Raw genomic sequence first — 67,657 nt, forward strand, 5'->3', positions numbered from 1 at the left:
CATCTTTTTTTGTATGCATCTTTAAAAAATAATTTTCTTATATAATCATACTATCATCATAGCTAACAAAATTATATTTTCTCGTGTCTAATTCCCAGTCCATATTCAAATTTCCCCGGTTGTTCCCAAAATGTCATTAGATACCTAATGTCAGTTATTAGGTATCTAAAGTTTTTCCATCTTTTTTTTTTGTAAAGATTTTACTTGACAGAGAGATCACAAGTAGGCAGAGAGGCAGGCAGAAAGAGGGAGAGGAGGAAGCAGGCTCCCCACTGAGCAGAGAGCCCAATGCGGGGCTTAATCCCAGGACCCTGGGATCATGACCTGAGCCGAAGGCAGAGGCTTTAACCCACTGAGCCACCCAGGCGCCCCTAAAGTTTCCCAATCTTGACTTCAGAACACTTTCCCGTCCATTTTTCACCACATCCTTTCTGAACCCTTTGAGCTAGCCAATCCCAGCCTGCTATCAACCTTGAAAACTACTTTTTAAATACTTTTTTATACTTGTGTCTTTCCTTGTCTCTGGAACCGAGAGCTTGTTTCTTTATTCTATAAAGTCACCTCCAAAAGATCCCATCTTTGTGATACCAAATCTGTTCTTTTTCCTCTGGAGCAGAAGCAGCATCTGTCCCTCCCTCTGAGACTGTCTACCCTCCACCAGGGGACTGTGTGTCTGTTCACAGGGAGGGCTTGGCTCTGTGTGTGGGCAGAGGGCAGGGCCACTGTCTCCCTTGCCTGCCCCCCTCCCCCAATCTCCTGTGGGTGGCACGTGCCTGGCCTCTAGCGGCAGCACAATAAAAAAAAACTGATGAATACTCCTTTTAGCATCTTTGCTCCTCTTCCCACGGCTTGCCTAGGTGATAACTGGGGAGCAAAGTCCAGAATGGGCTTGGTGTCCCTTGCTGGAAGGTTGTGATCCTGGAAACTGGTTCTTAGCCCAGTCCAGATCTCTTTCCTTTTGCTTTTACAGTTTCTTTCCTTCTTTGTGTACACATACAAAGACTCGGGAAGTGGTTCTTAAGTCAGGACTAGAAGAACCTGAGGGGTGGGGCCCAGGCTGGGTAGCCAGGAATAGTGGCTGGTTCTGTCCTTGGCCTGTTCACACAACTTCTGGGAACCACCAGGGCACACATCGGAGGGAAGCAACCTGAGGCCGCCATCTCCCTTTCCAGCCTTCACCTTGCTTTATCCCCTGGGATGTGAAGTGCTGCCTGCTAGGCTGGGATGGGAAAATCCAGAAGATCTATCCGTGCCTGCTTCAGTGTCCTTCCCCAGGCCTCCATCTGATAAGAGGCTGATCCAGGAATGGTGGGAGCATAGACCTTGTCCACCCTCCCCCGGAGGGAGGGACTGGACTGTGACTGCTTCCTCCTGTTCTCAGCCCACTACTCCGGAGCCCCAGAAAATGGAGAAGGGACTAACAGAGGGGGGGACAGGAACACCCACTCCAGAATGTTGGGGGACTCCCAGAATGTGAGGCCAGGGACTTTCTGGAAGTGTTCTGAACCCACCCCATCCCAGGGAGCTAACAGCGCCCTCTGCCGACTCGGGGATGGGAGTGGGGGGCTTCAACAGAGATGGGAACCAGAGGAAAGAAGTGGACTTCAGGTGGAAGACGAGGCGGTCTCTTGAAGACCACCTCGTCACCTTCACGGCCCAGTCTCCCGGCGCGGGCCCTAAGAGTGTAGCTCCGGGCCGCTATCCCCCCCTTGGCTCGCACACGCTTCCTCCGCTTGCCCGAACCGGGCAGAACTAGGCGACGCTGGGTCCCGCCCTCCCAGCCCGAGGTGGCGCGGGGACCAGGGTACCAGAAGGGGTGCCCTGGCACCCTGAGATCCTGCCCTCGCCACTTTCCCTCCGCGGAGGTGGGCGCTGCTTTCCGGCTACGGGCCACGTGGCCCCTGCCGGGCGGGGGGCTCGGCCCTCCCCCTCATGGGCCGGGTGACTCAGGCCGCAGCTGTTCCCGCGTCACATGAGGGAGGAGGGCGGCCACTGGGCGGAGGAGGTGGCGGGGGAGGGGGCTGTGGCTGGAGACCGGGGCGGGGCCGCGCGGCGGGCGGGGCCGCAGCCGGGGGGCGCCGCTAGAGAGCCCCTGAGCCGCGGCCGGAGAAGAGCGCACAGCTTTGGGGAGCCCAGGTGAGGCCGCGGGGTCCACGGCCGGCCTCTGTCTTGGTAGGGGTAGCTCCTGGGGAGCGGGTAGCTCTCTCCGCTGCGGCTCGCCTCGGGTTCCCGAAGATCCGCCGCGCTCCCGGACGCTCCCGAGGCCCTCGCAACTTTGCAACTTTGCGGAGTTCCGGAGGCCCGGGAGGGTTCGGTGTGGGGACGGGCTGCGCTTGTGTTTCGGGGGAGGTCAGAGCGAAGGGGAAGACGGCTGGGGGTCGCGCTTGGGCCGAGGGCCGTTTGTAGGGGCTGGCTAGGTGGGGAGGGAATGTTGGAACGCGGGGGGTGTTGGCGGGCCGAGGGTGGTCGTCGGGCCCCGGCCGGGGTGGCGGCGGGGCAGGTCCCGGCTTCGCGGCGGTCGCCCCCACCCCTCTCCAGCCTGGGAGAAGAGGGGGCTGGGAGACGTGGATCTGACCGCGGGTTTCCGGGTGGGAGGGGCCGGGAATGGGGGCCGCGCAGGGAAGGCCTCGAGGGCCGGCAGGGAGCACGGAAACCGAGGTCCCCCTTCGCCCGGTTCTCATCCCCCTGCGCTCCCCTCTACCCCAGGCCCGGCAGCCATGGCGGTGGAAGGAGGAATGAAATGTGTTAAGTTCTTGCTCTACGTTCTTCTGCTGGCCTTCTGCGTGAGTGGGAAGGGGGACGGTGGGGGGCGCGCTGGCAGGGTGCGGGGAGACCTGGATCCGGAGTGGTGAGGGCTTAGGGGCCGAGAATGAAGGCAGCTGGAGACCAGATGTGGAAGGAGAGCCGGTGGAACAGGCCGAAGACAGCATGGCCACCCCACCCCCTCCAGCTTTCCGGGTCCTCTAAGGCTTGTTTGGACCAAGAATGGACAGCGTGGGTGCACAGCACCCTCCCCCTCGCCCCTCCTGGCCCTTCCTGTCTGGTGACCCAACCACTTGTGATATCGGGCAGTGGGGCAACCAGCCAACGGCCGGCCTGATAGCTATCGCCGTGGGGCTTCCCTCTCCTCCCCACCCTTCCCTACTCTCTCCCTTACTCCTCCTTCTTTTCTATTCCCTCATCCCTCTTCACTCCCCTCAGCTGCTTGGGGGTGGGGAAGGGCTGTCTACCCTCTACAGTCTGTTCCTGTCCTGGGCTCCTGGCTTCAGAGGCCGCTCTTTATCCACGGAGGGGCACCCCACTCCGGTCTCTTTTTCTGATCCCTTCTCCTCCCTGGCCTAGTGGGCCTGAGGAACCCTAGAACAGCTGATGAGGATGAAGTGGGCACTAGAAGATAGAGGGCAGTTCTGGGAGCCCTAGAGGCCCATAGGAAGCACCACTCTAGGTGAGGAATAAGTGCCCTGGGGTCAAGGCTTTCTGGGAACTTCTCCTTTGGCATTTCGCCAAATTGTGGGGAACTACAGGCCATCCTCTTCCCCTGCAGTCCAGTTTTCTGGAGGTGTGAGAATCCGTCTCTTTGGGATGGGGCTAAGGCTGTGTCCTGGGTGTACCCACTGTGCTCTGAGGGCTCATGGGTTGTGGGTCTGGCCTAATTCTGACCTGCCCTCCTCACAGGCCTGTGCAGTGGGACTGATTGCTGTGGGTGTAGGGGCCCAGCTGGTCCTGAGTCAGACCATTATCCAGGGGGCCACGCCTGGCTCCTTGTTGCCCATCGTCATCATCGCAGTGGGTGCCTTCCTCTTCCTGGTGGCCTTTGTGGGCTGCTGTGGGGCCTGCAAGGAGAACTACTGTCTTATGATCACGGTGAGCTGGGTGTGGGGCCAGGGTGGGTATCTGGGACTGCAGGGAGGGTACCCTACGGAGGGGGCGGAAAACCTTCATGAGTGAACTGGAGGCTGGCTGGGCCACAGCAGGCCACTGTCACCAAGACTCCAGCCTGACCCTTGTCCACTGTGCCTGCAGTTTGCCATCTTCCTGTCTCTTATCATGCTGGTGGAGGTGGCCGCAGCCATTGCTGGCTATGTGTTTAGAGACAAGGTAAGCAGGGGAAAGGGCGGAGGGCCCTGCCTCAGAGGTCTCGCTGCTCTGGGATGCGTGTGCCCTGGAGTTTGACCTCAACAGTGCCCCTTCTTATTCCCAGGTGATGTTAGAATTTAATAAGGACTTCCGGCAGCAGATGCAGAATTACCGGAGAGACAATCGCACAACTTTGGCCCTGGACAAGATGCAGGAAGATGTGAGTGAAGGTTGCTGGGAGCAGGGGTAGAGGGGGAAGAAGAGTCTTATCTTTGTATTGTAGGTGGAGGTGCACATACTAACCTTTTACTCCGTATTTCTTCTCTCCTGCAGTTTAAATGCTGCGGGGCAGCTAACTACACAGACTGGGAGAGCGTCCCTACTGTGCCCAAGGGCCAAGTCCCTGACTCCTGCTGCATCAATGTCACAAAGGACTGTGGGGCTTCTTTACAAATAAATAACATCTACTCTGAGGTAAGGAAGAAACTGAGATAGAGGGGACTTGGGAGATCTGGGAAATATTTCAAGGGTTGAGATAGAGAGAGGGACCAGGGATGGAGGTGGAGAGGGTTGGGGCCCTGGGATGGGGAGGAGCTCTGGGAATGCTAGGGGTAGGGTGAAAGGTACAGAGAGCGGGGGAGAGAGGGAACAGAAAGTAGGTGGGAAGTTTCTGATTATGTTCTTGCCTTGTGTGCCTACTACCTTTCAGGGCTGTGTGGAGAAGATCGGGGGCTGGCTACGGAGCAATGTGCTGGTGGTGGCTGCAGCAGCCCTGGGAATTGCCTTTGTGGAGGTGAGAGGCACCTTTGGGACTCATTCTGGGGCATCTGGGCACTAGGGGCAGTGGGAGGAGGGTGCTGGGGGAAGTCCTGGCCTGGGGACAGGGGCCCTCGTGGTGTTTGGGGTCTGCTGGGTGGGCCTCGGATACTTTGCCTTTCTGACTCCTTTCCACCCCTCTCTCTTTACTTCTAGGTACTGGGAATTGTTTTTGCCTGCTGCCTCGTGAAGAGTATCCGGAGTGGCTATGAAGTGATGTAGGGTGTCTAGTCTCTTCAGTCTCCTCATCTAAGGGAGTGGGGTAGTACACTCCAGGTTTTTCAATTAAACGGATTATTTTTTCAGACTGAAAAAAAAAAAATGGTCTCACTTTGTCTTTAAGTGTAATACTTTATCCTTTCCTTCTCCTCACCTGTGTTCCTGTCCTCTGGGATCCTGTTCTATGCACCTCAGTAAAGAAAGGCATATGGTGGTGGTGGTGGTGGGGTTGTTGGGGGAAGGCGGGTTTTGCTTAAGACACTGGTGGGGTTGGCAGTGGAAGTGGGGATCTGGAGGGGGCTGGGCCCCATGGCCCTCCCTGTCTTCTAGTCCTGTGCTGCCAAGTTTGGGGCTGTAATATTCATGAAGCCATCTCCTGCCAAAGTCAGAGGGATTCCCCACAATGGCTCTACCTGGGAGAGGCCAGCCCACATCTACCACGGACATCTTCTCCCTGGTGTTCTGCCCACCTCTGAAGGCCTAGCAACTCCCTCCCAACAAAGGGGACCCGGCTCCTTTTAGGATAGTGATCAATTGCTATCACACCTTTGTGGCCTGTATCCATTAGATAAGAGGACAATTTAGGGGTTCCTGGTTGGCTTGGTCGGTTGAGTGTCTTGACTTTGACTCAGGTCATGATCACAGGGTCATGAGATCAAGCTCTATGTCTGGCTCCCAGCTCAGCAGGGAGCTATTCTCTCCCTCTGCCCCCCTTCCCTCACTTGCAGGGTCTCTCTCAAATAAAAATGTAAAAAAGGAGGGGCCATCTGGGTGGCTCAGTCAGTTAAATGTCCTGCCTTTGGCTCAGGTCGTGATCCCAGGGTCTTGGGATTGAGCCATGTGTCAAGCTCCCTGCTCAGTGGGGAGTCTGCTGCTCCCTCGCCCTCTGCCTCTCCCCGCCAACTCATGCTCTCTCAAAGAAACTCTGAAAAAAATAAAATAAAATAAAGGGGCGCCTGGGTGGCTCAGTGGGTTAAAGCCACTGCCTTCAGCTCAGGTAATGATCCTAGGGTCCTGGGATGGAGCCCCACATCGAGCTCTCTGCTCAGCAAGAAGCCAGCTTCCCCCTCTCTATCTGCTTGCCTCTCTGCCTACTTGGGATCTCTGTCAAATAAATAAATAAAATCTTGGGGCGCCTGGGTGGCTCAGTGGGTTAAGCCGCTGCCTTCGGCTCAGGTCATGATCTCAGAGTGCTGGGATCGAGTCCCGCATCGGGCTCTCTGCTCAGCAGGGAGCCTGCTTCCCTCTCTCTCTCTCCGCCTGCCTCTCTGTCTACTTGTGATTTCTCTCTGTCAAATAAATAAATAAAATCTTTAAAAAAATAAATAAATAAATAAATAAATAAATAAAATCTTTAAAAAAAATAAAACAAGTAAAAAAGAGAGGGGATAATTTAAGTTGGTATTGCCTTTTTTCCTCCATGGAAACCACCCAAGCCTGGTCCGGACCCCTCTTCACTACCTTCCTTCCCTCTTAAGAAAAATAGGTACTCTTCATAGAAAATAAATGTCCAACAATGCCCTCTGGTGGCCATTCCAGGTGCAGCGTCAAAGGACCCATACAGATGCCAGAGGGCCTGGGGGTTGGGGGGTGACACCCAGTGGTTGCTAGTGGCTTTGCAGATAGTACAGAGACCCCAGCATCAAGTCAGCCTAGGGGGCAGGGCTTAAATGGGGTCAGTCTCCCACTGGACAACTTCATTTCTGCCCATCTACAGTGTCTTTTATTTGTTTTTTAAGCAAGACATTTATTCAGTGCATATTTTATGCCAGGCATTAGGCAGTACCTGGGTGGGGACAGAAGGCTGGCAGGCTGGATTCAGCAGACTGCCTGGGCAGGCTTGGGAAGGAGCCAGGTGAGCACAGCATCCACCAGGCTGGCTGGCAGGTAGGAGGCTGGCAGCCAGAGCAGCTTGGCGTCCCAGCCTGGGCTGTAACGGGTTCTGGGGTAACGAGCAGTGAGGGCATGCTCCAGGCACCTGCTCACCTTGGTCAGGTCTGGATCACAGATCAGGTTCATGATGCGCTGCTGTACTTCCAAGTCTGCATTCCAGAAGATGGTTGTAATCAGTGTCCCTTCCCACTCTGGCCATCTCAGGCCCTATATTCTGGGTTCTGGAGCTGGTCCCCAGCAGAGGTCAGAGGGCTCCTTAGTGGCTCCCCAGTATGGTAAGTGGGCAGGTTCCAAATGGCCTGGGTGTTCTTCTCTGGCACCCCAATTCACCCTCACCTCCTGCTGGTGTAGGACGGGCCTTTCTGGTGCTCTCATTTCCCTTCATGTGCCCGTGTGGGCCCAGATACTCACATTTGGTGAGGAAGGCCTCCCCATAGCGGGCCTGTGTGGCAGAAGGTAGCCGTGCCCAGCACTCCTGCAGCGTATCCTCCAAACTCTTGAGATTTGTCACAGGGGTTCGGAAGAAGCCAGGCTCCACGATGGAGACTCGGACCCCAAAATGAGCTACATCCCGCCTGGATGGGGATAGAGGGAGGTTTCTGGCTTCTTCCCCTAATTAGGAAAGGGATCCTCGGGGACTTGGTTGTAGGGGCTAAAATGGGAAAGTTATCACAAGCTGGGGACCGGGGTCCTGAAGGAAAAGGAGATCCCTGCTGTTCTGGGACGGGGGCAAATGGGCCATGTATTTTTTGAGGTTTGTTTCCCTTTGTACTCTTAAGATCTAGAACAGGGGTCAGTAATTTTTTTTTTTTTTTAAAGATTGTATTTATTTATTTGACAGAGAGAGGGAACACAAGCAGGGGGAGTGGAAGAGGGAGAAGCAGGCTTCCCATAGAGCAGCTCAATGGGGGCTTAATCCCAGGACTCTGGGATGTCCTGAGCCAAAGACAGACGCTTAGCCTCCCAGTAAACTTCTTAAAGGGCCAGACAGCAAATATTTTTGGCAACACAGGCCTAAATATTATTGATATCAGGTAGGTACTTACATAATCATTAACAATGTAACCATTTAAAATTGTAAACACCAGTGGTGCCTGGGTGGCTCAATTGGTTGGGTATCTGACTCTTGATTTGGCTTGGCTGGTGATCTTGGGGTCATGGGACCGAGACTTGTGGCAGCTGGGGGCTCTGGTTGAGATTCTCTCTCCTCCCTCTGCCCCTCCCCCCATGCACCTGCTCTCTCTCTCTCTCTCAAATAAATAACCTTTAAAAAATAATAAAATGTAAACACCATTATTAGCTGGAAGGCAATTGGCCAGATTCTGCCTGAGAATTTGCCAACCCCTGACCTGGAACTACCCCATTCCCTAGGTCCTAGAGCACAGGGTTGAGTCCTGGGTGCTGGACATGAAGGGTGTAGACTGGTATTTGCTGGGGAGACTGCAGAGACACATAAAACCTCCTTGACACAGATGCAGAAATCCAAGTATCAAGCATGTGTTCCATGATGCTGATTGGAAAATTAAAGAACCAAGGGATAGGGACGAAAGTATATGAAATTCTTTGCTGAGTGACGGTGTAGAAGGCAGACTTCCTACAGAAGGTGGGCTGGCTGGGGGGCAGGCCCTGCTCCCGTGTGGTATTTGTCAAGTCTCCTTTGTGTTCTCACGGGACTTTGAACATTATTTAATTTTTAAATCTTTTTTTTTTTTTTAAAGGTTTTATTTATTTGAGAGGGAGAAAAAGTGCCCACTACAGAAAGCAAGCAGGAGTTGGGGGCAGTGGGAGAGGGAGAAACAGACTGCCCATGGAGTAGGGATCCCAGGACCCTGGGATCATGAGCTGAGCTGAAAGCAGCTGCTTAACCGACTGAGCCACCCAGGTGCCCCTGAACATTACTGTTTAAAGACGAAGGGCAGGAAAACATACAGATGAGGGACAAGCAGATCTGGGGGTAAGTCCCACTGCTTCCACTAACTAGTTGTGTGGTCTGGGGTAAGTTATGTTACCCTGTGGATATCAAAGCCTATTCCTTAGAGGGTTGCTGGGAGAAATAAAGGACAGAATGTTCTGTAAAAGTACTAGTTTACCATAAGTAACAGTTACTAATAATAACACTAGGGGCACCTGGGTGGCTCGGGTGGTTGAGTGTCTGCCTTTGGCTCAGGTCACAATCTCAGGGTTCTAGGATTGAGCCCAGCCGGGCTCCCTGCTCAGCAGCGGGTCTGCTTCTGCCTCTCCCTCCATCCCTTCCTCTGCTTGTGCTCGCATGCACATGCTATATCTTCAATAAAAAAAAAGAATATTAATAATGATAGCAGACTTCTTGGGGCATTTTCTACATGCCAGGCTCTATGGTGGCCTTAGAAGTACCTCATTTTACGCCCAGCACCCATGAGGTAGATCCTCTCATCCTGATTTAACAGATGAGGAATGAACTGGTGTAAAGAGAGGTAACCTCTCAAGGTCATGAAGCTCCCATGAGAGGAGACTGGGGTTTGAACCCACAAAGTTGAGCCCTAATGTCTCCTCTTCAGGATCCCACTATGCTGTGTTTTAGTCATCTCTGCAGGGCAATCCAGGGCTCTGCAACCCTCACCTCAGACAGTCAGAGAAGGCCTCCAGGCCAAACTTGGAAACACAGTAGCCCCCGCCATTGGCTGCCAGGCGACCCAGAACACTGGTGATGTTGACCACCCGGCCCCGGGCCTGCTGCAGCAGTGGCAGTAGGGCAAGGGTGACACCGATGGGACCCAGTGTATTCACGTTGAGCACCCGATGGAAATCGTTTTGCGTGAGCCACAGGGTGGGCCCAATGATCCCAGCCACACCAGCGTTATTCACTAGACCAAAAAGCCCTGAGGAGAGAGGAGACAGATAGCACAGGGTAGGTAAGGCATTCCAATGCGCTCTCTCCAGATCACTCTCCTTCCCCACGCCGTCCCTCCAGCTTCCTGAGGCCCGTGAGCACCCTGCACCATAGTCCCGGTGGCCCCACAGTCCTGGAGGCCCCACGCTACTCACCTGTTTCTCCAACCTGTGTTTCCACCCACTTGGCTGCTCGCTGGACACTCTGGGGATCCGTGACATCCAGCAGGGTGGTGTGGAGGCGGGAGGAGGCCACCCGCTGTAGGTCCTCTGCCCCTGAGGGGGTCAGGCAGCTGGCCAGGACTCGGAAGCCTCTCTGGTCCAGTCTCAGGGCCAGAAGCCGGCCGAAGCCTGAGTCACAGCCAGTGATGAAGACAAAGGCGTCGCTGGCGGGCAGGCTCTGCCGGTCCCTGAGCAACCACAGCGCTGCCCAGAGCAAGACTCCCAGCAGCAGGGGCAGCCACATGGCCAGAGCCCAAGCGACCTGCAGGTGGCAGCCGAGGCTGGGCGGGAGAACTTGTCTGGTTTACTCGGGCTTGGAAACCCTTGCCCCTGTTATCCTCCCTAGCTGGTAGTCCGCTCTGAGCAGACTGAGAAGTTCTCTGCTTGGCAGGGAACTGGCAAATTCTGGCTCATTTAAGCCAAGCAAAGATCCAGGCAGACCCTGTATCGGGGGCTACCTTAACTAGAGCCTGAGAGGCCGGGGCCAGGGTGCAGACTCTGGCACACACGCGAGCAGAGGAATCTGGCTGGCTTTCAGCTCTCCTGCTCAGCCAGCGACATCTGAATTCTCTCCATGTAAACTGGGCCTTATTTTTGGAAACACATACAGGGCACAGAGCACTTCAGCCCTGTTGGCCCCAAACTTACTGTGTGATGCTGAACCGCATCTCTGAACCTGTTTTCTATTCTACCAGCGGGGCCGACACCAGCCGTGGCCCAGCTGGGAGCTGTGGAGGGTCAAGGGCGATCAAGTGTGAGGAAGCGCATGAAAAGCTTCTGGCTTCGACTTATCAACACGTGCCATATCAGAGCACCCAGCTCCCAGGACCCTGCTTACCTCCTCTGGGGAAAGCTAGCAGGCAGTACAGTGCCCGAAGCTCCTTCTCGTGCTCTGTTTGAGAGACTTTGCTCCCAGTCTTTGGGTGGCCTGGGTCCCAGAGGTATTAAGTGTGTCGGGGGGGTGTTAGGGGAGAGGCTGGGAGGAGCCAGGGAAGCTGGAGCCTGGCAGTCAAAGCCAATGCTTGGCACAGGCCAGGCCTGCTGCGGCCCCCAGCCGGGGGGGTGCCTGACCGCCTCTGTCAGGAGGAGGGATATGTCAATGACAGCAGCTGCCCCTCTCTGTTGGTGACCTTGGACCTGCCACTCCTCCTCCTTCCCAGCCCTGAAGTGCCCCCATCCCCAAGAATTAATCTCCAATCTGGTCCGGACTCATGACACTGCTTAGCACCAGGCTGGGAGAGGCCACGAGCACGAGGAGAGGCAGAGCGCCAGAGCGGGGACCAAGCCTGCTCCCTGTCATATTTCTCCTCTGCGGGAAACCAAAGTCCTGAATTAGGAAGCTTGGGGCAGAGCCCACTAACCTTCTCTGGGGGGGCGTGGGAAACTTCCGCCCTCGGCTCATGCAACATGCACCTGCACCAGGCCCAAAGAGGGAAAGAGAGGTGGGACGGTGAGAGGATGCTCGCTCCACCCTTTACCCAAAACGTAACTGTCACTTAGGGAAACAGTCTTTGAATCTTCCACTCCTATCCACCCATGCTGGGCTAGTAGCTCTTTGAAACATACCACACAGAAATGGAGGCTTGTGTTTTATTCTTGGCCTGTCAGCTTCCCCCACGGGGGAGGCAGGAGAGGTGGGGGTGGGGTTAGGAAGGGGGGACAGGCTAGGAGGGGGCAGACTGCAGCTGCCCTTTGTACACATATTCCAGTGCCGTGGCAATGGTGCGCATGTCCAGCTCGATGCTCCGAGCCCAGTTCTCCACATCCCCGATTTCCTGGGAAGGGGAGGAGGTGGGAGGCTGGGAGTCAGAGTGTGTAGGGTAGAGTGTGGCTCTAAGGAGACAGATAGGGGCACTTTCCATCCATCCCCTAGAAAGGGCTCTGCTTGAACCCACCAATTACTTTTATCTCTCTAGCTTCTCTGACACTTCTCTGACACTCTGACACAGTACCAACGATTGCTGGGAGCATCCCCATTTCCTTTTTAAACTGAGCCTTGAACTGACCTGCCTGGAGGCAGTTAATAGGGTCCCACGGATGTAGGGAGTGTGGCCCACCTTGAGTGCCTGATTGAAGTTCTCCACCATCCCGATCCACTGGCCTGTTTGCTTGGCAAACTGGGCAGCCTGGACCTGCAGGGTCTTCACCTCATGGTCCAGCTTTCTCTGGTTCATGTAGGCCTGGGCCACGCTAGAGGTTGGAAGAGGGATGAGATCAACTCACCCATCTGGTGGGGAGTGGTCTCCCAGACTAATATTCCACTGCAAGGGTGGGAGGGCAGCCAGCAGTCAAACTGGGGAAAACGGTGTGAGTTTGGCCATTCTTGGATGTGATGCAAATGACTACCATTCATGCAAATGAACCAGCTTCTTCCTCCCACTCTCAACATTCCCAGGAGAGCCTAGCTGGGAGCTGACTGAAAACTTACCATCTCCTACCCCACCAAAGGAATTCCTAAAGCTGGGTGATAGAAGGGAGGATTAACCTGGAGGGAATATCCCTGGGGAAGAAGCTGGGAAAATCCAGCAGCAGGGAGAAATCTGGCCATGCTTGGAAGCCCAGGGATGTGTGCAAGAAGTTGGGAAGGGAAATAGGGCCCCTCCCTGAATCTGGGGTGGGATGGGAGAGCAGCCCCCTCCCCAGGAACTCAGGGTCAAGAGACGATATCTCAGGGGCTTCTTCTTGGCTCTCAGTCTCTCTCCCAACCCTTCTCCTTTCGCCCACACAGATGAAGGAACACACACACACACACACAATCTGTCTCTCTCTCTCACCCTTTCTTCCTTCTGCTCTAGGCAGTTTTTCTTTTTTCCTCAATCAAGCTTGGCTGCAGTTATTGTTAATGCCTTGAGGTTGCTACCCCCAACCCCTTACCCTGACCCTCTTCCCCCAACCTCCCCATCCCACAACTACTGTTCTTTCTCATTGGCTGGAGAGTCTTTGACTCCCCATCCTAAAGCTCTAGGTCATCTGGGAGACTCCCCATCCGGTGCCACCCCCAACTGGAATCTGCGGGGGTTGGAGGGGGCTAGGGGTTGGGGTGGGTGGAGAGAATGGGAAGGACACCTGACAGGGGCTGAGACAGATTGAGCCTTTGTTTTCCTTTCCAGGGAATGAGAGGACCCGTGGGCAGCAACACAAAACCCTTTCTAATCTGGCTTTGGCTTAGCTGTCCTCTAAGCTGAAAGAGGGGTGGCCCCTAGCAAAGGAGGAGCGGAGGGAGAAGCCGGGCCAATCTCAGAGCAGAGCCCAAGAGGCACCAATGTGGGAGGGAGGAAAGGGGGCAGACCCCATCCTTTCTCTTTGGGAGACAGCTTGGCCATAGTACAGGCTGGTGCAGGAGCTCAAACAGCAATAGCAGGGGGCTCCCTATGCTTTAAGAGATTCCCCTGGGAGTTCCTAAAACCCTAGCTTTTCCTGTTGACCTCCCACATTCACACTGAGTGAAGGGAAAGGTCTGCAGGGGAGGGAGATCAGAGGCCTCAACCACAAGCTTCTTGTCCCCTAATCTTCCCCAGAGATGAGTAATTAAGATGACAGTCCCTGCATGGCTCACTTGGGTGACTCAGTCTCTGGATTCACAACCAGTTATTCTATTTGTCCTGGGGTGGAAGGCATCATACTGCCCTTTTTCTTCCAGTCATCATCTCAGCACTCTGCTGGGTTACTCAGGGTCAAGAGAATATTCTTTGCTCCTTCCCAAGTCTTTGGTTGTTACTGGCATTCTTCTATAGGATTGGCACAGGGGGGTGGTCTCTGGAGGCTGGGAAGGAAGGGACAAGAAGGCTTGGCTCTGCTATAGCTCCTGGCATAGATTCTGCTCTCAACCTCACCAGCTGCGCCATCTCTTTCCTGCCAGCTGCTCCCCAGGCCTGCCTGAGGGTGGGAGGTAGAGAAGGAGAGGGTGGCAAATTCTGGTGAAGGAGGGTGCTCTCCCGCCCGCCAAAGTGACAGCTGGACTTGGAAGGATGAAGGGAAGTGGGCAGATGGCATCAAGCTGCGAGCACCAGGGAGGTTATTGCGGGGAGAGGGGAATCTGGCGGCTTCTCCAACCACTGCAGCTGCTCCTCCTAGTGCAACGTTAGAAGTCAGAGCTGACTCAAGCCTCTCCCCATAAAGTTAAGCTGGGGGAGGGGAGGGAATGATGGAACATCCCACCCCCTCAACAGCAGTCTGAGGGTTGGACCTTGCCAATGCCTAAACTTGCGGGGGGGGGGGGGGGAGGGAGAGGGAATGGTTTTGATGGGAAGAAGTTCATACCCCACATTGAGGTGATCCACCAAAGCTTCTGTCAGGCAGGTCGCTGCAGTGATAGCCTCTCGCCTCCTCTTCTCTAGGGATGAGCGGAAAAGGGATTGGAGTAGAGAATCGGTTTTTTGAAGGATGGTGCTACAGGGCCGACACTCATTGCTATTCCACTAGTAGCAGGAACACCTCAACAAACCTTACAGTGCTGGGGCTGAAAAGGACTTTGAAAAACATAAAGCAAGCCTTTTCATTTTATTAAAAAAAGTTTTTTTTTTTTTTCCCCTTAAGTCTTTTCTTCTTAGAAGAGGTGAGTTAACTGGTACCCTGGGAACGGAAGCGACTCGCCCAGAGACGCTACCGAGTCAGTGACGGCGCCCAGGACTCCAGACCCCCGGCATCATTTTCCACTCTCCTGGCTTGAGGATTAGTACGTCCCCGATTCCCAAGCCAGATCCTGGAAGGGCCCCACCCCCATTTCCGAGGTTTCAGGCCTCCAAGAATCTCATCTCAGCCTGGCCCCAGCACGCTCCTCCCCCAGGAGCGTCCCTTCCCACTTTTGGGACCAGAGGCTCCCTGGGCCAATCCGCACAGCGCTGTTTCTCGCGCGGGGGCCAGACGAGGATGCGCGGAGACTGAGAGTGGGGGGCGTTACCCGGAGGGGGGGCGGGGAGGGGCGGGGAGGGACGGCTCGCAGCGTAGTCAAAGGCACTAGAGCCCGCTGGCAAGTAATGGCATTTCCAAAACAGCGCCCCCACCCCCTCTCCGACGCCCGCGCCCACGAGCCCGCGTCCTTCCCAAGATCCGGGCCGTTACTCGAGCTCCAGGCTCCGGGCTGAGGCTAGGCCGCGGCGGGAGAGAAAACAGCGGACGGGAACGATCGGCTCACCCTGCAGCTCCTTGCGTTCGTTCTGCTTGGCCTGGTGTTCTTTCAGCAGGCGTGACAGCATGGTGGCGGCGGGCTGGGGGCTGGGCGCGCCCGGCCCCCCCGACTCCGGGAGCTGGAACGCGTACCTCGGCTCCCGCGGGGTCGGAGTCACGTGACCGCAATGTCACGTGACACCAGGACCGCCCCTTTTCAGGCCGGTGGGTGGAGAGCGTGGAAGAGCTTGGCTTTGAACCGAGGGACTAGCAGAGGGTTGGGGGCAAGTGAACTCTGGTCTTTACTGGGCGGGGGGTCTCCCTTTTTGGTGAGTGTTGGGCGAAGTTTTCTTTAGTACCCGTATTGCAGAGCCCGTTTTGATCGTCTCCTTTGGATCTCAGGGCTCCCGGGAGGGTCGGTACTTACGGACTGTGCATCATTGTTCCGTTTTGAGGAGGGAACAGAGGCTCCCTGGGCTCATTGAAATTCTTTTCCTTTCTTCGCCCTTCCCTCCTGGCAGCTCTGGTCGGTTCTCCGTTAATTCTCAGCACCCACCCCCTGAGAGGGAATGCTTTCCTCTTTTTCCCAGCCCCTTCGCTTCTCACCACCCTGCCAAGATCCTCAGCTCTGGGTGATCACGGTGGAGAAGAGGCATTTTCGGCATTTCAAGCGACCTCTTCGGGAGCTTTGCTAATTTGGCTGGCTGTGTGTGGTGAATGTATAATCCCATCTCTGTCCTTATGTGGTCAGGGAATGCGAACCCTTTCAGTCTTACCAGAATAATGTCTCAGTAAAAGGTAAATCATGTAACACCTCTCTGAGCTAAAGAGAAATGCTTCCGGGATTAACTCCAACAGGAAAGAATTATAAACATCATCAACCTATTCTTGCTATCTTGGTGCATCACGCCCCAACAGTCTGAGCGTCTCTGGGCAACTCGCTTATGCTCTGGATTTGGTTTTCTCCCTAGAAAAATAAGGGGATTGGATTAAATCAGTAGTTCTCAGCCCTCAGCTAAACATTAGAACCACCTGGGGAAGTTTTAAAAAATGCCCTGGCCCTAGATTGAGTAACAGGATCTCTAAGGATTGGAGCCCAGGCAAGTATTTTATAAAAAAGTTCAAGGGCGCTTGGTGGCTCAGTGAGTTAAGCCTCTGCCTTCGGCTCAGATCATGATCCTAGGGTCCTGGAATTGAGCCCCACATCTGGATCTCTGCTCAGGAGGGAGCCTGCTCACCCCCCCACCCCCACCTGCCTCTCTGCCTTCTTCTGATCTCTGTCAAATAAATAAATAAAAATCTTAAAAAACTTTAAGAAGTTGTTCAGCTGATTCTAGTTTGCATTGGACTTTGCCAATCACTGGACTAAACCATATCGAGGTCTGTTCCCAACTTTGGCATTCTCTCATTTTGTGATTCAGTTACATAGTAAAAAATTGGCTTCACGATATATACTTAGAGGGGAAGAGAAATAGGTGCTTATTTATTTAGGTGTTAGAAATAGGTGCTGATTTAAACAGACATTCAGCTGTTTACAGAGTAGCATCTTAAATCCTAGGAGGTGTGCAACCCTTGAAAGGATTAGTGAATGAAATGTAAAGTGGTAGCATAAAGCAGAGCATTAAATGCCACCAAGAGGGACGCCTGGGTGACTCAGTCAGTTAAGCTGCCTTTGGCTCAGGTGATGATCCCAGGGTCCTGGGATGGAGTCCTACATCGGGCTTGCTCGGCAGGGAGCCCACTTCTCTCTCCGCCTCTGTCTGCTTGTGCATTCGCTCTCTCTGATAAGTAAATAAAATCTTTAAAAAAATGCCACCAAGATAAAAATTCTGAATAAAAATGTTCGATACTGCATATGTAAATGTCTATGCTTATATGTGTACTCTAATTTATTTTCCCAACATTTTCAGAGTATTTACCATAGGTCAAACACTTTACACATATTAATTCATTTAATCACTAGAACTATCAGAGGCAGTGAATTACTGTTGCCCTCAATTTTCAGATGAAGAAACTGAGGGACAGAGTGGTTGAGTAATAGAGCTTGGTGGCAGAGCTAGGCTACAAATCCAGGCTATCTGATTTCAGAGCCTGAGTGTAACCACCGTCCCATGCTGCATTAACCGTGGGAAAGAGACCCCAGGATGGGAAATTCTGTGTCTTGTCACTATGCCCCTCTAGCCTGTGGGCACAGTTGAAGGGAATCCTGGTAGGGGAGGAGTGTTTGGGAAGAGTCCTCGCTCCAGTGGGGCGCTGATCAATAGAAGCGGGAAGAGTGAGAGCATCACTGGGCAGCCTAGTCCAGTCCTTCCCCCAACCCCCACTTGGCTCCAGCTTCCAACTGCAGTGAGCAAGCAAAATAGAAGCACTTGGAAGATCCTTGCTGCCTCACTCCCAGAGCTGTGGGTCCTGGGAGAGAAGAGCAGGGGTTGAGGGGGTACCAGAAAATAGTTATTTGGGGATGTGAAACAGAGGGCAGGGGCTAATGAGGGGGTTGGTGTTGGGGGTTTCAGTGGCGAGTTTGTGAATGTTAAGATTAGGCTGACTCAGGGAGAGTGCCAGCCCATCCTGTATTGCCGTCACCCCCCTGGCACAATCGCCTGACATTTTCACAATCAGTATAGAGACTGCCAGGAATCTGCAGACATCAGCTCCACCCCCCTCCCCACACACTGGCTGTTCCTTTGCCCTAGAGCTGGGCAGAGAACATGGGGACCTCTATCTGGGGACCCCAGCTGATCTCTCCAGCATCATCCCCCAGATGCTATTTTTTTCTAGGCTTTTGCTGCTCACTGTGTAACTTCAGTTTCTGCTGAGTTGAAGCTTAGCTCCCGACCCGCCTTTGGTTGAGATGGACACAAGCTTCATGTGTCTCTGAAGAATGACTCTTGATGTTTGAAATCTCTTTCTGCCCATATCTCCTTAAACTCCTTCCCACCCCACAGATTATATTCTCTTAGAATGAATGAATGCAACTCCATGCTCCTTTCCCTCCCCACTCATTTCTTTGTTCTTTTGAGGTCTTTACTTAGCAAGCTTTAAACTGAGTGCCTGGGCCAAACATGAAGGCCAGAAGCTGCTGAGTTGTTAAGGGTTGGGTGAGGAGGACTGAAGGAGAACATGGAATGAGTGCAGAAGGCTTCTCATACTGGGAAGTCTGGCTGGGTTTCTAGGGGGGAGGGTACTGTTGGTGGTGTGGCCAAGTTCCAAATGTTGGCCTGAGGCCAGTGCTCAAAGAAAAGGGGCCCTCAAGACAGTCTAAATGGCTCCCTGTGGGAAGTGACCTCCCAGTCCTCCAGAAAAATGCATGGGTTTCCCTTGGATCCTTAAAGATGAGAGCAGTCAAGTCATTTCTCCAGCGATTCCTCTCAATCACATTTATATTCTCTCTCTCCCAGCCACTCCCATAGTTCAAGCTTTGGCTACAGCCAGAATTCAGAGGCAGGCAGAAGGATTCCAGTGCTGGAGAGGTGGGTGGGGTGAGAAAGTCCTCCTGTTGTGTGTGTTGGAGAGGAAGAGGCTGACCCTGGGACATATGCTCCAAGACTCTTTTGCCAGATGAAGTGGAGGGAGAAGTTAACCCTGCGATGTGTTCTGGGAGTGTTTGCCTGTAAGCTAGAGACAGCAGCTGGAAAATGTGTAATCCAGGGAAGCTGAAGAACAGGGATCCCATATGGAAGAGAAGAAGGTTGTTAAAGGGGGAAGGGGCTGGAGAAAGCCCCAGCTTCCACTCCAATAGGGGTGAAGACTTTGCTGGGCCTGGACATTAATCAATTTTAAAAATTATTTTGAAATAGTTATAGACTTAGAGGAAGTTGCAAAAATAGTACATGAAGTCCCATGTACCCTTCTCCCAGCTTCCCTTCCTGGTGACATCTGATATAACGGTAGCACAATATCAAACCCAGGAAGCTGACACAGGGACCCTGTTCACTAGCCTTATTCAGTTTTCATAATGTTCTACACGTATTCAGTGTGTGTGTCAGTATGTGTATGCATTCGTAGTTCTATGCAGTTTTGTCCCGTGTATAGATTTGAATAACTACCACCAAATCAAGGTACAGATCTCTTCATCACCACAAAGGAACTTTCTGTGCTATCCTTTTTTTTTTTTTTTTTTTTGCAACTATTTATTTTATTTTATTTTATTTTATTTTTATTATTTTTTATTTATTTGCCAGAGAGAGAGAGCAAGTGAGTACACACAAGCAGGCAGAGAGGCAGGCAGAAGCAGAGAGAGAAGGAGGCTCCCTGCTGAGCAAGGAGCCCGATGCGGGACTCGATCCCAGGACCCTTGGCTCATGACCTGAGCCGAAGGCAGTGGCTTAACCCACTGAGCCACCCAGGCGTCTCTATTTGTTTTATTTTTAAAAGATTTTGTTTATTTGAGAGAGAGAGCGAACATGTAAGAGAGTGAGCACAAGCTGAGAGAAAGACAGAGGAAGAGGGAGAAGCAGACTCCCCACCGAGCAGGGAGCCCAGCCTTGGGGCTGAATCCCAAGATCCCGGGATCATAACCTGAGCCGAAGGCTGATGCTTAACTGACTGAGCCACACGGGCAACCCTATTTATTTATTTTAGAAGTATAATGAACACACGGTGTTGTTAGTTTCAGGTGTAATGTGCTATCTATTTATACTTACCTCTTCCCATCCCTGTCCCCTGGCAATCACTAATCTGTTCATCATCTCTATAGTTTTAATTTTGTGAATTTCCAACTCTTGACTCAAACACAAGAAGTTCTCAGCAGGTTTGTTTATTCAAACACGGAGCTTCATTCTCCAGATCCCTCTAGCTTCTTCATTCTATGCCCCACCCCCTTCACCTACAACATTGTGTCCCATTCCAACAATCTGGTCTCACTTCTCCTTTAGGGAAAATCGACATGTCTAAATTTACTAGGCTGGTCTAGGACTCTTACATTCCCCCCTTCTCACCCTCCCTTGCCCCACTATTTATAGCCAGGCTAATTTTGGGCAAGCTCTCTCTCTCTCTTTTCCTGCTCCTTCCTCCTGTGGCGGGTGAGATGACTTCTCAAATATTTGGGCAGAGGAGGTCAGAAGAAGATTCTTGGCATCTGATTTCAGCCTTGGATTTAGCAGGAGCCAGCAGGGTGAAGATGAAGGGAGGCAGACATCACAGATGCAGCAAAGAGGAAGGCACCTGGGCCTCTGAAGGCATTTGACCTTGGTTGGAGATCTCAACTCAGAGTCAGGAGTCCTGGGTTCCATACTGATTGTACTACTCTGCATTCTTATATCAGCTCTACTGTGTTGGGGCTCTGTGATAGAAAAGGGACAAAGAGGGCAGATGTGGGGGATAATAAAGTAGGCTCCTGGTTCCTGCTTGTTGGCAGCACATGTGTTTCCTCGATAGTCCCTAGTTGGAGCTGTGTTAGTTCCCTGGAGGGGATGTCTACAGTGTATTGTTGCAAAAACGGAGACCCAGATATTCAAATGTATAGTAACTTACCCAGGGCAATGATTGTCCCAGGACCAGCAAAGTGAAAGCCTACCCTTCTGTTTGTTTTTAAAAGTATAATCTTTTTTTTTTTAAAGATTTTATTTATTTATTTGACAGAGAGAGAGATCACAAATAGGCAGAGAGACAGACAGATGAGGAGAAGCAGGCTCCCTGCTGAGCAGAGAGCCCCACTCGGGACTTGATCCCAGGCCCCTGGGATTACGACCCGAGCCGAAGGCAGAGGCTCAACCCACTGAGCCACCCAGGTGCCCCTTAAAAGTATAATCTTGGAAAAAGAAGTAAGAGAGACAAAGGGAGCATGGGAAGAGAAATTAGGTAGGGGACATTGGGGCTTTTAATAAAGGGAGGCGAAGAGAAAATACTTTTTCTTTTTCTTTTTAAAGATTTTATTTATTTATTTGGCAGAGAGAGAGATCACAAGTAGGCAGAGAGGCAGGCAGAGAGAGATGGGGAAGCAGGCTCCTTGCTGAGCACAGAGACCGATGCGGGACTTGATCCCAGGACCCTAAGATCATGACCTGAGCCAAAGGCAGAGGCTTAACCCACTGAGCCACCCAGGCGCCCCGAGAAAATATTTTTTGAAATAGTTAATATTTAAGTAATCTTTCCCCCCAGCATGGGGCTCAACCTTATGACCCTGAAATTAAGAGTTATGTGCTCTACCAACTGAGCCAGCCAGGCACCTGATGAGAAAAGAAAATTCTAAGGATATGATAGAGACAACATTAGAGACATTGAGAAATATTCAGAGAAAGTGATAGAGACAAGGAAAGGGACAAAAATAGAGTTTGGGATGAGACAAAACCAGATAGAGAGGGAAGGGAAAGATAGATAGGTGGATATACACAAGACCATCACCCAGTGAGTAGAGGAGCCAGTGAATAGAGGAGGTGGGAGCAAGCGAGGTTCCAGTTGTGCCAAATTATTTCCTATCTCTCCTCCTAGCCCCATTTCTGGATTGGAGTTATAAATAGCAGAGGGTTGGAAAATGTCCCCCCTCCCTTTGCTTCTGTCCCAGCCTGGGGGGAAGGGAGAGGAAGAGATACAGGCTTGCTGGTCCCTGTGGAGATCCTTGCAAAGCCCCACCCAGATCCTGCCTGGACCAGCCCCTGGAAGCTGCCTTCTCCAATCTTTCCCGTTAAAGGGTGGGAAACCGACATTTCAGGGAAGAGGTCTGAGAGCCAAAGACCTCCTTTTCATCTCTCTGCCTCTTGGGTACAATCTTTTTCATCCTTGCCCTTGCCCTTCTTTGACCTCCACTCCCTTTTCCCCAGCTTAATTAATTTCCTCTTCCTCTATCAATCACCCTCAGTAATTTTCTTTTCTCCCCTTCATTCCAACCCCCCCCCCCTTTTTTTTTTGGTAAGCTCTGTGCCCAAGATGGAGCTGGAACTCACCATCCCCAAGAGCAAGGGTAGCATGCTCTATAGACTGCTCTATAGGCAGTCAGGATCACCCCCCCCCGCCCCCCGCACTCCCTACCCGCCCTAGCCGCCAAACCATTCTTTATTGATCAAACTCTTGCTCTTCTTTTTCCATCTCTTTTCTCTGTTTTCTTTCTACCTGCCTCCTTTGCTCTTTTCCCCAGACCTGCTGAATTTCTCTCTCTCCTCTTGCCTCTATCCTGACTGCAGACGATGTGGCTAGCATAGCCCTTGTCACTGCCGGGCTCTGAGGGGTGGGCTGGGATGGGGCGGGATGTGGTTTGATTCGAACAGCATGCTAGGCGCTCTACGTGACCACGGAGAGAAGGGAGCACCAAAGGACCACACAGGACCCTGCCCTTTCATCTCCCTGTGTACATCTCTCTTCCCAGACTGTCCTTTAGCCTCAAGCACTTATTTCTTACCCTCCCCCCCTTTTTTTTTTTTTTTTTTTTAGATCCCTTTCTTTCTGTACTTCTCTCTCCCTCCCCATTCCCATGCACCGCCTCCACCACTCGAGGGCTTGGGCAGGAGTGGGGTGGGGGGAGGACAGAAGAGCGCAGGCAGGGGCAGGGCCGAAGCCGGGGTGGAGATCCTGGCGTGCAAGGAGGGTTCCCACCCGGAGTTGCCAGCCCGGACCTCCCACTACCACGCCGCGAAGCCTCCACCTGCCGCGCGAGCGAGGGGCGGGGAAGAGGGCGGGGCCGGGGCGGTGTCCCCGGGAGCGGAGGCGGGAGCCCGAGCTGTCGCCCAGGAGGCGGCTGCTGCAGTCATCCTAGCGGGTGCTGGGGCAGCCGGGCGGTGGGGAGGTGGAGCATCGGGGCGGAGGATCGGAGGGAAAGGGGCGGTGAGGAGAAAGATTGCGAGACCCTTGAAACACCTGCGAGACCCGAGACCAAAGACCCGCCGTGTGGGACCTGCGGCTCCCGGCGCGAGCGAGTTTTCTTGCGTTCGTGGGGAGCGCGCCCAGGGTTCGCCCATGGCCGGGACTCCGGGCCGCGATCCTCGGGGCGGCCCCGGGATTTGTTACCTTCTTGGCTCCCTGATGGCCGGACTGCTCGCTCCGGGGGCTGTCGCCTTCAATCTGGACGTGATGGGCGCCCTGCGCAAGGAGGGCGAGCCGGGTAGCCTCTTCGGCTTCTCTGTGGCTCTGCACCGGCAATTGCAGCCCCGACCCCAGAGCTGGTAAGTCACCACAACCCGCCCAGAGTCCCCGTGGCCGAGCCACAGATTTCCCCCACGCCTAACTCCATCTCTTAGTCTTCCAACCCCACGACCACGCAGGCTATCCACAGATATCTCATACTTTAACCTTGCCTTATCTCTCGGGGGTCCAGAGACGTACCCTCAGGGACTGAGACCCGGGTCTTGCTTTGTGGTTGAGTTGGAGAGTGAGGTTCTTGTCTTGGCAGGTTTCCCCCAGCTTGCATCCTTGCTTCAGTCCCAGGGTCTGTGACTGCCCTCCTTCAGAGGGCTAGAGTCCCTCAGGAAGGGGGACTGGACATCTTATGTCTACTTACGGCAGGAGGAGAGGGAAAGGACAGAGAGGTTGAAGACACCATGGGAGGATGGCAGGTAGACTCCAGAAATAAATTCCGGTCAGAGCATTGCCATGGGGTGGAAAGAAGACAGTAGGACACTGGAGGCCAGGAGAGCCCTGCCATTTTATTTTGCGGCTCAAGAAAGGTTGGAAGAGGACTTGGGAGGGGAGGGTACGGCAGCCTGTACTAGATGGTTTGATGATAGAGTGGCAGGAAACAGAGCCCCCCTAAGTTGCAGCAGCAGCAGCAGCAGCCAGAGAGAGACCCAGGAGGGATGCTGGCCAGGTTGTTCCCCTTCCTCCTCCAGGTCTAGGAATCTCAGCAGTGGGGGAAGGCAGGGAGGAGTGAGGGGCAGAGGACAATTCTAGTTATTTTCTAATCAGTTCAGGACTCATGGGAGATGGATACATAATGTGTGGGGCCTGTGTCATGTTTCTTGTGCTCTTGGCTCTGCTACATGTATGATTTTAGAAAGAGACAAGGGGAAGAAAGCTTCCCACCCTCTCCTGCCAGGGGGCTTTTCTCTCCTAGGCTGGTGCCTAAGCCACACTAAGTGTCCATTAATGGGATCAATGCTGTCCACTGGGACTGTCTTCTCCCCCATACTATTGGCTTGGAGGCAGAGGACAGGAGATCATTTCTCTTCCCTTGCTTGCTTGAGGAGGAGGGGTAGCTCTAATCTTCCTTTTTCCATTATCCCTGTCATCAGGGAGCATGGTCAGTGGTCCCCCAAACTTTGGGAGAGATAGAAAGCAACTGACTTCATCTCTTCCTCAGCCTTCCATCTGCTTCCTACCTCATCTCTGTCTCCCTCCCTCCCTTCTTCCCCCATCTGCCAGAGTTCCAGGACTGGAGGCCTTTTTAGGACATGCTGAACTCTGAGCTATTTCTAGGCAAATTCTAGGTTATTTTTAATAGCTTGGTCTCTTGTTATTTCCCCCTCCTCTCTGAGGGTGGCCCCTGATTCGGTCTCCCAGAGCCAAGCTGGGGGCTTTCCCCGAGGAGCCTGACTGCCTAACCCTGCTTTTGCTCCTGCAAGGGGGTGCTCTGCTGCCTCGTGGCATGTGAGAGACCAGGTTCCTTGCTCGTTGAGTCTCTACCTTTTGAGTTGCCGGTCGCCTTCACCAGCATCCACCGACTGAAAGAAAGGCTTCACCCATTTTGATGACTTTCAGTCTTGCCCCTGGATGAGACCTTGAAGTCTAACCTTTGCTCTGTAGCTTCAGCCTCCTTTATATCTTTCAGTTGTGAAATGGAGTTTTGATAGTATATATGATAGTACTATCAGGTAGAGTTATAGGATTTAAGAGTTCTTAGTATATACAAAACCCTTAGAATAGTGCAAGGCCCAGAGGGAGTGCTGTGAAAGTGTTAGCACCGTGGTTCTCTGCTGAGCTAGAGAATAGCTTCAGTGCCTTACTGCAAACCTGGATCCAAGGCTTGGCTAGATCACCCTGGTTGAGTCAGCCTTCAGGCCAAGCACCCTCCCCAGAGGGCCACCCAGATTGAGAGTCAGGAAGGGCAGGCCTTGGGTCAGAGCCCTGGAGTGTGTGTAGAATCGGGAGCTGAGGTGGTAGTGGGTTACTCCTTTGCTTCCACTTAGCCAGGCCCCCTGGGAATCCTGCTGCCCCCAACTGCCCACATCATGGTGCTTTTGCAGGCAGTGGCTGCAGCTGTGGCTCCTGTCCTGTCCAGAGGCCCGGGTGGCTGGGGATGGTCAGAAAAGTGTGTGGCTGGGGCAGAAATGGAGAGACTAGAGAAGCTGTGTGTGGGAACTCTTGTTCCAGGAAGAGTGGGCTGGTCTGTTCTCTACTGAGAGTGAGGTTAGCCGTATATGCACACCAGCTTCTTCCCTCCATAGGGACCCCTTTCCTCTAGTACCCTCCCTACTCTAGACCTCTACAGGAGATGTGAACCCTGAATGCTGATACTAGCTTCTCCTGGTGCTTAGCTATGTGCTGACCAGCGGAGGCTCTGGGTGAATAAGAGAGCCCCAGTCCTCCAAGAGATGGCCATCTCTGGGTTTGGAGGTAGTGGGGATACTCCGGACTTGTCTGAAGGTTGGCCATACCACCTGGTTTCCTTTTCTGTGTGGGGTACCCTCCCCTCCCCTTCCTCCTGTTCTTTTCCTGGAGTGCCCTGTCACAGTGTTCTGGAGATGGCCCGTCATTAGGTATGGTGGAAAACTCATGGGTTTTGGAATTAGGTAGGTGTGGATTTGAATTCCAGCTTCCTACTTAATGCATCTCAGTGGGTTTTCTCAACCGAAAGACAGAAGAATCCTCACATAGGATTGTCGTGAAGCTTCAGTGAGAGAATGCATGTAAGTTGCCTAGCCTGATGTCTGAGCATTGGGTGGAGGGTGACCAACGTTAGTTCCTCATATCCCTGGCATCTAGCCTAGGGCCTGACCCATAGTAGGTGCTGGATACTATTACTTCCTGGTCTCGCCAGTGCCTGACACGGGGCCTGGCAGATGATAGGTTCTCAATACATAGCTGTTAATGAATGCTGAACGCATGCCCTCTTCCTTGCTGCTCCCCGCCCCCTCCTTTCTCTGGACACTGGCTGTGATGCGGGATGACAGCTGCTAAGAGACCAGAGCTGTGGGAAGGGAGAGTGGCTCTGTGCCCTTCCCTCCCCCTCAGAACTGGCACAGTGCCCCGTAGATGCCTGTCTGCAGTATTGCTGGACACAACTTCAGGCCTTGTCCCCCAGAAAGGGAGATGGAGGAAAAGAGTATGGAACAGAGGCCTCCAGGTCTGCCTGCTTCCACTTTTGAGTCTGTCCTTCTGTGAAGAGAGATCCTTGTAGTCAGCCAGTCACCTCACCTTCCCCCTTCCTTCACTCCTGGCCTGTGGTTCAGCCCCAGGAGACCCAGGCAGCCTCCATTCCCAGCATAGTCCTCCCTTGGGGAAGAAGCCTTGGCTGTGATCATGGAAAATTGTCCTGCCAAGAAAGTTGTAGCTGGGAAAGTGTCTGAGGGGGAGTTAGGAGAGGGGACAGGGTGGGGGCAGGGAGGGTGGAGGAAAGGGGAAAATCATGGATGTGGGGAGAAAATGGGGGTAGGATTGGGGACAGATGAGAAACTTGCCCCTACCTTTATGCCAGCTAGAGTGACAGAGAGAATCCCAGGCTGGCAATGTTGCAGGGGGGATGGGGACTCTGATGGGTCCCTGATGAAGGGTTGGGGGACAGACCCATATCGACCCCTTTGCTTGGCCTCTGAAACTAGTCCCTGGGTCACCTCGTGGTGCCAGTCAGGGCCCCTGTTACTTTTGCTCTCAGCATTCTTGGTATTTCTGGGAGGGCTCCAACTGGACTGGGTTTGGGGAGGAGGGCAGAGCCTGAGGTTGGGGCCAGGAAGTGGGTAGGGAAGGACTGGTCAGGAACAGGTGCTGGGAACAGGCGGTTCTTTCAAACTAGCTGCGCTGGCCAGGCCACTTGGTTTGGCGTGCATGTGTGTATCTACAGTGCATGTGGGTCCTCATCCAGATAGTATGTGCATATGTAATGTGATGATTGCATCTACAAGTGTATTAATTTGCCCTTTGACAGGACTCAGGGAAACCGACTTCCGGCCTTCCTCTTTAGTTCTTAACATTGGCTTGGTTCAGAGGGGTCAGGTCTGGGCTGCACTGGGGAGGCACAGCGCTCTGGCTGCTAATTCCACCCCTGCCCCATTGTACAGGCTATTGGTGGGCGCTCCACAGGCGCTGGCTCTGCCTGGGCAGCAGGCGAATCGCACTGGAGGTCTCTTCGCTTGCCCCCTGAGCCTGGAAGAGACTGACTGCTACAGAGTGGACATTGACCGAGGAGGTGTGGACCCTGTGGGGCTGGGAAGGGAGCATGGCCCGGGGAGGACAGGAGAAGACTTGGCTTCCTCTTCCCTTTCCTCATTCCTGCTGTCATGCCTCTAGCTGATGTGCAGAAGGAGAGCAAGGAGAACCAGTGGTTGGGAGTCAGTGTTCGGAGCCAGGGACCTGGGGGCAAGATTGTGGTGAGTACCGCTCTTTGTGACTGTATGCAGGGGTGGAGGGTGTGTGCATGATGGTGTGTGCGTGTGCACAGGTGTGCTTATAGTACACAGGCTGGCGTGTGGTATGATGGCCTGATTCCCGGACCAAAGGTATAACATAGTGCCTGTCCTTACAAAGTTAAAACCATCTAAGCATCCATCTATACATTTGTCAAACTCTTACTGAGAACCTTTTAAGCATCAGGCATTGTACTAGTTACTGAGAGAGGAAACAAAGATGGAGGAAAAGCCTGGTCTGTGGGTCACAAAGCCAACTGCAGAGTTCTGGAAACTCTCGTTCTCTGTTTTTCTGTGTCTGTTTCTCTCTGTATCATCACTAATACATGCAAATACAATTAATAATCTGAGTCACTGTGGGAGCAGAATACGGTTAATGTTTTTTTAGATTTTTTAAATTTTTATTTATTTGACAGAGTGAGATAGAGAGATAGAATGTATGGGGGAGGGGCAGAGGGAGACGCAGACTCCCCACTGAGCAGGGACTCTGATGCAGGCTCCATCCCAGGACCCTGGGATCATGACCCCAGCCGAAGGCAGATGCTTAACTGACTGAGCCACCCAGGCACCCCAGAATATGGTTAATGTTAAGTGAGCAGTACAGTCTCCAGTATGTGACAGTCCAAAGGAGTAGTGAGAAAAGCCTTCTGCGGGGAGGAGCAGGGGTGGGTGGAGGGTAGAGTTCAGCCAGCCTTTCAAGAAGAAGCAATGCTTCAAGAGTGGGGAGGGGAGGAAGTTCTTCACAGGCAAAGTGGTGGCACTGACAAAGGTCCAGAGCCAGGAACAGCTTGGCATATTGGGGATAGGCCCATAGGGCATGATTACGGAGGCACAAGTGCCCTGTGCTGGCTTGGTGCCTGGGGGTCCAGGCAGAATGTGGAACAAGGTGTCTTCCTACAGCGCAAGGCAGTGAATGCAGATGGGATAAGTATGTGTATATTGCCTAATGCTGGGCAGGGTGGGGGGTGGTCCCCAAGTGATGTGTATGTGTCCATGCGCTTGCCAAACGTCTCATGTTGGCTATGTGGCTCTGGCTGGTCACCAGCCCACATGGGGCAGGGTGTAGAGGGGGTATGACCCTGAGTCGCCTCCTCCCACAGACCTGCGCGCACCGATATGAGGCTCGGCAGCGGGTGGACCAGATCCTGGAGACCCGGGATGTGATTGGTCGATGCTTTGTGCTAAGCCAAGACCTGGCCATCCGCGATGAGCTGGATGGTGGGGAATGGAAGTTCTGTGAGGGGCGCCCCCAGGGCCACGAGCAGTTTGGGTTCTGCCAGCAGGGCACAGCTGCTGCCTTCTCCCCCGACAGCCACTACCTCCTCTTTGGGGCCCCGGGAACCTATAACTGGAAGGGTGAGTCACTCCTCAGGGAGGGGACAAGGGAACCAAAATGTCCTCTGACCTCAGAGGCAGGATTGGGGGGCAGCACGTGGCCAAGCATGCCCACACGTTTCCTGCCATGGCGCCCTGGGGCACCGCCACGTCTGCCAGCCCCCTCACGCCAGCACACACACACACACACACACACACACACACACACACACACGGGGGTGTCTCCTCTCCTTCCAATGGCCGAGTGTTCCCCACCAAGCCAGCATGAGCCCCCACACGCACGGCTGGGCCTGCTTGCTCCAACACCTCAGCCTCACCGCGCCACTCCCATTCCCGTCTCCGCACGCCACTGCTGGCTGAGCTGACACTCGGTGAGTGGGGTGGCAAGTCTGTGGGACCAGAAGCTTGGGCTGGGCCAGGGGCAGCGAGGGGGCTGCAGAGGAGAGGAGGGGCTTCCCCGTGTGCCTGTGGAGCCAGCGTCTGGCCTGAGAGGGGCTCTCCGCTCCCCCGCCCCGGGCACTAACAGGTCTGTCCTTGCAGGCACTGCCAGGGTGGAGCTCTGTGCACAGGGCTCAGCGGACCTGGCGCACCTGGACGACGGGCCCTACGAGGCGGGGGGTGAGAAGGAGCAGGACCCCCGCCTCATCCCGGTCCCTGCCAACAGCTACTTTGGTAGGGACCCCTCCCTGGCCCAGAGCTGCTCTAACCCTCTGCTCCTCTTTCTTGTCCTCCCTCTCCACGCTCCCATCCTTCTGTCTCTGTCTCTGTCTCTCACCCTTTCTCTCTCTGTCTTTCTGTCTCTGATTCTCATCTCCCTGGTCTCTTTGTCTCTCTCATATTCTTTCTCTCCCTCTTCCTCTTCTACTGGCTTCTTCTTGCCATTATGTCTGGCTCTGTCTCCCCATTCTGTGGCCCTTCCTCCTTCCCTGGTGTGTCCCCCCACCTGCCCCCCGCAGGGTTGCTCTTTGTGACCAACATTGATAGCTCAGACCCTGACCAGCTGGTGTATAAAACTTTGGACCCTGCTGACCGGCTCCCAGGACCAGCCGGAGACTTGGCCCTGAATAGCTACTTAGGTTTGTAAGCTCCCACCACGTCCCCCCGGGCCCTGTGGGCTTGGCCTGGTCTCCCTTCCTCTCCTGTCCTGCCTTCACCAACACACACCCAGGGAAAGACACAGTGGGCCCAAATTTCAAAGAAGCGCTAGGCCCAGTGACCAGGCCTGAGCAGATGCCCCAAGGGGGGATGGCCTAGGGGGCTGTGAACGGGGGTCTCCATGGAGAAAGAACCAGGTGGGCTGAGATGGTACTGGAAAAGGAAGGTAGAGCTCTAGTGGGACTTTCTCTGAGAGATGGATGGTGGGCACATGCCAGAGAAAGGTCTATCCTTGCTGGTAAGTCTCTTTCATTGTCTCATCTGCAACCCTTTGCAAAGGGGAGGAAACCAGGCCTGGGAGATGTTGGGGTGAATCAAGTTCTTTCCCACTCCCCCTTCTCTCCCGTTTATCCATGTGAAGAATTCCTCTCCCTGTGAGCATGGTGGGAGGAGGGGGCAAAGAAGGTGCATCCGATGGGGCTGGGGCCTCCTGGGTGTGCAGAGAAGAGAGCAGCTCCCTGGGGGATCTTAAGCGTGGTGCCCTGCTCTGCTCTTGCCCAGCCGGCTTGCCTTCCTCTTTGTTCCCCAGTCCCCGAGGCTGACCTCACTGCACTTCTTGTGCCAAACTCCAGTTTCTGGATGTGGGAGGACAGTCAGGCCCCTGGAGGGGGAGGCAGAGCAGTCCAGCTGTGTTGGTGATAACTTGGAGGGCACCCGTACCTTTTGGCTCCAGACCTGTGAGGAGGGGGTGGAGTGAGGGGAGCCCAGACACACCTTGGCTCCTGAGTCTTTCGGGGAGGGCTCACTGCTAAGTCACCCCACTCAGGTTTCTCCATTGACTCTGGGAAGGGTCTGATGCGTGCAGAGGAGCTGAGCTTTGTAGCAGGGGCCCCCCGTGCCAACCACAAGGGTGCTGTGATCATTCTGCGCAAAGACAGTGCCAGCCGCCTGGTGCCCGAAGTTATGCTGTCTGGGGAACGCCTGACCTCTGGCTTCGGCTACTCGCTGGCTGTGGCTGATCTCAACAATGATGGGTGAGAGTGGCCACAGGGGAGTGGAGCCTGGGAGAGGCTGGGCCTCTGGCATCTTTCTGATGGGGAGGGAGCCACACTGACTGTCTCTGTCTCTCCATCTCTCCCTAGCTGGGCAGACTTGGTAGTGGGCGCCCCCTACTTCTTTGAACGCCAAGAGGAGCTGGGGGGTGCCGTGTATGTGTACCTGAACCAGGGGGGTCACTGGGCTGGGGTCTCCCCTCTCCGGCTCTGTGGCTCTCCTGATTCCATGTTCGGGATCAGCCTGGCTGTCTTGGGGGACATCAACCAAGATGGCTTTGCAGGTGTGACTGGGAACTGGAAAGCCTTGGGGGAGGGAGGGGTAGAGGCGGGGATGGGGAAGGGCCTCAGAGGTCCAGGGAGAGGCAGAAGCAACCTGGGCTGGCGTCATCTTGAGCTTTACCAGCTGTGTGACTTGGGTCAAGTGAACTTTCTGAGCTGGTAATGTCTGCAGAGAATAGCTAAGAGGCTTAAAAATGATGTGTGCAAGGTGCCCAGGACTTAGTAGCCTCTCAGTAAAATAACAAATATATTATATAGAACTGAGTGACTGAGGGGAAGTTAGGGTCTGGATGACCAGCCCCCACCCCCTGCCCCAAGTCTGACTACCTTTTTCCCATACCCACAGATATCGCCGTGGGGGCTCCCTTTGATGGGGATGGGAAAGTCTTTATCTACCATGGGAGCAGCCTGGGGGTTGTTGTCAAACCTTCCCAGGTGAGGGGGTTCGTTGGGATGAGGTGTGGGGGAGAGTGGGTGTGGGGGGACTTAGGGGGAGCACAACAGCAGAGGGCAGGGGGTGGAGCTGGGGGTGCCGCTGTGGGGGAGCTGATGGTCTGGTCCCACAGGTGCTGGAGGGTGAGGCTGTGGGTGTCAAGAGCTTCGGCTACTCCCTTTCGGGGGGCCTGGATGTGGATGGGAACCATTACCCAGACCTACTGGTCGGCTCCCTGGCTGACATGGCTGTGCTCTTTAGGTGAGGTCCTTGTCTCCTCTGCCTCAGCCTCTCCCTCCCTGAGGCCCGCGCCTCTCTTTCCCTGCCTCAGAGTCTCATGTTCCTTGTGCTCAACTCCCTGTTCCCCAGGGCCAGACCTGTCCTTCATGTGTCCCACGAGGTCTTCATTGCTCCCCGAGCCATCGACCTCGAGCAGCCTAACTGTGCTGCTGGCCACTCTGTCTGGTGAGGCGGGGCCCGAGGGAGGCAGGGAGCTTTCAGGGCCCACTTCCCCTACTCCCACTTTCCCTGCCCAGTGTGGGGCTGTGGCTGGGGCGGCAGGGAGGCGCTGGTCAGTCAGTCTGGCTCAGGAGTTCCCCTTGCCCCCACAGTGTGGACTTGAGGGTCTGTTTCAGCTACATTGCCAGCCCCAGAAGCTACAGCCCTATTGTGGGTGAGTGAGGTCCCACTGCTACTTCCCACCCCGTTGGGTTTCAGGGTGGGTCACTCTGAAGTGGAGAGAAGGGAGTCTCAGAGATGGGGTCAGATGAGAGCAGTTCCCCAGCTCACTGGTTCCTCTCTCCTCTCCACTCGCCACAGCCCTGGATTATGTGTTAGATGGGGACACAGACCGGAGGCTCCGGGGCCAGGTCCCCCGTGTGACCTTCCTGAGCCGTGGCCCAGACGACCCCAAGCACCAGGCCTCAGGCACTGTGTGGCTGAAGCATCAGCATGACCGAGTCTGTGGAGACACCATGTTCCAGCTACAGGTGGGCCCTGACCCCTTGGCCTCTGTGAGTCATTGTCATTGCCTGATTTCTTCTCTTTGATTTCTTTTAGCTTCCTCCCTAACATGTTCACACTTCATTCTTTGATCTCAACTTTTGGGAATCTTCCCTTCTGGGCTGACCTCCTCCTCACCTGCTGCCTTCTGTGTCTTCTGCCTTCTGTGTTGAGAGTATAAGTTCTGTCCTACCTGGAAATGGAGACAGCAGTTTCCTTTGTCACACCTGGTCCTCAAAGCCCTGGATCCTGGTCTCCTCCCTTTTCCACCCCAGTTGCTCTCCCTCCCCCTCACTCTGGTCTCTACCTCTCTCCCTCAGCTCCTGACAGCTCTTGACAGCTTTCAGAATCTGTCCTAGGTCTGGCCAGCGCCTGATGATTGTTCTAGTATGCATGTCCATCTTTCCTCTTCTCAGGAGAATGTCAAAGACAAGCTTCGGGCCATTGTGGTGACGCTGTCCTACAGTCTGCAGACCCCACGACTTCGGCGACAGGCTCCTGGGCAGGGGCTCCCCCCAGTGGCCCCCATCCTCAATGCTCACCAGCCCAGCACCCAGCGGGCAGAGGTGAGCATGGGTTCTGGTTTAGCTCAGGAGAAGGAGCTGGAAGGACTAATGATCATCATCCCTCACAGTGACAAGCATTCATAGCTTCCAGAACTCTTTCACATGCTACCCTAGCAGTTCCTCACATCTCTAGGTGCTGTGACAAGTAGACCACAACATGGTATATAGCTCAAGTGATCACATGTTCCTCGTTCGAGGGGACACTGATCCTCCATTCCATGCATTCATTTAGGGGCCCGGGCTGACAGGGATCTGCCATCTTCAGACATGGCCTCCAAGGTCCTTAGGTCACCTCCATCCCTGTCAGTTGGAAGGGGGAGCGTGAAGCTCTTCTGATCAGTCTGGAAGTGAGGCCCTTCACTTCTCTTCACATTAAATCCAGAATCAGTCGCATGCAGTGTTGGCTAGGGAGATGTGGTCTTGTCGTGGCCTCTACCTCAGCATCATCCCTTGCTCGCTTCACTGAGGGCCACATAGCCCACGGTGGTTCAGTGATCAGCTCAGTGTCACACGGCTAGTAAGCAGCAGGTCTGAGAGTCAGAGCCCCGTGGCTTCATCTTGTGATACGCCACCCCACTGTGTCCCATGGCGACACATTCACCTCCTGCCTCACCCCTAGGAATGACCCTCTCCTCACGTCTCTCCCTAGATCCACTTCTTGAAGCAAGGTTGTGGCGAAGACAAGATCTGCCAGAGCAACCTGCAGCTGGTCCATGCCCGCTTCTGTGCCCGCGTCGGTGACACGGAATTCCAGCCTCTGCCCATGTGAGGGGAAGTGAAGGGTAGCGGGGGCGGGGGTGGGAAGGCAAGAGATCAAGGAAGAGAAGGAAGCCCCCTCAGGAGGGACAGGCCGAGGGAGGGCGGAGGCTGATAATTCAGAAGATGAGGGTCAACAGTGGGGCCACAGAGTCTCTCTTGGCAAGGAATACACCTTCCCAGGATGCATAATGATAATGGTAACTCCTACCATTAACTCCTCTGTGGATGAGAACAGGGGCCTAGAGAAGTTAAGTTCCTTGCCCCAGGAGAGTAGGTAGAAGAACTTGGACCGGAACAGCGGTCTCCTGGCTCCCTGTCTGGTTCTCTCAAGTGTGGGAAGGCCTGAGGCTTGGACAGGTGGGGAGGGCGCTGCAGTTGAGCCAGTGGGAGGAGAGACCAGGGAGCGGAGGTGGGAGGGGAAGAGGCAGGAGAGAGAGAGGCAGGGGAAGGCGTTTAGATTTAGAGCATGAGTGGGATCTGACCTCCAGGGATGCAGATGGGACAACAGCCCTGTTTGCCCTGAGTGGGCAGCCGGTCATTGGCCTGGAGCTGACGGTCACCAACCTGCCCTCGGATCCAGCCCAGCCCCAGGCTGATGGGGATGATGCTCATGAAGCCCAGCTCCTGGTCACCCTCCCTGACTCTCTGCACTACTCGGGAGTCCGAGCCCTGGACCCTGCGGTGAGGGCCTGTGGCAGGGTGTGGTGGGGTTCCTTGGGGGCTCCGGTAACCCAGACTGACCTCTCCCTCTCTCCCCACTGCAGGAGAAGCCGCTCTGCCTGTCCAATGAGAATGCCTCCCATGTCGAGTGTGAGCTGGGGAACCCCATGAAGAGAGGTGCCCAGGTTGGTGTGTCAGCCTTATCCCTGTCCGAGTGCCTCTCTAAGTGCTGAGCCCTTCTGCACCCCCTTGCCTTCTCGGACTCTAATCACTCTCCACTCTTGGCCTAGGTCACCTTTTACCTGATTCTTAGCACCTCAGGGATCACTATCGAGACCACAGAGCTGGAAGTGGAGCTGCTGTTGGCCACGTGAGCCTGGGGGCACCTGGCGGTGGTGAGGGGAAGGGCAGCTGGGTTGGTGTCCACCTGGATGGGGCTCTGTTGTCTTCATCTGAGCCCTCGGGGTAGCACCTTTGCCCCGTTGCCCAATGTGTGCTCCTGCGCACTTACCAGGATCAGCGAACAGGAGCTTCATCCCATCTCTGTCCGAGCGCTCGTCTTCATTGAGCTGCCGCTGTCCATCACTGGGTAAGCTCTGTCCAAAGGGGCACATTGGCCCGAGGGGTGGGCACTACTACTCCCAAGCTCTGGCCTGGGCTCTGCCTCCTGGCCCTCCAAACAGCCAGGCCCCAGGCCTCCTCAGTGCCCCCGTTCTGACCCTTCCCCACCAGGGTGGCAATTCCCCAGCAGCTCTTCTTCTCTGGTGTGGTGCGGGGTGAGAGTGCCATGAAGTCCGAGCGGGATATAGGCAGCAAGATCAAGTATGAGGTCACGGTGAGTGTTCTGGTGAGGCCCCTGGTCAGGCCCCTTCCTTCTTGGTGCAGAGAGAGGCTGAGGCATGTTGCAAGGCTGTAGTTCTCCTACTATGTGGCGGCATGATAGTCCAGCGAGTTCAAGGCCTCCCCTTGCTCCTGGACCTTGATTGTGGTGTTGGTGTTGGGGTCTCGTCATGGTCATCTCTGTGTGGACATCTCCGTTGCTGGTCTGGGTAGGCCATGAGGGTCCTGGGAAGCTTTAATGTTAGAGGCTTTGGCTGAGGGATGGAGCCGAGGGGGAGGAGGACCGATGTCTCTTCTTAGAACTCTGCTCTTGCTTGGCTGAGGCCTCCCCACCCTCTCAGGGACATCTCCAGGCCTTCCTAGTTTTGGGGTAGGAGAGAATGATGATTGGTGGGGTCTAGGATCCCAAGTCTTTGTTGAAATTCTGCTTCTGGGGGGCCGTCCCCTCAGCTCTTACCCCTCCTTCTCTGCAGATCTGTGGCCCACTTAGAAACAGAGTGCCCTCCCTTCACACTCCCTTCTGCCCACAGGTCTCCAACCAAGGCCAGTCGCTGAACACGCTGGGATCTGCCTTCCTCAACATCATGTGGCCCCATGAGATAGCCAACGGGAAGTGGCTGCTGTACCCCATGCGGGTGGAGCTGGAGGGCGGGCAGGGGCCCGGGCAGAAGGGGCTCTGCTCCCCGAGGCCCAACATCCTCCACCTGGTGAGGCTTAGGCAGGGTGGTCAGGACCACTGAAGCAGGGTGGAGGGGGGTTAGACCTCAGGAAGGATGTTGTGGGGGCTGTGGGAGGCCTGGGGGAAGGCAGTGGGGAGGAGATGCTGTTTCGGGATTGCTGCGTTCAGAGTGACACTCACTGCTCACACTCCCCGCATCCAGAATGTGGACAGCAGGGACAGGAGGAGGCGGGAACTGGAGCAGCCTGAGCAGGAGGAGCCTCCCGAGCCGCCGGAGCCCAGCACATCCTGGTGGCCGGTGTCCTCCTCTGAGAAGAAGAAAAACATCACCCTGGTGAGGGCAGGGCAAGCATGGGGCAGTCTGAACGAGAGGCGGAGGTGTTGGTGATGAGGATGCGGGGGGAGAGGGAGTCTTAGGGCGCTGGGTGTCCAGGAGGCTGGCCCATTGATAGGCGTGATGGTCACACACCTGGAGCGAGTTGACAAGACAGTTTATATCACAACCGTGAAGCAGCTGCTGCAGCATGGATTCCCCTGTGACCACTGAGTATTCACTCCAGAGGGAGGGTCTTGGCCAGCAGCCAGTTGGCCACACAATTAGTTCCTTGTTTGGCACAGTTTTGTTCTTCAAGTGGATGTGTTGAGCCAATGAGCATGCACTCTGTGCTCATCCCTTGTAGGATGGCACTGGCCGTTAGTGTGGAGCAGACAGATTGTGGGTATTTGGCCTGGTTGCAAGGAGGTGGAAACCCAGGTGTGGAAGTGGGGGCAATAGAAGAAGCCGAAGAGACTGTTGGTGGGGGGATATGAACAGCTGGGCCAGGTCTGGCATCGTCTGTCTGGAAGGGAGCTCCACTGTCATACCCTGTCTCTCGTGGGGGCCCTCAGCTCCCCTGCTCCTGGAGAGCATGGTGGGAGGCAACACGAAGGCACATGGGGGTGGCGTAAACTTGCGTCATGGTCGGTTCCCTGTTACGGATATTGTCCTGTCTTCTCCACGTGGCTGATTTCGATTTCCCCCTGAAAGGCCTCCCTTTCTAAGGAGAACTTGGAAATGGATTCTTTTACTTAAAATTACTTTTCAACAAACTGACCAAGGATTCTTGAACTGCTCAAAGATGGCAAAATGAAAGATGATTCAAAGATCTTAAATGCTCTCAAAGCCCTTCTCCTGTACAGGAAATGTGGTGCATATAACATAATTTTTAGAAAAGATTTTATTTATTTATTTGACAGAGAGAGACACAGTGAGAGAGGGAACACAAGCAGGGGGAGTGGGAGAGGGAGAAGCAGGCTCCCCTCAGGGCAGGGAGTCTGAATCTGACTTGGTAGGGCTCAACCCAAGACCCTGGGATCATGACCTGAGCCAAAGGAAGATGCTTAATGACTGAGCCACCCAGGCGCCCCTGTCACAATTTTTAGGCAGACTGGATCATCAGGTGGGATTGGGCCAAATGGATGTAGGTCAGATCTGGAAGGAGATGGGCTTATGTCCCTGGTCCCCAAGCAGCTCCTGGGACAACCTCCACCTCCTTCAGTGGGTTTGGGCTTACCATAGGAACGCACAGACCTGGATTCGAATACCTGTTCTACTGCTTACCAACTTGCCAGCTGTGCAAACTGAGCCAGGTCACCTGGCCTCTTTTATTTTTTCTTTTAAAGAATTTATTTTTGGGGTGCCTGGGTGGCTCATTGGGTTAAGCATCTACCTTCAGCTCAGGTCGTTATCTGCTCAGCAGGGAGCCTGCTTCCTCCCCTCTCTCTGCCTCTCCGCCTGCTTACTATCTCTCTCTGTCAAATAAATAAAATCTTTAAAAAAAAAGAATTTATTTTTAAGGGGCACTTGGGTGGCTCAATTGGTTAAGAGTCTGCCTTTGGCTCAGGTCATGATCCCAGGGTCCTGGGACTGAGCCCCGCATCGGGCTCCCTGCTCAGCAGGTAGCCTCCTTCTCCCTCTCCCTTTACTGCTCCCCCTCCTTGTGCTCTCTTGCACTGTCAAATAAATTATTTAAAAAATCTAAAAAAAAAAAGAAAAAAGAAAAAAGAATTTATTTTCAAGTAATCTCCACACCCAATGTGGGGCTCGAAGTCACAACCCCAAGATCAAGAGTCTCATGTTCCACTCACTGAACCAGCCAGGTTTCCCTCCCTCCTCTTTTTTTTAAAGATTATTTATTTATTTGACAGAGAGAGAGATCACAAGTAGGCAAAGAGGCAGGCAGAGGGGGAGGGGAAGCAGGCTCCCTGCTGAGCAGAGATCCTGATGTGATGTGGGATTTGGGGCTCGATCCGAGGACCTGAGATCATGATCTGAGCTGAAGGCAGAGGCTTAACCCACTGAGCCACCCAGGCGCTCCCCCTCCTTTTTTTTTTTTTTTTTTTCTTAAGTGATTTCTTGGGCCAACATGGGGCTTGAACTCATGACCCCGAAGTGGACGGACCCAGTCAGGTGCCCTGCACTTGGCCTCTTTGAACTATAATTTCCTCATTTGTAAAATGGAGGTGATGATAATATGCACCTTCCAGGACAGCTTTGTTAAGTCCCTTGCGGACAGCAGGTGCTCAGTAAATGGGACCATTGTTCTGTAACACAAGCATTAACTGGGGAAGCTACTCTGTTGCTGCTGTCAAATAAGAGACCTCCTCCCTGCTCCCCATGTATTCCAAGGCCAGACAGACCAGATTTGGGGTAGACTGCTCTTTTGGACCATGGGGTTAGTCTGGGAAGACTTCCTGGAGGAGGTGAGTTTGAGGTTGAGTGAGGAGAATGGGAGAGATAAGAGTAAGGAACAAGGGCAGTAGGGGGTCCAAGGTGTGGGAGCTCATGGACGGACGGCGTGAAGTCTCTGGGCAGATTCTGTGTCCATGTGAGCACCTATAGCAGGGTGCTGGGCCCTGGGGAGGCTCAGTGGGCTGGGACCAAGTGGCTCAGAGCCCTGCCTGTCCTGGTCCCTAGGACTGTGCCCGGGGCACTGCCAGCTGTGTGGTGTTCAGCTGCCCTCTCTACAGCTTTGACCGCGCCGCTGTGCTGCATGTCTGGGGCCGCCTCTGGAATAGCACCTTTCTGGAGGTAAGAGCACCGTGGAGGTGGGGCGGGCATCTTCTTCCCCAGACTCATTGCTCTTTCTGCCTTCGCCTTGTCTGAATGCAGCACCCTCTTAATCGAAGACAGGCAGAAATGCCCTCTATGTTGGGCACGATTCCACTTACAGTTTTGGGAGCTGGGGTGGGGGGCCCTGGAGCATTGAGGAGAAGTCGGTCCTCCTCTGCTCCCATAGGAGTACTCAGCTGTGAAGTCCCTGGAAGTCATCGTCCGAGCCAACATTACCGTGAAGTCTTCTATCAAGAACTTGCTGCTCAGAGATGCCTCCACAGTGGTGAGCTGCGGGCCTGGGCATGTTGGTGTGGGGAAGCTCTTCTTTCCCTCTGCTCCAGTCCCTGTTCCCTTAACCCTTCATTCCCCAGATTCCCGTGATGGTTTACCTGGACCCTGTGGCCGTGGTGGCAGAAGGAGTCCCCTGGTGGGTCATCCTCCTGGCCATCCTGGCCGGGCTGCTGGTGCTGGCGCTGTTGGTGCTGCTCATGTGGAAGGTGAGGCTTGGGGGTTGGGATGCTGGGCTCCCTTGGCTGGCTGCAGGCCTTTCATGCTACGCTTCTGTGTCCCACCTGCTCTCTCATTTCTTTGGCCCACCTGCGCCAAACACTTGTATGTCCCAGGGACTCTGTTGGGCTCTGGATGATTCAGAGAGAAGTCAGATGCAGATCTGATCCTCTGGGAGTTGATAGTCTAGTGGGGGTGGCGAGCTTTGTAGGAAGGACCAGGCAGAAGGCTCTCAGGCAGGAGAGAGCAGTGGGAGTTCAGACGTGAGAAAGCTGGAGAGCATGGGGCTTAGCAGAAGGTGGGGTCATAGGATCTGGAGGTGGGAGGTGAGGTGGGTGGGACAGTGGGAGACAGAGCCATGGAGGCCAGGGAGTTGGGTCTGATTTAACCAGAGCATGGCAGGGAAGGCTGGAAAGGAAACTGTGACAAAGAAGACACAACAGCGCAGAGAACCTTCTCCAGGGACTGCCTCCAAGACTGAACTCAGACCCTCCATGTACCAGGCTCTACATGGAACCGTCTTCATACACACAGAGTGTAGACCGAATCCTGTTTGTGCCAGGGCTCCCACCCAAAAGCACACACATGCACATGTCAGTACGGGAATCACTTCCATCACCCATTGTCATACCCCGAACTGCATGCCACATCTGGGCTGTGGGGCACCATGCATGTCTTTGGGGCCCTCTGGAGAACTGCCCCCAGTCCTCCCTGGACCAGTTGCAGAGCACCAGTACTGTTTGGCCAATGTGAGTCATCAGCGGACTGGGCCCCTGGATGAGCTTTCCAAGTGCGGGGAACCTGGCCAGCCTTAGAGGAGGTTCATACTTTCATGAAACTGGCTCCAGAATCCCCGTTCCCTGCTTTCTTGGAAGGGGGACAGAGTAGATAAGGGCCCCACCTCTCCTGAGTCTTCCCATCCTCCACCTCTTCTGCTCCCCTCCGCCCTTGACATCCCAGTGTGGCTTCTTCCATCGGAGCAGCCAGAGCTCATCTTTTCCCACCAATTATCACCGGGCCCATCTGGCTGTGCAGCCCTCGGCTGTGGAAGCTGGGGGCCTGGCGACTGTGGGGTAATTGTGTGTGTGTGCATGTGTGTGTGCGTGTGAGTGTATATGTATGCGTGTGGTAGAGCCCCCAGCATTCAGGGAACCAGGGTGAAGAAGTGAGATTGCATGAGGGTGGTGTGAGCTCTAGGAACAGGGGTGGGAGGTCATTATAAGGGTGAGTATCCACAACCGGAAGCATGCACAGTGGGGTGGCTGGGCTCATGCAGTGTGAGCATGTGGGAGTGCAGGAAGGTGCTGTGCATGGCTTTTCTGTGGGCATGAGACAAATGTGCAAGGACATGCTGTGCAGTCTGAGCAAGTAGGAGCCTCAGGTGGCTCCGAGTGTGAGTGTGCAAGGGGCATATTTACACCTTGGTATGGAAGGGCCAGCATCTTCATGAGGTAGGGAGGGGTGAGGCCACCCTATTCATGGACCAGAGGGCCCTGCCCCAGGGGAAATGCCATTTGAGTACATGGGATGAGTGTCTGGGGCTTGGGAGGGCTCATTCCCAGTAGGCAGGGGTCTAGAAAGCCATATTTTGGTCTCAGATTTTGTTTATGTTCTGGGGCATGCTGTTGGGTCTCTTCAAAGGCTTGAATGGGGTCAGTGGTCCTGATGCTTCATCTTCAACCCCCTCTTCCAGTACCCAAGGCAGAGGTCCTTGGTCCTGCATCTTTGGCCCTTCCTGGTCTTTCTCTGGCCGTGAGTGAGGACCTGGGGCCCGGCATGAATTGTGGCACCTGTGGGGGCCATGCACTGCACGGGACACTGTCTGCCCCAGCTCCTTCCTGCTGCAGCGGTGGAGGCAAGGTGCTGGGCTGTGCTGGGCATCTGCCCTGGGGGCCTCAGCTCCTCACATCTGGCCTGGGGTCCTTACAGATGGGATTCTTCAAGCGGGCGCGGTACCCCGAGGCCACTGTGCCCCAATACCACGCGGTGAAGATCCCACGGGAAGACCGGCAGCAGTTCAAGGAGGAGAAGACAGGCACCATCCTGAGGAACAACTGGGGCAGCCCCCGGCGGGAGGGCCCTGATGCGCACCCCATCCTGGCTGCTGATGGGCACCCTGAGCCGGGCTCCGATGGGCATCCCGTTTCAGGCACCGCCTAACACCCTGTGTCCCAGCCTGGCCCACGGGTCCCCTCCACCCTTTCCCCAGATATGGCTCCTTGGGGTGAAGAGGGTAGAGTGGGTTGTTGGCGTCCCATCAGGATGGGATAGAATCTGCTTCCTCAGGGGCATAGGCATCTCCACCCACCCCCAACAGAACTTCCCCTTAGAACACTGTGAGATGAGGGTGGTAAGTCAGGAATGGGGTTGTGGGGTAGAAGGAGAAGGACAGTGATGTCCTGATGAAAACGTGGGAGAAGGACCCTGATCCCTTCCTCTCCCATTCATTCTGTTTAACAGGACCCCAAGGACCTGTCCCCCAGAAAGTGCCTTAAGCCCAGAGGGTTGGGGAGAAGGTTGTGTTGCTGACTCAGGGGCTCTTCCCTCCCTAGTTTCGCCTCTCCTCTGACCTTAGTTTGCTGCATCAAACTAGTGGATTTTGTCTATTTATTAAAAAGTATTTGAGGACAAAACTTCTGGCTTCTTTGCTGAGTGTTGCTCTCCCACCTCCAGGGTCTCCAGGAGAGGACTGCTTCTTTGCACCCCCACAGCTCAGGACAAAGGTGGCAGTGGGAGGGAGGGCCGGGGGGGGGGCCCAGCAGGAGCACATGACTTTTGTGACCAGTTCCTGGAGGCACATAGCTGTGGTCTCAAAGAGGAAGGAGACCCTTACTATGGGAACAAGGGAGAGGGACAGGGAACCACCTTAGCAGTGGGTGGGCAAAAATTGGGAGACCCCGTCTATGAATTTGTCAAGGATATAACAGGATATTGCTTTCCTCCCTGTGGTCAGGTTAGGAATAGAGCTTTTATACTTTGGAAGGAAGGATTGAAATTAGACGCCAGGCAGAGATGGGGGAAGGAAGGAGAGGAGCTGGTGGGGGGAATGGCTTCTCTGACTAGATCCCTCTTAGGAGAAGACAGGTTAGCCGGTGGGTGGGATTGCTCTGGCTGAAGGCAGGACTCCGGGAAGGGTTATTTCACAGCCTTTCCCATGATGTGGGGCCCAACAGGCAACCACTTGAAGGGAGGGGGCTGGTGTTCCATTTGGAGTTGAGAGAACTGGGCACTCTTGAGGTCCTTCCAAGTCTCTCTGGTGAGGCAGCAGCCATCCCCAATGTGTTTCCAGGTGGGCTCTAAAACTTGCTGCCACAGAAAGGCCCAGCTTCCACGTGGCTCAGCCACATGCTCCCAGAAAAAAAACACTCCTCCCTAAGAGAGAAGAGAAAGTTAGCGTTACTTCTTTGCTCCATTCCACAACCTTCCTCCCACCTCATCTCCACCCCGCTGTTGGTGAAATGGAGGTTGCTGGTACCCAGGTCTATGAAGCACGTTATTCTGCTTCTGACTTTCTCTGTAGGCCCTGGCTCCTCCCCTCTCACTCAAAAGCGCATGTGAAGAGCTGCCCAGTGGGGGTGACGGTTGAGCCACCTTTAAAGGATGACCGAGGGACAGCCTAGCAGAGGGCAGATGGATGAGGAGCTGGAGAGAGAGGAGCAGAGACCTCACTGTAGACTGAGACGCTGTCTTCTGAGACTCAGACGCATACATCCAATCTTATCCTTTGGCCAACATCCTAGGGAAAACTTGCACCTGACTCATGACTAATACTGGGGTTCCTTCCGCCCTTCTCTCCTTGCTGAACCCTCTCTAGGTGATCTCATGCACCCCTGTGCTCTGATTTTACAGCTTGTGACTTCCACATCTTTCTCTGACTTCCAACTGCCTCTATGGCTTTCCTGCCTGCCTGTTTCAGTGGCACCTCAGACCTAACAAGTCCCAAATGGTTTCTCTCATGTCAGCAATTGAGACTTCCCTCTACCCTCTTTCCCTCCACCAGTCACTCATGCCAGAAACCTGGAAACCATCCTCAAATCCTTTCTTTACTCAGCCCCAAATCATATGGATTCTATGGACTCTAATATCCAGAGCCCTTTTTTATTTTTCCCACTTCCCCACATCCTGCTTAATCCCTCAGATCTCAATGTAAACATCACTCTGTTAGGTGTCTCTGCCCCCGGGCCCCCCCGCAGCTGCTGCATTAGGTGGCTCTCCTGTGGGCTTCCACAGCACTCTACTCTATCCCTCGGAGGCCCGGTCATGTTCACTGTTGACCAGCAAGTGGCGGTGGATGGGTGTCTAACGTGCCAGCACACCAGAGTCCCGACCCCAGAGCGGCCCTGCGGCTGTCGTCTGCCCCATGCCCATTCCCTTTCCACGCTGCTCACCGGCCTCAGCACTCTGTGGACTTCCTGCAGGACCCTCCTCGGACTCTGCACGGAGCACAGCACCAGGGTGCTGACCACCACATCCATGCAGCCGTCCGCCAGTCCTTTCATGTCCTCTCCGGAAGCCACCACAAACTGTTCATACTGGAGGTGCCTGTTCTCCGCCATGCTCTTGGTCAGGAACTTCTCGAAGTGGGGGTTTGGGTCCAGGCAGGTGATCCTGCAGCCCGCTGGGTAGAACTGGAAGTTGGCCCCCGTGCCGCAGCCCAGCTCCAGCAAGGACACCTTTCCGGAGGCTCCCGCAAGCCCCTTTATCTGGATGAAGAGCTGCTGTTTCTTACTCTCCATCTTACGGTTGCACTTGGCCGTCAGTGCGGCCATCAGGTAGGGGAAGCACATTTTGCAGAGGGGCTGCCAGCAGCCCAGCAGAGCCAGCAGGTGCAGGGGCAGTGTCAGGAGCAGCACCAGCAGCTGCAGGAGGTGGACAAGGGCGTCCATGACTCGCCAGCTCGGAGCCACGTTCTGCTGGGACACTGGCCTTTTCTCTGTCTCCAGTGCCGCACACGGGAGCCTCTCCCCCTCCTGGGTTGGGACTTTGTTCCCTGTTTCCTACTTGTCAGCTTTCTCTTTGCCAGGGTATAGTGGGTGCATGGAATCCCTCCAGAGGGCACAGGTCCTACGGCCCTATAGTTTTTTGTGGAGTGAAGGGACAGGTGGCATTAGTGTCCTAAGTTCTGGGGCACTGTGTGTTGAGGGTGGGGGTGTGCTGATTATTTCAGAGAGGAGTGGAAAGGGCAGAAGGGGATAGGTCTCAGATTGCAGCTTTGTGGGGGCCAACCCGGGACGGGCCTGACTCATCGGCCTGTGCTGGCCTCATTCTGTCCCCAGAATCTGGTTATGTAAGCTGGGAAGTCTGGTTGGGTTCCCCTGGCACACCCCCAGCGTTCTGTAAACTGTAACATGCCTTTGCCCCAGATAGAAGCCAAGCACAGAGGATTCCGGGTAAGGCCAGACTGGTCAGGAGAAGGAGGGAGACTGCAGGGCAAAAGAAAGGCATTTTCTCAGCTGACTGGTGTTTACTATCACATTCAAGACTGCACTACCCCAGCAATAGAAGAAAAGAAGGGAGAAAAAGACAGCATGGGGAAGAAGAATCAGCAAGCCCGGATCCCATTATAACTTGCCGTGTCTCTTTGGGCAAGACTTTTTACTTTCTGAGCTCCAGCTTCTCAACTGTAAAATGGGGAGATGATGACAGATTGGATGCGCCTTCTGTAGTTTCTAAGGGCTCCTCCTGCTCCTGCATTCATGTGATCTAAGGGGAGTGGGGGAGGAAAGGCGGCAGGTGACCCCAGCTCTCCTCACAGCCCAGGATGGTACTCCCAAGACTTTGGTCCCAGGCTGCCACTGAGGCAGCCCAGTCTCAGAGCCCAGACTTTGGGGTCACAGGCATCTTAGCAGAAAGTCCCCAAATGATTAAGCTGTGGCTTCTCTTTTGGCAGAAGCGTGGAGGAAGCGCCCCACAGACAGTTCCACAGGATAGCCACCAATTGCCTAGTGGCCAAAGGGAATTTTGTATAGAGAAAAGAAAATCAACAGCTTGGCATTATACAAGAGGGAAATGACAGTAGTCTAAAAGCTCATGAGTGGCATTTCCCAGGGCCACTGATGGCCTCTGGGGGAGGACTGAGTTTAGACAAAGTCTCTGGTGGAGAGGGCTGCTCTGTCGAAGCCCATTGCAGCAGCCCTCCAGTCAAGCCCACCAGGGGATCTGCCCCCGGCCTATGGGGGCCTTAGAGAGGAGGTGTGGGGATAACTATGAGCTATTTCAAGAAAGTGTCTTTTCCCACACAGAGTTGCCCGAGCCGGGGGCAGCCCCCGTGCTGCTGCTCAGGAGAGCGGTTTTGTGACCTCCCACAGTCAGACGCAGCCTTCTCTGGGCTTGGCTTCTAATGTGACTGTAAGGGAGGCAGCAGTTCTTCATAGCAGGAGTACGAGCTCAGGAAGGAAGTGGCAATGATCCAAGCCTGGTCAGAACACGGTGTGGGCGCCCAACGGCCTTCTGCAGTAGTGAAGAGGGTCAGGGGAAGCCATGCCAACTGGGGGCTACCTCTTTTGGGAATGGGTGAGGCGCTCAGTTTAGTGGAGAATGGGGTGAGCTCGAGAGGTGGTGGGAGGTGAAATCAGAGAGTAGTCGCTCCTGACAGGTTTCTTTTTGCTTGTAAAAGAATCGTTAAACTCTTTCTTGGAAAAGCTCATACATTCACATTGCACAGAATTTAAGAGGTACAAAGGGATTACAGAGAAAATTCTCTCCTCCACTTTAGTCTCTCAGTGACTCAGATCCCCTCTCCTGAGGCACTAAACGTCACAAAGCCAAGTTCTTGGAATCTTTCTGGAGATGGAGATGATCTGCAAAATAGCACATGACACACCTACTGCACATTTAGATGTGTACACATGTGTGTGTACACATGTTCCTTTTTCTTTACACAAATGGTAGCAAATTGTCCACACTCTTGAATACCTTGCTTTATTGGGTTTAGCTGATACTGCCCAAGGATCTTCCAAAGTAGCTGTTTTTTATTTTATTTTTTAATTTATTTGACAGGGAGATAGAGAGCACAAGTAGGCAGAGTGTCAGGCAGAGGGAGAGGGAGAAGCAGGATCCCTAGGAAGCCTTATGTGGAGCTTGATCCCTGGACTCTCTCTGGCCATCACAAAACTGACTGAGCCACCTAGGAGCCCCCAAAGTGGCTATTTCAATTTACACTTTCACTAGTAACATTTTGTGTTATGCATCTTTTATCTATCTATCTATCTATCTATCTATCTATCATCTATTATCTATCATTTAGCTATCTGTCTGCCTACCTATCATCTCTACTCATTCACTCATTTATATTACTACTGACTTACAGATTTCTTATTTTATTCAATGGGTTGTAGTCTTGATACCCTCTTTAGGTATAGTTTTATTGATGTATAATTATGAACAAGAGAACATACATAGTTACAGTGTATGCTTGATGGATTTTGGCATATGAATACATCTGTGAAACCGTTACCACATTCAACACAGTGAACATGTCTACCAACTATGAGCGTTTCCTCACATCTCTTTGCAATCCATCCTTCCCTCTTTCATCCCCATCTTCAGGCAACCGCTGGTCTGCTCTGTCATTATAGGTTAATTTACATTCTCTAGAATTTTTTATAAATGGAATCCTATAGTATGTACTCTTATTGTCTGGATCCTTCCTTCCTTCCTTATTATTATTATTTTTTAAAGATTTTATTTATTTATTTGACAGAGATCACAAGGAGGCAGAGAGGCAGGCAGAAAGAGGAAGGAAAGCAGGCTCCCTGCCAAGCAGAGAACCCGATGTGGGGCTTGATCCCAGGACCCTGGGATCATGACCTGAGCCGAAGGCAAAGGCTTTAACCCACTGAACCACCCAGGCAAAAAAAAGCCGCTCCTTTTTTTTTTTTTTTTTTTTTTAAAGATTTTATTTATTTATTTGAGAGAGAGAGAGCAAGCGAGAGAGTGCACACACAGCATGGGAGCCTCTGCCTAGAGGGTGAAGAAGGAGGCTCCATCCCATTAAACAATGACTGCCTGTTACCCCCGCCCCCAGTCCTTGGAAACCACCATTATACTTTGTCTTTATGATTCTGACTGCTCTAAGTACCCCCTGTAAACGGAATCATACTGACCTATTTTGCTTAGTCAAATGTCCTCAAGGTTACCCGTGTTGTAGCATATTGAATAATTTCTTCCTTTTTAAGGCTGAATAATATTTTGTTATATGCATATACCACATCTTACTTATCCATTCATCTATCAGTGGACATGGGTTGCTTTCATGATTTAGTTACTGTGGATAATACTCCTACAGACATGGGTATACAGGGGTACCTGGGTGGCACAGTGGTTAAGTGTTGGACTCTTGGTTTTGGCTCAGGCCCTAGTCTCAGGGTTGTAGGATCAAACCCACCTCGGAGTCTGCTTCAGATTCTCTCTGCTCCTCCTGCTCATGCTCTCACTCATTTTCTCTAAAATAAATAAATAAATCTTAACCATACCCCCCACCACATAGGTCTGCAAATATCTTTTTGAGACCCTGCTTTCAGTTCTTTTGGGTATATTCCTGGAAGTGGAATTACTGGATTATATCATAATTCTAGGTTTGATTTTTTTAAAAAAGATTTTATTTACTTATTTGACAGAAAGAGATCACAAGTAGGCAGAGACGCAGGCAGAGAGAGAGGAAGGGAAGTAGGCTCCCCGCTGAGCAGAGAGCCCGATGCGGGACTCGATCCCAGGACCCTGAGATCATGACCTGAGTCGAAGGTAGCGGCTTAACCCACCGAGCCACCCAGGCGCCCTAGGATTGATTTTTTGAGGAACCACCATACTGTTTTCCACGGCACCCATTAAGAATGACATGGGGTTGGGGCACCTGGTGGCTCAGCCAGTTAAGTGTCTGCCTTCGGCTCAGGTCATGATCCCGGAGTCTAGGGATAGAGTCCTGCATCGGGCTCCCTGATCAGCAGGTTATCTGCTTCTCCCTCTGCCCACTTGTGTTCTCTGTTTTGCAAATAAATAAAGAAAATCTTAATCCTTGTGTTCAAAAAGTAGTTACATTTAAGATAATTTTACTTCTTCCTTTGCAATTCTGATGACTTTTATTTCTTTTTCTTGCATTGCTTAGGCTAGAATTTCCAGTACTGTGTACAAGTGGTGAAAGCAGGCATTCTTTCTTATCTATCTCAGAGGAAAATTTTATTTTATCACCATGGAGTGTGATGTTTGCTCTGGGTATTTATTAGGGTTATGTGAAATATATTTTAGGGAGAACTGACATACTTTTTTGTCTGAAAGTATATTTCCCCAGTTGCTCATATCTTCTTTTGTCCTGTCAGTAGTATTTCAAAGATCTCTTCATGTAGGTACCTAACATTCATTTCTTTCTTTCTTTCTTTCTTTCTTTCTTTCTTTCTTTCTTTCTTTCTTTCTTTCTTTCTTTCTTTCTTCTTTTTTAAAAAATTTATTTGACAGAGAGAAACACAGTGAGAGAGAGAACAGAAGCAGAGGAAGTGGGAGAGGGAGAAGCAGGCTTCTGGCTGAGCAGGAAGTCCAATGCGGGGCTGGATCCCAGGACCCTGGGATCACGACCTGAGTCAAAGGCAGATGCTCAACAACTGAGCCACCCAGGCACCCCAGATACCAAACATTTCTTAAGCTTATTTCTAGTTATATTACTTTTTTTCCCCTAATATACAAGGAAGTCTCTTCTTTACTTCTCTCTTCTAACAGGTTTCTATTTGTATATATATCTCGTCATTTTTGTTTCTGAATGTTAGTTTTGTACCTAGTCATCTTATTAAATGCTCTTATTGTTTATTCTTTTTATTCGATTCTTTTTCAAAAAATATTTATTTTAGAGAGAGAGAGGGAGAGTGTGAGTGAGGCGAAGGGCAGAGGGAGAGGGAGAGAAAGGGAGAGAAGCAGACTCACTGCTAAGCTGAGCATGGAGCCCAACAAGGAACTCAATCTCAGATCAGGACTTGAGCAGAAATCAAGAGTTAGACACTTAACTGACTGAACCACCCAGGCGCCCCTCTTTGGGTTATCTAAGCATAACATGATCTGTGCCAGTAATAATTATTTACCTCTTCCTTTTCAATTTTTATATCTTTTATTTCCTTCTCTTGCTTAATTGCTTTATCCAATTCCTTAGAGAAATATTAAATAGTAGTATGGGTACTAAATCTTTTTGTTCCTGAAATTAATGGGACTGCTTCACAGGCTTTCCCACAGGCTGTATCTATTTTCTCTCAGCTTTTCACCCACCCTTTTATTCTTTGCTCTGTATTGCTGGGGTTAAGAGCCTATGTTTACCTGGATCACTTGCTTGCTGGCTTCTTTGTCAGTTCTGCCAGTAATAAGCACTGCAGGGAGAACAGACTGTGGGAGGAAGAAGGTGTGTTCAGCTGCACCGTTTGGCAACTGTTGGCAGTGGTGGTTCCATAGGAGCAGTGGAGATGGGGTGCTCCCAGATTCCATCTGCCTGAGCCAAAGGCTGCACTGTTTCAGCCACTCCAGCTGTGCGCTCGTCAGCAGATCTAGAACATGTGACATTGTCTGCAGGACAGTGGCAGGATTTGTGGGCTCCAGGGAAGTTAGCAGTTTATGATCTCTGGGTATCATCTCTTATTCCTCTTGTCCCCCACTCCACTTCTTAATTTCCCCTAGGGGTTTGGAAATATATATAAAACCAAGGGGGAAAATATATGTGTATTTTTTTTAAAGATTTTATCTAGTTATTTGACAGATAGAGATCACAAGTAGGCAGAGAGGCAGGCAGAGAGAGATGGAGAAGCAGAGAGCCCAATGCGGGACTCGATCCTAGGACCCTGGGATCACGACCTGAGCTGAAGGCAGAGGCTTTAACCCACTGAGCCACCCAGGTGCCCTATATGTGTCTGTTCTAAAACAAGGGAAAAACATATATATGTTTTATATATTTTGTGTGTATATATATATATATTTCTATATATGTTATATATATATTTATATATATGTTTTATATATTTTAAAGATTTTGTTTTTATTTATTTATTGGAGAGAGCCTGAGAGAGAATGAAAGAGAGCAGGAGCAGGGGAGGAGAAGGAGAAGCTCAGCAAGGAGCCTGACTTGGCTTGGGATTTGATTCCAGCACCCTGGGATCATGACCTGAGCTGAAGGCAGATGCTTAACCAGCTGAGCCACCCAGGGGCCCCCTCTTTTTTTTTTTTTTTTTTTTTAAAGGGCCCAGCATGGAGCCCAATGCGGGGCTTGAACTCACAACCCTGAGATCAAAACCTGACCTGAGACTCTGAGATCCAGACCTGAGCTGCAATCAAGAGTCAGATGCTTAACTGACTGAGCCACCCAGGGGCTGCACAGCCAAACTTCCGGAGTCATCTGCTCCTGTTATCTCAATGTACTCCCCATTCACTCTTCCACTCTCTCCAGTCCAACACCTTAATTAAAAACTGTTCTTATCTTATTTGAACATTGCCAGATCCAATAGCTCTTCCTGTCCTTATCTTATTTGACCTCTTACCAGCCTCAGGAACAGTTGGCTATTACTTCCTTCTTGGAATACTATCTCATTTAAGCTATCCCAACATCACGGCCTTTTTGTTTTTATACCCCTGGCTGTTCCTCCTCAGACTCCTTTCTTATGAGGCTTTCTTATCTCCTCAGCCTCTGTATTTTGTTTCTTGAGGTTTAGCCTTAGATCTCCCTCTGTCTACATTATCTCATTAAGTAATTTATTTCTTCCATTTTCATGGGTTTAATTATTCACATATTAATCTTTTTAAAGCAGATCTCCCCCTCCCCAGTTTCCTTCAGGTTTGCATAAATCCAGTTGCCTACTTGACAAATTCCTCAGCATGTGTCCTGCATGGGTCACTTAACACACCCAAAATGATCCTCTTCAAGTCTCTTTTGCCCATTCTCCTCACCATCTCAATAAATGACACCATGAGCTTCTCAATTGCTTAAGCAAAAACCTAGGGCTTATTTTATTTCTCTTTCTCTTCCTTCTTTCACCCCTCTTCCCCCTCACCTCTTCGTTCTCCTCCTCCTTCTGCTTTCTCTCTTTTTAAACTTTGTATAGCAGAAGATTCTGAATACACACAAAAGTTGGCACAGTCACGGACCCCCGTGTATACATCATCCAGCCCCAACACAACCATCAAGCCATCGGTAACCCTGCTCCATCCACACCCTCATCCACTGCCCCCTTCCACCCTGGGTATCATTTTGAAGTAAGCCCTAGATGTGTCATTTCATCTGTAAATATTTTAATACCTATCCTTAAAAGATATGTAACAAAAAATATAACCAGAATATTATCACACCTAAAAAAGTCTAGCATAATTCCTAGGACTCCCTTTTTTGAGTTTCTTTTTCCCTTACTCCCCTATCCAAGCTCTCCCCAAGTCCTGCCGGCTCTAGGTCCCCATTTATCTTTAATTCAAGCACTGCTAGCATCTTCACTGGCACAGAGCAGGCCACAGCCCTCGTCTGTGTGGCGCATTACAATAGCCTGGTAACTAGTCTCCCCACTGCCATCCCCTGCTTAAAATCCTTTAGTGAATTCTCATCTCCATTTAGCATAAAATCCAAAATCCCTCTGGTGGCCCAAAGCCCTGCAGATCCAGCCTCTGTCTACTTCACCCCATTCTCCCACACTCGCCAAGCTTCAGCTACACAGTCTTTCACTTTCTCACATTCTCACTTTTTTTGCTTCAGTGCTTTTGAGCTTGTCATTTCCTTTGCCTACTATGTCTCCTTTTCTGGAGCAGTCCTCTTCTCCCTCCTGCCTACTTAACTTTTACTTACCTTGCAGGTCTTAGACTGAAACCATCCCTCCCTTTCCACCATCGAGGCCAAGAACTCTTAGCTCAGTTTGTAATGACTGTTTGTTGCTGTTATTATCTAATTAATATCTGTCAATAAGTTCCATGAGAGCAAGGATTATATCTTTTTTCCTTATCATCACATATCCAGCACCTAGCATGGTGCCGGGCAAGTAGTAGGCACTGAAAATGAGACAGATAAACTAACGGGACTCCATGAAAAACTGCTTTTTTATTCCTTTTCCTGCTTCTATTCTTGCTAGGACCTATAACCTAGCCTTATACCTGCCTTATAGAACAGATAATGTGTGTCCTGCCTGTAAAGGTCAAGGAGTTAATGATGTCTTTTGATTCTTGCAGCACAATAGACAACATCTAAGGAGTGATGGGGTGGGTCGTCAGAAACATTTTCCAAGACCACTGGCTCACCAAGATCCCTAGCTGCAGGACGTAAGTGCCTCATGGAGGACACCTAACCACTTGTCTTTGTTCCTGGATGCCTGAGAAGACACATCAGGATCATGATCCTCAACAAGAACCCAGGACCCCAAGCAAAGATAAGACTCACTCTCCTTTCCTTTCCCAGTCTCCCAGACACTCTGTGTTTATCCATCTACCCTCTCTGTGTCTTCAATAAACTACCTTCACTTCCTCTCAGCTTGTATTTGATTTGCATCCTGCATGAAGACAAGCAAGTTCTTGGCTGGCCTTGCATGACCTCCTCCTCCCTCTGGTCCTTGGACCTAGCCAGCCTGCATCAAAAACATGTGTTGTCGGGGCGCCTGGGTGGCTCAGTGGGTTAAGCCGCTGCCTTCGGCTCAGGTCATGATCTCAGGGTCCTGGGATCGAGTCCCGCATCGGGCTCTCTGCGCAGCAGGGAGCCTGCTTCCCTCTCTCTCTCTGCCTGCCTCTCCAACTACTTGTGATTTCTCTCTGTCAAATAAATAAATAAAATCTTTAAAAAAAAAAAAAAACATGTGTTGTCAATAAACAACAAAGAGTTTTATCACAATTTATAATTGAAAACTTTCTGTCAATAATTTAAAGCCTGCTGTTTCCTCTAGTGAATTAATGCTACATTGTCAGACAGCATATTTTCCTCTTCATTGCCTTATATACTCAGGGCCATTTCCAGTGTCAGTCTCAGAGATCACTCAATCCATCATATTTATTAGATGGATGAATAAGAGGTCCATATCCTGAGAAAGGGCCCATTTCATTGAGAAATGTATCACTGAGGATCTTATATGCCAACCTAAGGTTTTGGATCTTTTTTTTTTTTTTAATATTATTTATTTATTTGACAGAGAGAGATCACAAGTAGGCAGAGAGGCAGGCAGAGAGAGAGAGAGGAGGAAGCAGGCTCCCTGCTGAGCAGAGAGCCCGATGCGGGACTCGATCCCAGGACCCTGAGATCATGACCTGAGCCGAAGGCAGTGGCTTAACCCACTGAGCCACCCAGGCGCCCAAGGTGTTTGGATCTTATTCTATAGGAAATGGGAAGGAATCATATGGTCTGATGGCTTGTTGGAAGCATCTCTCTGATGACTGGATTTACAGGAAAAAAGACTGGAGGATGGGATACCAGCTGAGAGATGATTTGCATTGACATCAGCCATAGAAACATTTTCTCCTAGATATATCTCCTTTGGCAAAGGAAGTAAAAGCAAACTTAAATTATCAGGACAACACCAAAATATAAAGCTTTTGCACAGCAAAGGAAACCATTAACGAAATAAAAAGAAAACCCACTGAATGGGAGAAGATACTTGCAAGTAATATATCCGATAAGAGGTTAATATCCAAAATACATAAGGAAGTTATACAAGTTAATGCAATAACCCCCAAATAATCCCATTAAAAAGGCAAAAGATATGAGTAGACATTTTCCCAAAGAAGATATCCAGTTGTCCAAAAGATACATGAAAAGATGCTCAACATCACTCATCATCAAATGGCTAAAATAAAAAACCTAAGAAAAAAACAAACATTGGCGAGGATGTGGAGAAAAAGGAATCTTTATGCAATGTTGGTGGGAATGCAAACTGCTGCAGCCACTCTGGAAAACAGTATGGAAGTTCCTCAAAAAAGTAAAAATAGAATTACCATATGACCTAGTAATTCTACTACTGGGTATTTACCCAAAGAAAACAGAAACTCTAATTCAAAAGTTATAAGTGCCCCTATGTTTATTGTAGAATTATTACAATAGTCAAGATGTAGAAGCAACACAAATTTTCAAAGATAAATGAATGGATGAAGAGGCTGTGAGATATATATATATATATATATATATATATATATATATATATATATATATAATGGAATATTACTCAGCATTAAAAAAAGGAATGGGATCTTGCCTTTTGCAACAGTGTGGATGGGCCTAGAGTGTATATGTGAAATAAGTCAGAGAACAACAAATACCATATGATTTCACTCATATGGGGAATTTAAGAAATAAAACAGATGAACGAAGATGAAGAGAGGCAAACAAAAAAACCAGACTCTTAAATACAGAGATGAGACTGATGGTTGTTGGGGACAAGGAGGGGGTTAGGAGGAGGGGGTGAAATAGATAAAGGGGATTAAGAGTACTCTTATCATGATATGCATGGAATTGTTGAATCACTATATTGTACACCTGAAACTAATATACTACTGTATTTTAATTACACTGGAATTTAAGAAATAAATAAAAATTAAAAAAAAGATAGATGAGGGGCATCTGAGTGGTTCAGTTGTTAAGGTCTGCCTTTGGCTCAGGTTATGATCCCGGTGTCCTGGGATTGAGCCCCACACTGGGCTCCCTGCTTGGTGGGAAGCCTGCTTCTCCTTCTCCCACTCTGCCTGCTTGTGTTCCCTCTCTAGCTGTCTCTATCTTTGTCAATTAAGTAAATAAATAAAAATCTAAAAAGAGAGAGAGAGAGAGATGACTTACAATGGTCCGGGGGAAGGATAATGAAAAATGGAGCATTAGTGGGGACAGAGAGGAGATTTATATAGGAGGTGGTAAGAGTAGCATTTTGTTTTTCATTTACAAAATTTTGGTAAAATATGCATAATATAACGTTACCATTTAAATCAATTTTAAGTGTATAGTTAATGGCATTAATTTCACTCCATTACTGTGCAGTCATTGCCACTGTCCATCCCCAGAACTTTTTTTTTCTTTTAAGATTTTACCCACTTACTTCACACACACACACACACACACACACACACACACACAGACTGAGAGCACAAGCAGCAGGGAGCAGCAGGCAGAGGGAGAAAAAGAAGCAGACTCCCTGCTATGAGGCTCCATCCCGGGACCCCAGGACCATGACCTGAGTTGAAGGCAGATGCTTAATTGACTGAGCCACTCAGGCGTCCCATCCCCAGACCTTTTTGATCTTCCCAGCTGAAGCTCCATGCCTATTAAACAGTAACTTCTCATGAGCTCTTGGCAACCCACCATTGATCTATATATTTATTTTTAAAAAAGATTTTTAAAATCTTTTTAAAAAATTTATTTTTAAATTAAAAAAAATTTATTTTTAAAAAAGATTTGGTTATTTATTTGAGAGAGACAGAGAGAGCATGAGCAGGGGGAGGGGCAGAGAGAGAGGGACAAGCAGAATCCTCACCGAGTGGAGATCCCTATGTGGGGCTCGATCTCAGGATCCCAAGATCATGACCTGAGCTGAAGACAGATACAACTGACTGAGCCACCCAGGTGACCCAAAGATTTATTTATTTATTTTAGGGGGAGAGGGGTAGGGGGAGTCTTGAGCAGGCCAAAGCCTCATGTTGGGCTCAATCTCAGGACCCCGAGATGAGGATCTGAGATGAAACAAAAAATGAAACTAAGAGTCAGACGCTTACCTGACTGTGTCATCTAGGCACCCTGTAAACATTTATAATTCTTAACAGATTATTCTGAGACTTCTGACTCTGGTCACTAGAGGCAATTTATCAGAATAAGGACTTTTGGGGCATCTAGGTGGCTCAGTGGGTTAAGCCTCTGCCTCGGGCTCAGGTCATGATCTTAGGGTCCTAGGATCAAGCCCCCTATTGGGCTCTCTGCTCAGCAGGGAGCCTGCTTCTCTCTCTGCCTGCCTCTCTGCCTAGTTGTGTTCTCTGTCTGCCAAATAAATAAATAAATAAATCTTAAAAAAAAAAAAAGAATAAGGCCTTTTTTTTTTTTAAAGATGGTGAATTTGGTTTTGGCATGCTGACTTGGAGGTGGTATGTCCAGTGAGGAGTTAAATATGTGATTCTGGTATTTTGAAGAGCATTTTAGGCTAGAGATAAATACAGGAGACCCATTAGGATAGAGGTCGTTTCTGGTCTGGAACTCCAATCCAGCAACTCTTCCTGTCCTTTCTGATTTGGTTGGATACATTGTAATTCCCCCAAGCCAAGGGCCAGGGAGCCATTCTTCCCCCTCCTGTTCTCTCACCCCTGTCCCCTTTTAATTCAGCACTAAAGCTTGCTTTGTACTTTCAAATACCTTCTCCACATCCCTTGAATCTGTTTCCTCTCTCTTATCCCAACTGCCAGTGCTATAAATCCAGGCCCACATCATCTGGTTCCTGGACCATGAAAACAGCTGCCTAGTTTTCAAATCCATTCTCCACACAGTCAACAAGCATGAATTACCTAAAATACAAACATCACCATACCATGCCCTTATTAAAAATCTGAATTGTTTCCTCATTGTCACCTGTAAGATAAATTCCAACTGCTTACTACAGTAGAAAGGCCTTCTGTGGTCAGCGCCGGTGGACGGCTCAGCTTCTTCTCTGAGGCTGTCTCCTTTGCTAAAGTGCTTCAACAGCTCCAAGTGTGTGCAGTTCCCCTGCTACCTAGCCCTTTCATGCTGGAGCCTCTGCCAGGCGGGGCCCCTACACTCACTTGGTTTACTCCTTCTCTTTGTTCAATTTATTCTGGCTCTCCTTTACCCAGAATGGCTTTCCTGTGGACTCCCTAATTCTGATACTGTCCTGGGCCTCTTTTCCCTCACACCTTATTCAGATACTATTGTTGTACTTACCATAGTGTGCCAAAAATATCTATTTATGTGTCTGTCTCCTTTAAAAGTCCATTGGCTTATTGAGTCCAGGGACTATGTCTTAATATGTTCCTCTAGTCCCAACACAGTAATAATGTTTTTTGCAGAATGAATGAATGTTGCAGAGGAACCAGATGTATAAGCAGTGAACAAAACACAAGATATAGGACACTTTTAAAGCAAGTTTTAATTTAAATTCCAGTTAGTTAACATATAGTATATTAGTTTCAGGTGCACAATACAGTGCCTCAGCACTTCCATACAACACCCGGTGCTCATCACAACATACAGCAAACTTTTATGTGAAATTCAAAACACTATTGTAGGTCATTAGTACAAAATATGCATGCGACAGACTCCAAATTCTGTGTGCTGGAGAAAGCTATGAGGGAACAATTTCTCCTCTTCTCTTGGTGACATTACGGCTGTTATTACCGTGAAATATTTTTTAATTTTGCAAAATGGTAATATTTAGTATTCCAGAAACTTCCAACTCAAAGTTTAGCCCCGGACCAACAAAATTGGCTTCACCTAAGTATTTGTTAGAACTGAAGTCTTAGGCCCCACCCCAGACCTTCTGAATCTAAATCTGTATTTTAACAAGGTCCCTATGGGATAGGCAGGGCTAGGTAGTGAGAGATAGACGCAGCTAGGTGATCAGGCTCACAGAAATCCCAAAAATGTGCAGGTGTGGGAAAACCAGAGGTAAAGGAACAAACTGGACCACTCTGCCCTACGACCACCCTGCCCTAGGTGTGGGAGGTGGGTGTCTTTTTTTTGATAATCACCCGTGACCAACAAAGAATAACCAGACCCTACAAAGGAGGTCGGCCATTGAAGGTGATATCACTAGTCCTTGTTCAATGGTGTTATCAACAGAGAGGTTAAAAGGATTTAAGGTCCCTGGTTGGCTTTCTATAAAAGACTAATCCTAAAGGCCCTCACTGGGACCTGCCAGAACACCTCTCGCTCAGAAGAACTTTTTCTGTATCTTCATTTAATAAACCTCTATTGCTTTACTCACTTTCTTTTGTCCCTGAGATTCATTCTTGGACTCTGTGAGACAAGAACCTAGCTGTCCTGTGTCACCCAGGTCATTCCTCTGTGTATTGAAGTTTGAGAAGCACTATCTTTTAAGAAATCACTTTATTGTCTGAAAAGGGGTCTGAAGACTCGTGAGCTCAGGTCCTTAGTTCGTCTCGTCCTCCGGGAAGCAGTGCTGTGGAGGGCTTGGCTGGCTGGACATTCCAGAGCTTGACCTCAGGGAGGAGTGGTGGCAAAGGACCAACGTAGCAGCTGTTCTCATAGTCAGGTCTAAAGTATGAGCCCCTCACTGGTGGGGTCAAACAGGAGCTGTCTGGGGCCTGTGACTGGGCTTGGGTAAGTAGGACCAATGGAGTCCAGCCAGGATTAGTCAGGGAGATGTGGCAGAAGGACCTGGGGGGAACTGTTGGGGGAGACAATAAGGGGCCTGGTCAGTGAGCATTAGTCATGGCCAGAGGATCAGTTGAGCCCATTCCTGGGCTTGGGGCAGGGACTAGGGTTGGGAGCTCAGCTTCAGGAATGGGGTGAGGCGCAGGCTTGGAGTAAGGGTCAGAATGTTGAGTGTAAACAACATTCTTGTTAGCCCCAGGCATGAGGTTTACCTTTATAAGGGGTGGATGTGCTAAGATGTCCTGCTTTCTCTTGCAGTGGACAGACTTTTCATCTTCCGTCTCTGGTCCTAAGAACAACTCCCAGGGAGCAGGTGGTGGAGGGCCAGAGTGGCTGGGGCCCTCCAGCTCCTCAGTGTGCTCTTCTAGTGTCTATATTTGTTGTGTGACTCCTGCAGGTACCCTTTTATGTTCAAATGTGATGTTCTGGTATTCTGCAACAAAAATCATGAAAGCCATCAGGTGTTAGAATGCACACTGTGCATCAGAATGCACTGTGATCTGTGTTAAGCATTAACACCTGCCCTTTTCTTCTGTCAGGGAAGAGAGTTGTGGATCAGAATTTGGACCTTGCACCTGGCCTGGGAGGGCTGAGCAACCAAGTAGAGATACTGCAGCCTTGGGAAGAAGGCAAGTGTTCCTTAGTTCAGTCCTGTTAGGGTTATCATTTTGAAGGAATAGGGTCAAGATCTTAATATCAGAGCAATAATTAAATCTTTAAAGTTTTTAAACATTTTAAATAATGTTAATGTATTTATTTGAGAGAGAGAGAGAGCAAGGGAGCACCTGAGCAGGGGGGAGGGGAGGCAGAGGGAGAGGGAGGGAATGAATCCCAAGCACACTCCCCCTGAGCATGGAGTCTAATGTGGGGCTCAGTCTCATGACCCAGAGATCATGGCCTGAGTGGAAATCAAGAGTTGACACTGAACTGACTGATCCACCTAGGTGCCCCAATATATGCTTTCTTAATACAAAAGTGGATTTTATTGATTTGGGAGAAAAATGAATCCTCACTAGGATGAGTTATGCTTGGTTTTAGATAAATGGTGAGGAAGTTGGCTACAGCACACAATGTCTACTTTATGAAATCAGAGATAATTTGAATCTGGTAAAATCTGGACAGAGGAAAGCTTCTGTTAGCGTTTGGCTAAAACCTGGTTTGAACATGGGTAGAGAGAGAGCAGAAGAGGCCACAAGAAATCCTTTTCTCCTGAAGATCTAGGTCTATAAGGACTCTTTTGCTTGTATGGTACAAGGGAATGGTTTCTTTAGATAAAGCATCTCTTCTAGTTGTCTTCTGGACTGTTCTGTAGTAGTTCCCTCTTACAGAGGGCTGTAGCGCTCCATGAGAACACAGGGGGTGATTTTTTTTTCCTCCTGGGGAAGCCCAGAAAGGCAGGAGGACATGATCAGGGCCTGAGGTGAAGCCACGAGTTGGAGAGGATGCACTTGTCCTCACTTCCTTGGGTGTGTGAGAAAGCCCCACCACTTTGAGCTGCTGAGCTGTATGTAGGTGGCTCTCCTAGCAAGAGAGAACTTGAAGTTGGTGTATCTAAATTCTCACTCCCACCCTCCCACCCTGGGAAGCAAAGGACTCGCCAGTAGTCTTATTACTTGGGAAACCAGGAAAACTACAGGGCCTGGCCTTGTATCCATGAGGGGCCTCAAGTATAGTGTTTGCTTTATTGCCAGCTAAGGTCACGTTGTCTTTGCATTTATTAGTTGTATTCAAAGTTTTGGTTAGCTAAAAATAAGTATCTAAAATATATCGATATTTTAGTAACTCTGTTCTGGCATTTCTTTATTTTTTAATTTACCCAAAGCCTGAAAAAGGAAGAGAACTAGTTTTTTTCTCAGTTTCTGAGTGATGGCCCTGCCTGCCACATCCAGGTTGTGGATAGAATGTGAAGTCAGTTAAGACAATTGTAGAAAGTTACTCATTTTTCTGTATGTTGTGAAACAGTGTGAAAATTATTTCCCCTTGGTAACATAGGCACTAAAAAAATGGAAAACCACGAGTGCTAGCTAGTCTTATGGACCGACTTACTAATATCACAAAAGCTGGTGATTCACTCCTAACTCATCCCAGCAGCGCCAGTCTTGCCCAGCTCCTGAGGCACTCCCTGTTGGCACTGGCCCTGGTCTCCCGACATGGCTATTACATCCCCCACCTCCAAAACCATGGTCGTGGGGAAACAGAGGGCTCATCCTGAGGTTTTATGACTCCAGGACCTAGAAAAGGCAGACTTGAAGTCTTTGAAATCGTTTTGGTTCCATCGTTTCTGCAGGACCAACCTCCTTCTGAGATCCTAGGGAACCTTGGAGGAAGTGTGATGAAAACTCAGAGCAGGAGGAAGCCCTTCTGGAATGGTGGAGTAAAGACCTCCGAAAACAAGTTTTTCCATAAAAGCAATAAGAACACTGACAAAAATTGTCAAAATCAGGTGTTTCAGAACTCTGGAAATTAAACAAAGGCTTAACAACCTAAGGAGCATTTTTTTTTTTTTTAAAGAAAAATGGTGGAACCTTGCAAGAACAGGGAGTTTTGTGGTGTTTTAACTTGCCCTGCTCTTTCCCCAGTTCCACGTAGTCTTAAAACCAATGGCCTTGGATCCACAGTAACTGCAAAACCCAGACTCCTAGCAGCTACTGGAAGGTGTAGAATGAACTTGAGCTCCCAGAAGAGCTGTTTTCCAGACACTTGGTACTATTTGACTTGTCTGAAAAATCTCTGGGAAAGCCCCATTTATCAGGGCTTCTCTTTATTTGCTCAGCGAGGAAATCTTTACCTTTAGGGTGTTGGTTAGATAATCAGGGGCAATATTTAAAAATCGCTGTTGCCTGGTGTGGCAATCCTGTGGGGCAAACAAGAGGCTGGCTAAAATTATGAAAGGAAGATTTGGGGATGTTGATAGGGGGCTTTGAAAATCTGAGGGTCTAGAATCAGGGTAACAGTGCAGGGCTGCACATCTGTCACCTCTGACTGACCTAGGGACTCTATTCAAGCAGGAAATGAAGACTAAGTGGGGGTTGAAAACTGCTAGAGAATCAAAGGTGTGCCAGGACACACATACTCCACGTCAGCAAAGTGGGGAGATTTAACGGTCAAAGTACTTAAGGAAATACTTAAGGAAATCTGTTTGATCGTTAGCTCATTGCTAAGCTAGCTAAGCAGAGAGTTAGGTGGCCACACGAAACAAAGAATATAGACTTTATAGAATTAGTCCAGGAAAGTCATTCAATAAACAACGATAACAAACAGCAATAACAAAAATCCCCAAGGATGTGGGAATCTGATTTTTAGAGCTACCATGATGTTATTTAAAATGTCCTGTTTTCAACAAAAATTATGAAAACATGCAAATAAACAGGAGAGTGTGGCCCATCTACAAGAAAAAGAAAAAAAAGCCATGAATAGGATTGCCAAGGAAGGCCAGATGTTGGACATATAATATTCTCTTATCACCTTTTTATTTTTTAAATTATTTTTTAAACAATTTTATTAATTTATTTGTCAGAGAGAGAGCAAGAGAACGAGAGAGCACAAGCAGGGGGAGCAGCGGGCAAAGAGAAAAGCAGGCTCCCCACACTCAAAAAGCCTAATGTAGGACTCAACCCCAGGACCTTGGGATCGTGATCGGAGTGGGAAGGCAGATTCTTAACCGGCTGAGCCACCCAGGTGTCCCAAACTTTTATTCTTTTTCTTGACCAGTCTAGCTGAAAGCTTGTCAATTTTGTTGATCTTTTCAAAGACTCAGCTTTTTGTTTTGCTGATTTTCTCTATTTTTAAAAAGTTCTTACTTCGCTAAGCATGATATGCTCTAGTTCCATATCATGCTTAGCGAAATAAGTCAAGCGGAGAAAGACAACTATCATATGATCTCCCTGATATGAGGAAGTGGTGATGCAACATGGGGGCTTAAGTGGGTATGAGAAGAATAAATGAAAGAAGATGGGATTGGGAGGGAGACAAACCATAAGTGACTCTTAATCTCACAAAACAAACTGAGGGTTGCTGGGGGGAGGGGGTTTGGGAGAAGGGGGTGGGATTATGGACATTGGGGAGGGTATGTGCTTTGGTGAGTGCTGTGAAGTGTGTAAACCTGGTGATTCACAGACCTGTACCCCTGGGGATAAAAATATATGTTTATAAAAAATAAAAAATTATAAAAAAAAAAAAAAGAAATGCAACAGAAAAAAAAAGTTCTTACTTCATTTATTTCCACTTAATTTTTTAAAAAAAGATTTTATTTATTTATTTGACAGACAGAGATCACAAGTAGGCAGAGAGGCAGGCAGAGAGAGAGGGGGAAGCAGGCTCCCTGCTGAGTACAGAGCTCGATGTGGGGCTCGATCCCAGGACCCTGGGATCATGACCGGAGCCGAAGGCAGAGACTTTAACCCATTGAGCCACCCAGGCGTCCCTCCACTTAATGTTTATTACTTCCTTCACTAGAGTGAATCCTGTATCCCTGTAAAATGTTCTTCTTTATCTCTAGTAATAAATTCTGTTTTAACCTCTATTTTTGCCTGGTATTGATAGAGCCACGTAATGACAAATAGAGGAAGCCAAACCTGGCAGAACTGAAGGCAGAAATAGACAACTGAACAGTAATATCTAGAGACTTCCACACTCCACTTCCAATAATGGACAGAACAACTAGGAGGAAGATCAACTGAGAAATAGAAGGTATGAACAACACTATAAACCAAGCAACAAGTGCTGGATGTGGGGAAATTAGAACCATCGTTTATTGTTGGTGGGAATATAAGAGGATGAGGTTATTTTGGAAAACTGGCAACTTGTCAAAATATTATACTTACAGCTATCATATAACCCAACAATTTCATTCTTAGGTATATACCCAAGAGAGTTAGAACCAAACGTCCACACAAAAGCTTGTACGTGAAAGTTCATAGCAGAATTATTAATAACAGCCCCAAAATGTAAACAACCCAATGTCTGTAAATTGAATGAATAAATAAAATAAATTTCCATACAATGGAATATTATTTGGCAATCAAAAGGATTTAGGTACTGATAATATGGATCAGACTTGGAAAAATTATGCTGAATGAAAGAAACCAGGCACTAAAAAAAACGTACTTTGCACGATTGATTCTATTATATAAAATGTTCAAAATTGACAAATCCATAAGAGAGATACCAGAGTACTTGTTGCCAGAGGTGGAGGTGTGGGGGACTGTGTGTGTGAGAGGAGGAGAACAGGGAGTGACTACTTTGGAGTATGGAGTTGCTTTTGAAATGAGGAAAATATCCTAAAATTAAATAGCGGTGATGGTTACACAACCCTGTGAATATACTAAAAAACAAACAAAACAACACTGAATTGCATATTTTAAATAAGTGAATTTTAAAAATTTTTTTAAATTAATTATTTTTTTATTTTTTATAAACATATATTTTTATCCCCAGGGGTACAGGTCTGTGAATCACCAGGTTTACACACTTCACAGCACTCACCAAAGCACATACCCTCCCCAATGTCCATAATCCCACCCCCTTCTCCCAAACCCCCTCCCCCCAGCAACCCTCAAATTTTTATGGTGTATAAACTGTACTTCAATAAAGCTATAAAAATAATAAAAATAAAACCTAGTCCCTTCTTTGCCTCTCCACATTAAAAAGAAAATAAGAGAGATGATTTCTACTGTGGGATCAGTGATTCTCAGTGATTTTTGTCCCCCAAGGGACATTTGGTTGTATCTGAAGACATTTTTTTGGGTCACCGTTTTGGGGAAGGGTGCTCCTGGCATCTAGTGGGCAGACACCTGGGAAGCCATGACTCTATAACGCACAGGACATTCACCAAAGAATTTTCTGGCTCCAATCCTCAGTAGAGCCAAGGTTGAGAAATCTTCCCTAAATCAAGCTCTATATCAAGACAGAGCAGGGTCCATGGTGCCCCCCACCTCTCTCACAATCTCAGAGGTCCTTCGGTGTGATGGCCTCCCCTGTTTTTAGAAGCCATCCTGGGTAACTCACTCTCAAGGCCATGCAAGGATGTGAGCCACGGTCATCTCTCTAGGATTGTCCTTGGGTGAAATTTCTGTCTGATCTTGGCTCCAAGAATAATTGTACTGCCCTGAACAGCCTGTCTGCGTTTTATCTCATGGACACTGTGAACTCTGGAACAGATGAGACTTTCCTTTTTGGATTGGCTGCTAACCAGTTTGGGCCAAACTTGTAGCTCACACTCAAGCAGGGCATAGGTCTTACATTTTGATTTTTAGTTTTATTCCTGGCCCCATCTTATGTCCCTACCTTTCTTTTTCTTTTATAAAGTCTCCTTTCTTTCTCTTTCTTTCTTTTGTTCCCACATTTCATTTTTGCCATCTGGTGGTGTACGATCTGTCCTGGCAAATTATTCATGCTGTGCAACAAGAACCAAGACAGGATATTAACACATAGAAGTAGTGAGTTTCTCTGTAGCTCTGGGATGGAAGGGGGAGGGAGGAGCAGATAATTGGGCAGAGTTGTGGTGGTGTTATGGAGTATAGTGAAGACTGTGGGCTGGGAGCAATGACCATCCTCAAAGGGTGCACTGGTTCGTGTTCCAGAAGCCAGGCTCGGTGGTCAGAGCGTGAGGAAGTGGGGGACCTCTCGGAGGAGGTTCACTGTTCCTGGTTGCTGTGTGGGATGCTGTGGCCTCTTGGTGTTGGAAGGAGCTGGACTTTCAGAGGTCACAAAACCCATGTAGGGACAGAGCTGGTAGGAGAGGGAGTCCCACAATGGGCAGGACTGGGTGGTGGATGTCCTGGACGGCGAACCAGGAGTTTGGTTTCTGGTTTCAAGTCCCAGTTCCACTCCTGTTGGACAAGTGACTTTGCAGTCACATGACTCCTTCAGTTTCCCGTCTTCAGAACGTGAGAGTAATAGCTGTTAGGCCTGTCTCTAGGGTCGGTGTGTGAGGACCGAATGAGATAATGAAAAGAAATTGAAGTGCTCTGTTCATTTGCTAGGCTGCCAAGTTTTTCTTTTTTTTTTTTTAAATGTTGAGGGACAAAAGTCATTGCGGAAATATTGTGCAGCTGTGCTCACTGTGATGTTCTCATTTGGAGCAGGTAATTGCTGTTGCAAAGGCCCTGGGGGCTGTGGAGCTGGGAAGCAGGCCTGAGGGAGATACAGCAGACAGGAGGGAATTAATTAAAACTTACACAATACTCACAGGGAGCAAGTATTTGGTAATCATTCCACACACACATCTGGAGGGATGCAAGTTACCGCTTAGACTTTTATTTTTTAGGAGATTTTATTTATTTGTCAGAGAGAGAGAGAGAGAGAGAGAGCACAAGCAGGGGGAGTGGCAGGCAGAGGGGGAAGCAGGCTTCCCGCTGAGCAAGGAGCCCGATGTGGGGACTAGGTCAGGACCTGAGCGGAAGGCAGATGCTTCACTGACTGAGCCACCCAGGTGTCCTTGTTTAGGCACTTTTTTTTTTCCCTAAAGATTTTATTTATTTGACAGACAGAGATCACAAGCAGGCAGAGAGGCAGGCAGAGAGAGAGAGAGGAGGAAGCAGGCTCCCTGCAGAACAGAGAGCCTGATGTGGGGCTCAATCCCAGGACCCCGGAATCAGGAGCTGAAGGCAAAGGCTTTAACCCACTGAGCCACACAGGCGCCCCCTTGTTTAGGCTTTTAAAGTAAAAATGTCTCAGGGGTTGGAGAGGCCAGTCCCCGGCCCCTAACTCTTTCTCTTGGGAGCTCTTAGCACCTATGAGATCTTTGCTCATCAGTTTCCCTACAAAGAGAAAGCTTGCCTCAGGAGAGTGGGGGGTTCAGGGTAAATGGATCTCCTAGACTCATGTGTTCTTTCATGATCTCTAGAAGGAAGGAAGTTCTAGTTTCTTGGGTCTAATGGTGATGTCTTCAGCTGCATCTTGAGGCCAGTTTCATTTTCTGGTATTTGTGGGGTTGGCTAACAGTTCATTTTCCTTTTCCTTGACTCTCATGTCCCCCCACAAACACACACTACAGATGCTGCAGCCAACCAATTTTTCTTTGTACCTGAATAAAAATGTGACCAAGAAAACCTTCTCCTTGCCTTTGTGGTCTATGAGAGGAGGGCCTTCTGAGCCTTCCATTCACTGAAAGTAATAACTTTCAAGATGTTTTTCCTTCAGTCCCACACTTTCTCCAAACTTGGTACCCTTTTTTCTTATGGTACTTTTATTTTACTGTCTTCCCAGACTAGGGTGGAAATGGATATAGTAAACTCATCTCCATCTCTGATTCATGGGGCACAACATTGGTTTGATTATATACCAGACATTGTGCTAAGTGCTTTTCCAAACTGTTATGCCCCAATATGGGTCCGTGATTAAAGGAGCGAGACTGATACAAAGAGAAGG

At 50.6% G+C, this 67,657-nt stretch overlaps 5 protein-coding genes across 8 annotated transcripts; 2 read left to right on the forward strand and 3 right to left on the reverse strand.

The window, feature by feature from the left end:
• The first annotated feature begins 1,999 nt into the window (after positions 1-1,999).
• CD63 (CD63 molecule) lies at positions 2,000-6,241 on the forward strand. The gene is made up of 8 exons (XM_059185058.1): positions 2,000-2,136; positions 2,707-2,783; positions 3,676-3,864; positions 4,024-4,098; positions 4,202-4,297; positions 4,411-4,551; positions 4,787-4,870; positions 5,050-6,241. Exons 2-8 carry the CDS (start codon positions 2,718-2,720, stop codon positions 5,113-5,115), a joined length of 717 nt encoding a protein of 238 aa, XP_059041041.1. The 5' UTR covers positions 2,000-2,136; positions 2,707-2,717; the 3' UTR covers positions 5,116-6,241.
• A 571-nt stretch (positions 6,242-6,812) lies between these two features.
• On the reverse strand, positions 6,813-11,667 carry RDH5 (retinol dehydrogenase 5). The gene is made up of 4 exons (XM_059185059.1): positions 10,030-11,667; positions 9,605-9,863; positions 7,417-7,580; positions 6,813-7,154 (listed from the first exon to the last, which is right to left on the reverse strand). The coding sequence occupies exons 1-4, from the start codon at positions 10,337-10,339 to the stop codon at positions 6,931-6,933; spliced, it is 957 nt and encodes a 318-aa protein (XP_059041042.1). The 5' UTR covers positions 10,340-11,667; the 3' UTR covers positions 6,813-6,930.
• Positions 11,668-11,671: 4 nt separating this feature from the next.
• On the reverse strand, positions 11,672-15,402 carry BLOC1S1 (biogenesis of lysosomal organelles complex 1 subunit 1). The gene is made up of 4 exons (XM_059185060.1): positions 15,230-15,402; positions 14,356-14,428; positions 12,153-12,285; positions 11,672-11,870 (listed from the first exon to the last, which is right to left on the reverse strand). The coding sequence occupies exons 1-4, from the start codon at positions 15,288-15,290 to the stop codon at positions 11,760-11,762; spliced, it is 378 nt and encodes a 125-aa protein (XP_059041043.1). The 5' UTR covers positions 15,291-15,402; the 3' UTR covers positions 11,672-11,759.
• A 7,443-nt stretch (positions 15,403-22,845) lies between these two features.
• ITGA7 (integrin subunit alpha 7) lies at positions 22,846-42,623 on the forward strand. 4 transcript variants are annotated; one of them, XM_059185065.1, is made up of 26 exons: positions 22,846-23,294; positions 27,342-27,469; positions 27,571-27,650; positions 28,787-29,042; positions 29,562-29,693; positions 29,978-30,097; positions 30,943-31,150; positions 31,259-31,452; positions 31,797-31,885; positions 32,017-32,144; positions 32,253-32,348; positions 32,495-32,556; positions 32,703-32,872; positions 33,302-33,451; positions 34,101-34,216; positions 34,699-34,891; positions 34,975-35,055; positions 35,161-35,240; positions 35,385-35,459; positions 35,603-35,705; positions 36,241-36,417; positions 36,592-36,723; positions 39,346-39,459; positions 39,668-39,766; positions 39,855-39,980; positions 41,920-42,623. In XM_059185065.1, the coding sequence occupies exons 1-26, from the start codon at positions 23,089-23,091 to the stop codon at positions 42,148-42,150; spliced, it is 3,546 nt and encodes a 1,181-aa protein (XP_059041048.1). In that variant the 5' UTR covers positions 22,846-23,088; the 3' UTR covers positions 42,151-42,623. The 4 variants fall into 4 exon arrangements, with proteins under 4 accessions (XP_059041048.1, XP_059041044.1, XP_059041046.1 ...); XM_059185061.1 differs by lacking the exon at positions 29,978-30,097 and having other exon boundaries at positions 22,847-23,294; XM_059185063.1 differs by lacking the exon at positions 29,562-29,693 and having other exon boundaries at positions 22,848-23,294.
• Positions 42,584-44,963, reverse strand: TMT1B (thiol methyltransferase 1B). The gene is made up of 2 exons (XM_059185066.1): positions 44,379-44,963; positions 42,584-43,362 (listed from the first exon to the last, which is right to left on the reverse strand). The coding sequence occupies exons 1-2, from the start codon at positions 44,874-44,876 to the stop codon at positions 43,126-43,128; spliced, it is 735 nt and encodes a 244-aa protein (XP_059041049.1). The 5' UTR covers positions 44,877-44,963; the 3' UTR covers positions 42,584-43,125.
• Between the last annotated feature and the right edge of the window lie 22,694 nt (positions 44,964-67,657).

This window comes from Mustela lutreola, chromosome 8 (assembly GCF_030435805.1).
Source record: "Mustela lutreola isolate mMusLut2 chromosome 8, mMusLut2.pri, whole genome shotgun sequence".
Classification (NCBI taxonomy): Eukaryota; Metazoa; Chordata; class Mammalia; order Carnivora; family Mustelidae; genus Mustela; species Mustela lutreola.

What these genes read in the sequence shown, in the direction of transcription:
- CD63 (XM_059185058.1), top strand. Translation starts at nt 2,718, where the DNA reads ATGGCGGTGGAAGGAGGAATGAAATGTGTTAAGTTCTTGCTCTACGTT. An exon ending in TTCTTCTGCTGGCCTTCTGC is followed by an intron (nt 2,784 to 3,675) that starts GTGAGTGGGAAG and finishes CCCTCCTCACAG; the next exon opens with GCCTGTGCAGTGGGACTGAT. An exon ending in GCTATGTGTTTAGAGACAAG is followed by an intron (nt 4,099 to 4,201) that starts GTAAGCAGGGGA and finishes TCTTATTCCCAG; the next exon opens with GTGATGTTAGAATTTAATAA.
- RDH5 (XM_059185059.1), bottom strand. Translation starts at nt 10,339, where the DNA reads ATGTGGCTGCCCCTGCTGCTGGGAGTCTTGCTCTGGGCAGCGCTGTGG. An exon ending in GCCTTCTCTGACTGTCTGAG is followed by an intron (nt 7,581 to 9,604) that starts GTGAGGGTTGCA and finishes ATCCCCATCCAG; the next exon opens with GCGGGATGTAGCTCATTTTG. An exon ending in GGAGGCCTTCCTCACCAAAT is followed by an intron (nt 7,155 to 7,416) that starts GTGAGTATCTGG and finishes TCTGGAATGCAG; the next exon opens with ACTTGGAAGTACAGCAGCGC.
- BLOC1S1 (XM_059185060.1), bottom strand. Translation starts at nt 15,290, where the DNA reads ATGCTGTCACGCCTGCTGAAAGAACACCAGGCCAAGCAGAACGAACGC. An exon ending in GTGGATCACCTCAATGTGGG is followed by an intron (nt 12,286 to 14,355) that starts GTATGAACTTCT and finishes TCCAACCTCTAG; the next exon opens with CGTGGCCCAGGCCTACATGA. An exon ending in ACTTCAATCAGGCACTCAAG is followed by an intron (nt 11,871 to 12,152) that starts GTGGGCCACACT and finishes TCCCCTTCCCAG; the next exon opens with GAAATCGGGGATGTGGAGAA.
- ITGA7 (XM_059185065.1), top strand. Translation starts at nt 23,089, where the DNA reads ATGGCCGGGACTCCGGGCCGCGATCCTCGGGGCGGCCCCGGGATTTGT. An exon ending in CAACCAAGATGGCTTTGCAG is followed by an intron (nt 31,453 to 31,796) that starts GTGTGACTGGGA and finishes CCATACCCACAG; the next exon opens with ATATCGCCGTGGGGGCTCCC. An exon ending in GGAATAGCACCTTTCTGGAG is followed by an intron (nt 39,460 to 39,667) that starts GTAAGAGCACCG and finishes CTGCTCCCATAG; the next exon opens with GAGTACTCAGCTGTGAAGTC.
- TMT1B (XM_059185066.1), bottom strand. Translation starts at nt 44,876, where the DNA reads ATGGACGCCCTTGTCCACCTCCTGCAGCTGCTGGTGCTGCTCCTGACA. An exon ending in TCCACAGAGTGCTGAGGCCG is followed by an intron (nt 43,363 to 44,378) that starts GTGAGCAGCGTG and finishes CTTCTCTCTTAG; the next exon opens with GGAGGAGTGTTTTTTTTCTG.